Source organism: Vigna angularis, chromosome 9, assembly GCF_016808095.1.
Source record: "Vigna angularis cultivar LongXiaoDou No.4 chromosome 9, ASM1680809v1, whole genome shotgun sequence".
NCBI lineage: Eukaryota > Viridiplantae > Streptophyta > Magnoliopsida > Fabales > Fabaceae > Vigna > Vigna angularis.
Genome location: NC_068978.1, coordinates 16,357,091 through 16,429,179, shown reverse-complemented (window position 1 = coordinate 16,429,179; position 72,089 = coordinate 16,357,091). Strand labels below are relative to the sequence as shown.

General features: G+C 36.5%; 3 protein-coding genes and 1 non-coding gene across 21 annotated transcripts; 1 reads left to right on the top strand and 3 right to left on the bottom strand.

Annotated features, from left to right (window-relative positions):
• Positions 1 to 15,962: 15,962 nt before the first annotated feature.
• On the bottom strand, positions 15,963 to 20,977 carry LOC108320244 (uncharacterized). 16 transcript variants are annotated; one of them, XR_008245263.1, is made up of 5 exons: positions 20,853 to 20,977; positions 20,697 to 20,756; positions 19,732 to 19,860; positions 18,298 to 19,297; positions 15,963 to 17,879 (listed from the first exon to the last, which is right to left on the bottom strand). XR_008245263.1 is itself a non-coding variant. In XM_052868441.1 (5 exons), the coding sequence occupies exons 2-5, from the start codon at positions 19,732 to 19,734 to the stop codon at positions 17,728 to 17,730; spliced, it is 399 nt and encodes a 132-aa protein (XP_052724401.1). In that variant the 5' UTR covers positions 19,735 to 19,860; positions 20,697 to 20,846; the 3' UTR covers positions 15,963 to 17,727. The 16 variants fall into 16 exon arrangements, 3 of the variants coding, with proteins under 3 accessions (XP_052724401.1, XP_052724402.1, XP_052724400.1); XM_052868441.1 differs by lacking the exon at positions 20,853 to 20,977 and having other exon boundaries at positions 18,298 to 18,434; positions 19,191 to 19,297; positions 20,697 to 20,846; XM_052868442.1 differs by lacking the exon at positions 20,853 to 20,977 and having other exon boundaries at positions 18,298 to 18,434; positions 19,191 to 19,297; positions 20,705 to 20,846.
• Positions 20,978 to 25,766: 4,789 nt separating this feature from the next.
• LOC108321949 (methionine aminopeptidase 2B-like) lies at positions 25,767 to 43,322 on the bottom strand. 2 transcript variants are annotated; one of them, XM_052868436.1, is made up of 12 exons: positions 42,861 to 43,322; positions 39,404 to 39,540; positions 38,496 to 38,532; positions 38,304 to 38,411; positions 33,664 to 33,763; positions 33,057 to 33,202; positions 30,840 to 30,931; positions 30,631 to 30,725; positions 27,466 to 27,562; positions 26,586 to 26,729; positions 26,270 to 26,487; positions 25,767 to 25,979 (listed from the first exon to the last, which is right to left on the bottom strand). In XM_052868436.1, the coding sequence occupies exons 2-12, from the start codon at positions 39,528 to 39,530 to the stop codon at positions 25,869 to 25,871; spliced, it is 1,275 nt and encodes a 424-aa protein (XP_052724396.1). In that variant the 5' UTR covers positions 39,531 to 39,540; positions 42,861 to 43,322; the 3' UTR covers positions 25,767 to 25,868. The 2 variants fall into 2 exon arrangements, with proteins under 2 accessions (XP_052724396.1, XP_052724397.1); XM_052868437.1 differs by having other exon boundaries at positions 30,631 to 30,662.
• A 144-nt stretch (positions 43,323 to 43,466) lies between these two features.
• On the top strand, positions 43,467 to 48,938 carry LOC128194014 (methionine aminopeptidase 2B-like). 2 transcript variants are annotated; one of them, XM_052868438.1, is made up of 5 exons: positions 43,467 to 43,577; positions 44,037 to 44,182; positions 45,765 to 45,856; positions 45,970 to 46,064; positions 48,819 to 48,938. In XM_052868438.1, the coding sequence occupies exons 2-5, from the start codon at positions 44,049 to 44,051 to the stop codon at positions 48,921 to 48,923; spliced, it is 426 nt and encodes a 141-aa protein (XP_052724398.1). In that variant the 5' UTR covers positions 43,467 to 43,577; positions 44,037 to 44,048; the 3' UTR covers positions 48,924 to 48,938. The 2 variants fall into 2 exon arrangements, with proteins under 2 accessions (XP_052724398.1, XP_052724399.1); XM_052868439.1 differs by lacking the exons at positions 43,467 to 43,577; positions 44,037 to 44,182 and adding an exon at positions 45,536 to 45,570.
• Positions 48,939 to 54,117: 5,179 nt separating this feature from the next.
• LOC128194151 (small nucleolar RNA R71) lies at positions 54,118 to 54,220 on the bottom strand. Its single transcript, XR_008245467.1, has one exon. It is a non-coding gene; the product is annotated as a small nucleolar RNA R71 (small nucleolar RNA).
• Between the last annotated feature and the right edge of the window lie 17,869 nt (positions 54,221 to 72,089).

Genomic DNA, 72,089 nt, shown 5'->3' with positions numbered 1-72,089 from the left:
TTGTGCTAAAAACCTTTTCCCTTTCTTAATTAAAATTACAAAAAATATGTTTTAAAGGTTTTGGCACATGTGTGATCGCACGCATCGTCCTTGTGCTGAAAACCTTTTCTCTTTCTTAATTAAAATTACAAAAATATGTTTTAAAGGTTTAGGCACATGTGTGATCGCGCGCATCGTCCTTGTGCTAAAAACCTTTTCTTTTCCTTAAGTAAAATACAAAAAAAAGTATAAAATCTTCAAAAAAACCCAAAAACATCAGCAATTTTAAACAACAAACAATCTTCCTAGCTAGAACTACGTGATCCTTGATTCTCCATCAAAAGTGGAGATACGTAGGAGCAAGCCTAGTACTTGTCAGGTTCACTTCCCAAAAATCCAAAATCATTTCCAAACAAAATTTTCAAACAATTTCCAAACAAATTTCTCAAATAGATTCAAAAGAACTACGTAACCCTGATTTCGCATTTTGAATGAGAATACGTAGGAGCAAGGTCAATCCTTGTCGGGCCCAAAAAACTAAAAAAATATATTTTGTTTATTTAGAATTTTATTTTAGGGAATAGTTAAACATTTTGAAAACCACATCATATTCGTGCCTTTAGTTAAAGGTATTGCCTTCGGGCAGGCGTTGTAGGGTGCTAATACCTTCCCTACACGTAACCGACTCCCGAACCCAGAATCTGGTTTTCGTGAACCGTGTCTTATTATTTTATGGTTTTTCCGTAGTTTTCCATAATAAACTATGGTGGCGACTCCAAAATCTCTTTTCAAAGCTTGTTTTTTTGGATCGTCGTCCCGTCACGATTCTAGTTGCGACAGATACATTGGCTAACCATGCAAGGAATAACACATTTCTTGAGTGTGTCCCATCACCTTACAATAAGAACACCAAGTTCAACCACTTCTCTCACCACATCCACCTCGACTTCCATGTCATCCTCTTCCATGACTTGACACCATGGAAGAGAGATCAACTTGATTGTGTCCCATCACCTTACAACAAGAACAATGAGTTCAACCACTTCTCTTACCACGTCCACCTCAACTTCCATGTCCTCCTTTTCCATGACTTGACACCATGGAAGAGAAACCAACAGATTCGACCAAATTTTCATTCCTTTTAAGAGTAGCAACACAAAGTTGAGTAATTAAGGAAATGTATCTTCTTTATTCCTTCCAATGAGTCAGTATCAAGGAACATATTCAACTCTTCCACAGCTGTGTGGGCTTGGGCAACAAAGGATATCATGTCAAGGTCAATTGTTTTAGAGATGCCAACTTATATATACATGCAGATCTATATACTAACACTAACTCTATGTTACCAAGTACACGACTGGTTCAGCCTAGCTTTAGAAAGATAGAGCGGCACAAGATGCTATTGGCTCTTGCTACTAAAATAAATATATCCAACAAAAGTTCTGCTCAAGCTGCTATAGTGTTGTGCATTCCTATTTTGTTATTTTCAAGACTTTGGGAGGAGTATAGGTAGTCAACAAAATAAGCATCTACATAATACCATGTTAAAATGTTGTCAATTTTTATATTGAAAAACTTAGATACTTTCTGTTACAAATGTGGTTAATTAACAACAAAAGAAAAACTTTAGCCAAACAATATTCTTCCTCTGTTTTTTTTTTCCTTTTCAAAGTAGCAACACGTCAAACGAAAAAGAAAAAACAATGGTAACAGAGTTCATTTTACTCATAAATTCAAATCAATTTTGCAAGCAAAAATGTCAGATATTGCTGAAATTTTTTCATCATCAACTTTCAAGGTGACATATTGTTTCTGTTGTAACAATATGTGTGACAGCATCAAATTCAATCAAGTTAATTCGCTTGAAAACTCATTTGTGGAAATCAAGTCGCTCATGAGTTTAAAGACAAGTGTATACAAGAATGGTATTCACATCGCTTTAATAGTATATGTAGTTTATGTAAAACCCGTAATTTTAGGAGTGGTGGGGACATGGTGGTCACCCACCTCTTGCATTATTAGGAAGCATTATTTGGAGGTGCATCTTACGGGAAGCTTGGAAAAAAAAAGGAGAGAGAGGCTTATCTTTGGTATGAGGGAGAGCTTCCAGAAGAAGGGAACCCTTCCTCCCTTTCGTTTCCAGCCGTTCCAAGAGCACCCATGGGAAGCTGTTCCAACTTCTGAAGGCCTGAGAGGAGGATCTGGTTGAGCATCTGGTGAGACGGGAGTCCTTGCAGCAAGATCTGGGAGAAGAAGTGAAGAATTGTTGAGGTTGCAAGGAGATCTTGATCTGCACATCTGGGAGGAGATAGATCACAAAATTTACAAGGAAGTCTTCAAGAGGTAAGGGGAGTTTGATTTATTTCATTAATTGTTGGTATAATCTGTATTTTGATGCAAATTTGGAAAGAAGGGGTTGAAAATAGGGTTTTCTGGGTTTCTCTGGATCTGCGCGATTCTGCAGAATTCTGCAGAATGCACGAACGTCCAATTTTGGTGAAAATTGGACGTTCGTCCAGTTGGTGTTCGACGGAAGTCCAATTTCTGAACGTTCGGTAATTATTCTGAGCGTCTGCCCAAATCAGCAAACTTAGGACGTTCGTCCAACTGGTGCTCGACCAAATAGTGGTCGGCCAAATTATAACTTGTAGAACGAGCGTTCCCTTAACTAGTGACCGTTCGGTCTTGCCTCCTCCTGTTACGAGCGTTACGTTTGTTCTGGGCTTGATCTATGAGCGTCCGGTTTTGTATTCTCGTGTAATGAGCGCAGCGTTCGTTCTTATGTTAGTTGAATGTTAGACGCTCGTCAATGATATTTATCCAGTGAATGAGAGTTGTTGGACGTTCGTACTTAGTTTAGTATTCGAATTGTACAGATTGTGAGCGTTCGTTATCAATTGATATTCTAGGTTTCAACTTGGGCGTTCGGTTTTGAGTATTAGTGATTGCAGTCGTTCGTTCTTAAAAAGAGAATTTTAGGTCTGAATCCTGAACGTTCGGTTATGAGTGTAAGTGAGCGTTCGGTTTATGAGTGTAAGTAAGCGTTCGGTTATGAGTGTAAGTGAGCGTTCGGTTATGAGTGTAAGTGATCGTTCGGTTATGAGTGTAAGTGAGCGTTCAGTTTATGAGTGTAAGTGAGCGTTCGGTTATGAGTGTAAGTGAGCGTTCGGTTTATGACTGTAAGTGAGCGTTCGGTTATGAGTGTAAGTGAGCGTTCGGTTATGAGTGTAAGTGAGCGTTCGGTTTATGAGTGTAAGTGAGCGTTCGGTTATGAGTGTAAGTGTGCGTTCGGTTGTGAGTGTAAGTGAGCGTTCGGTTTATGAGTGTAAGTGAGCGTTCGGTTTATGACTGTAAGTGAGCGTTCGGTTATGATTGTAAGTGAGCGTTCGGTTTATAGGTGTAATCGAGCATTCGGTTTTGGATGTAATTGAGCGTTCGGTTTTGGGTGTATTTGAGCGTTCGGTTTTTGATGTAAATGAGCGTTCGGTATTAAGTGTTCGGTGTGGATCTTGGACGTTCGTCCTTGGTTTTGTGAGCGTTCGTCCTTGGTTTTGTGAGAGTTCGTCCTTGGTTTTGTGAGCGTTCGTCCTTGGAGCTCGGTTAATAAGGTTTGGTGTTCATCGGCAGCGTTCGGCCTTTAAGGAGGATTGATTCCAGAACGTTCGTTCAGACAACATCAGAGTTGGAAATAGCGTTCGGCAATAATGCATGTATCTGTGGGAGTATTTTGAAAACGATTATTGAGAATTGTTGGTTATTTCCTTGATCCAATATTGGTTTATTTATACATATTATTGAGAATATGTATGAATTCGTGATTGAGCACGTTTATTCTGTTGGAGGTGGTACATACACTATGTTATTTACTTGTAACTTCGTCGGTCTTTTTAGCATTTTTGCTAGTCTCACGCGTGAGACGGAGATTCGAGTGTCACCTTCTTCTGCGCGAGGAGGTGAATGTCTCGCCCAATGACTTCGGCTCGTGTTGAGTATAGTGCATCGTTATGCGTAGTATCGATGTTTTTACTCGTTAGTCCTTGAGGAGTCGGGGAGATAGGTCTGAAGTCGCGATGGAAGACGGCTCGGGTCGCCTGTTATTGAGAGCAGGTTATGACGACGAATTACAAGTAAACGACATTAGTTTATGAAAGACTAGTTGGCATCGTCATGTGGATCAATTTATCATGGGAATTATTATAGTTTATATGTATTGGGTTATTATGTGATGCTTCTGGTTATTCATCTTGCATGTTGTGGTTGTGGTTTCCAACCGTGATGATCGTATTGGTACGGGAGAGATGGCAGTGCAGATAAAACTGGATTTAGAATAATTCTTCGAGAGAGACGGGAAGTAAAACTTGTTGGGTCTATAGGTAGTAGCGTGTGTTATTATTAGTGACGTCCGGTCTTGGTATTATTTACTTTCGGGTAGTAGGCGTTATTAGGTAACAGTTGATCTTGATGTTAGTTGTTCTCAGGTAGTTAGTGTCCGTTCGTATTTTGGTACCCTGTGGTTTAGTTTGATTACGTTCAGTCAGTACTGAGGTGTTCAGTAGAGTACTCTAGGTGTTTAACCCTGACTCAGGCGTTCTTTATTCTAGTGTTCTGTCTTGTAGCGATGGTTCTTAGAGAATGATCTTTATTGGTGATGTTGCTCTGAGGTTGCAATCATTTATGGGGAGTGACCGGCCTTGATATTCGTTGAGGTAGCGATCGATTAATTAATAGTGATTAGTTGTAATGATGCATGATTCAGGCAATGATCGTTCATAGGTAGTGCTCAGTTTGGGTGACGCTTGTCTTAGACAAGGACTGTTAACGGTTAGTGGTTGTACATAGGGAACATCCGGCCTCGATGAGGTTACCCTCAGATAGTGTTAAATCCAGTAAAGTGATCAATTAAGTGTTCGTCCGAATGGTATTTAATCTGTGGTGCACGAGGTTTGATCTTTGAGCGATCGTTTGAATAATGTTCGAAATAATGGTAATTGTCCTAGTAGAGTGCGTTGTCTCAGCGTGAAGTCTAGTGTTTGATCTTACTTAGCATTCGGTCTCTTGGTGTGCGACCTAATGGTATCCGGTCTAATAGCGTTTGATGTCTAGTGTCGAGCCTCAGTGATCAATCTTAATGTTTGTGCAATCAGTATTCGATCTGGCGTTCAATTTCTAGCGTTCAGCCTAGTGTTTGATCTCAGTGTTCATTATGAGAGTGTTCGGTCATTATGGTTTCTTGAGTTTAGTGTTCGGCTCAATTGTGCTTGATTACCTAGCGTTCGTTTAAATGGGTTTCAGCCTAATAGTATTCTTTAGATAGGGTTCGGCAGATAGTGTCCGTCCAAATAGTTTCCGGTTAGAAGGTTTGGGGAATAGCTTTGTCCAGTAGCTCATCATTGTATCGTCCGTATGAGTGTCTAGTAGAAGTTTGGTATGTTGGTGTATGGGAATGTCTATCCTAATTATTACATGATGTTTTTATCAAAACAATTATGCATACTTTTATAAATGATATATTGCATGTTAGCTCACCCTTACTTATTTGTGCATGTATTGGAAATCACATTTTTGCGATAATCGTATAACGTTTTTGTTATACGGGAGCAGATGAAGAGATGTCGCGTGGTCTGGCGCAAGTGCAGGAAGAGATGGAAGAGTGTATTAGAAGGTTTCAATGTTATCCTTACTGTTCTATCTGAGCTGTAAACTTTTGTATGGATTTGAGCTTGAGGTTCGGGGTGTTACCGTAACTGTATTATTGTAATATTTCATGTCTTGAATTTTAAAAAGGGCAAAAACTTTTTGGGATGTTACAGTTTACATTTCATTTAGGTATTTGTTTTTCAAATTCTTTCAATCAAATTCTGAGTATAAGCTATTTGAATAAAAAAAAAGTTAGTTTACACATGTTTGTGAGCTTTCTTGAGGCGTATTTTTTTTTATGACACAATATTTTAGTTGGACCACGAAAAATAAGTTACAGAAGCATTAAAATAACTGTATTTTAAATTTTCTGTGTTGTACAAGTGTACATCACAATAACAATGCAACCATTAAAAAACAAATCCTCTAATTGTAATTTGAGAAAAAAGGGTATATTTAATAAAAGGAATTACAACCGATTAGAATATATGTGAAATAAATCCTGCTGTATGAGACAAATGTATTCATTTCTTACATGCAAAAGAATTGTTTCGGTGTAGATATTTTTCGGTGTGTGTCAGGTCTCGAAAAACGTGCGTCCATGTGGCGTCCACGTGGCAGTAGGAGAGCGCGCCACCTCAGCAGTGTACATGGCCGACAGCAGTGCCCGACACCCACTGACGGACGCCAGCTGCCGCACGTTCGGGTGAGTCAGCAGCGTCAATGGAGCGCCCACTACCAAACTGTGAACGTGCGCTCGAAGTGGTGGAAAATACGTGGCAACCGCTGAGTGGACATTCGTTCATCATGGGCAGTATGGATTATGAAGTGGAAGACACGTGGCGACAGCAGAATGGACGTCTGGCCTGGTCAGTCAGAACCGGTAGTGGAAACTGGTAATGGAATACACGTGTCCGCCAGAGAGAGGACGACCGTCCGGCAGGAGCTGTCAGTGCGCTGGCCGAGTGGGAACCTGCGTCCTGCTGACTGGGGCGGGAATATTCCCACTCCCTTTACACGCGCCTCTCAGTTTTAATTCTGAGTATTCTCCCTCTTCACCCTCTTTCCTGGATCTCTGAACCTTCTCTCTTCATTCTCCTCTGCACCTTCTCTCTAAGAACCACCGCTATCCTCCTCCGTTTAGCATTCCTGCACCGTTGAGGGACGCTCGGCGTCAAAGATTCCAGAGGAAATGTTCGTCTGGAGAAACTGAACTGGTAAGTTCGTTCTCCCTCTCGGTCGTTCGTCTTACTGGTATAAGAAACCAGTTTTGTGTACGTACGTTACCCTTCGTAGAATTGATTAGATGTGATTTGGTTGGGGCTCGTTCATTGTAGTTTGGTTAACGAGCGTTTACGAGCGTGGGAAAGGGAAACGTAGTGGAGAAGAGTGTGGTGCGTCAGTGGACGTTCGGTCATTTCCAGGTAAGGGAAACTTACTTAATTTAACTGTTTTGATGTATGTGTGTGTGAACGTTCGTTGTATAATGCATGATGGATGATATGAATAATGGTATTAACGTTCGTTATTTCACTGTATGATGTTGCTATGGTTGATTTGCATGAACGTTCGTTATTTTGATTGTATGAGGTTGTTATGCTTGATTTATGTGAACGTTCGTTTTTATGGAATGAGAATGATATATGACTAAGTTACATATGATGCATGAGATGTTGGATAAAAATGAGATATATCAAATTTGCGATTTTGGGCTTGATATGAACGAATGAGATGATATGATTTTGATGAGAAATGAACTTTCCATGAGACATTGTACGTTCGTTCTGGACGGTCATTGACCGTTCGGTCTTTCCTTAGTAATGTGGTTGAAATGTTGATTTTGTCATTTGACTAAATCTGTGGTTGAGGACGAACGTCCTCATCCTGGAATGCTCTGCTTGAGCGTTCGGTTTGGCACTGTTAAATCCTGTACCTTTGATAAACTTCTTTCTTTTTGTACGTGTATATATATATATATGAAATAGTGCATATTACCGTTCGTATTAATTCTTCAAAATTCCCTTAGTTTATTTTCAAGATCTATCAATCTGAGTTATTGAACGTTCGGTCTTACACCTGACGTTCGTCCAGAATAGCGTTCGGTCTCACACCGGACGATTGTACTGGAAAGCGTTCGGTCTTACACTGAACGTACGTTCAAACTGACGTTCGGTTTCATACCGAGCGTTCGTTATAAATGGGACTCGGTCTTATACCGAGCGCTCGTTCTAAATCGCGTTCGGCCTTATGCCTAACGCTCGCTCTAATTAGTGCTCGGTCTCACACTGAGCGTTCGTCCTAATCGGTGCTCGGTCTCACACTGAGCGTTCGTCCCAAAATGGGGCTCGGTCTTATACTGAGCGCTCGTTCTCAACGGTGTTCGGTATTATACTGAGCGCTCGCTCAAAATGAGGCTCGGCTTTATGCTGAGCGTTCGTCCTAAATGACGCTCGGTATTATTTTGAGCGCTCGTTCTCTTTTCCCACAAAATAGTGTTCGTCCAATGAACAGTACCTTATTCAGCCATTCCTGAACGTAACTATTTCTCTGTCGTTCGTACTTTAAAACGAACGAGCGTCCTTTTGATCGCACTTGCAGCGTTCGTCCTCGGTCTTTAGGGACAGAACGTTCGTTTTTGTTGGATTCCTTATGAATGATGAAAATGATTATGGAATGATATATGGTGAATGATGAACAGTATAAGAGATGAATTGAAAGTATGAATGTATGATAAATAGTGAACGATGAACAGTATTTGAGATGATATGAAAGTTATGAATATTGAACGAGCGTTCCAGGCAGGAACGACTCATGGTTGAATGTTGAAAGTTGTAAAGTATGACTGTGGATAGTTAATGCTGGCTGTTCGATCCTGATGTTCCGTGAGTGCTCGTCCTCAAGTAGAGGACGCACGTCATGCGTGGGAACGGCAGGAGGTCGACGTCCCTAGGGGTACTTCGGACGGAACAGACTAACCTCGGGTAGCAGCTGATGAGAATGCCAGTTACCACACCACCCGGGTGCGTGAACGCCTATAACTACGCAGTATTCATACAGTCCGGACAGTCAGTCGTGTTGAGTTTTATTTTGTACGTGCAGTAAAATATGTTGATAATTGATGAATATATGCGTTGATATGTATGCGTGCAATGAACTAAATGCCTAGATATGTGATGAATTATGTACTGAATTGTATGTTGATGCATGAGTTAAATTACGTAAGCTTACCCTGCGTGTTCCTTGTGTTGTCTCGTCATGTACGTCCGTCTTGTCATTGCAATGATCATCCGTGTGGATGTGAGCAGAGGGAGACGAGCGTTTGGAAGAGTTGCTGGAAGAAGAGAACCTGATAGAAGTTGAGGTGAAGACCGAGCAGTGAGGCGCTCGGCTATTAGTTGTTGGCGTGGATGGTCGTTTGACCATCTCTTATTTTCGTTTAAGTTAATTCGACCGTTCGGTAATTGTTCTGTGTAAACCGTTCGGTCAAGTTTCTTGTACGTTCGGTTTTAATTTGTAACTTTCGTATGGACGTGCGGTTGTGCGCGTTCGTCCTTTAAGTTTGGTACTGTACTCAAGGACGTTCGTCCTTGAGCGTTCGTTCTCATTTTGGAATTTTTGTTTTATTTGGAAAAACTATTTTGGATTATTATTAAATGTGATATTCTGAATATATAGTTTTGGCTGTATTTTTGGGATGTCACATTAGTGGTATCAGAGCAGTTTTGTTCCTTAAGGAACACTGTAGGTTATGAGCATACTATGCTTGTGCTGTGTGCTCAAAAATTGTTTGATGGGTTATTCTAAACTCTTTAAGCTTGGCTAACGTTCGTTTTCTCTACCTATCAGAGAGAACTAATGGCATCGAGACCACACCCTCAACCTATCGAGCGCGATGCGTCTGACCATATCAGACTACTGGGATCCGTAATAGAGGCACTTCAGCAGCTGAACGCTGCTCTGGTACAGCAAAACATGGCCGCCCTGCAGAGTTTAGAAGCTATAAGGGCACACTCTGAAGCTACCCAAAGACAGCTGATGGAAATCATAGAGATCACTAGGAACATTATCGGAGCATCCACTTCCTCTGGGGATCACAGGACCGAGTTGAGTTTGGAGTGTTTCCGTCAACATCATCCAGCTAAGTTCACTGAGAAGTATCTCCCTGATGAAGTGGTGGTCGAACGCTCGTTGATGTGAATTGACGAGCGGTGGTCGAACGCTCGTGGACATGAATTGACGAGCGGTTTTGTAACGCTCGTTGAAATGGATCGTCGAGCGACGTTTGGACGCTCGTTGACATGGATTGACGAACGGTTCTTGAACGCTTGTTGAAATGGATGGTCGAGCGATGTTCGGACGCTCGTTGACATGGAGTGACGAGTGGTTCTTGAGCGCTCGTTGAAATGAATTGTTGAGCGATGTGTGGACGCTCGTTGACATTGATGGTTGAGCGCTGAGGTCGAACGAGCAACTTCCTGAACGCTCGAAAACAAGGATTGTCGAGCGATGTCTGAGCGCTCGTTTTTTAACGCTCGTTGATGTGAATTGACGAGCGGTGGTCGAACGCTCGTGGACATGAATTCACGAGCGGTTTTGTAACGCTCGTTGAAATGGATCGTCTAGCGACGTTTGGACGCTTGTTGACATGGATTGACGAACGGTTCTTGAACGCTCGTTGAAATGGATGGTCGAGCGATGTTCGGACGCTCGTTGACATGGAGTGACGAGTGGTTCTTGAGCGCTCGTTGAAATGAATTGTTGAGCGATGTGTGGAGGCTCGTTGACATTGATGGTTGAGCAATGAGGCCGAACGACCGACTTTGTGAGCGTTCGTTGACATTTGACTGTTGAGCGTTAAGGCCGAACGACTGACTGTGTGAACGTTCGTTATCATTGATGGTCAAGCGATGAGGCCGAATGACGAACGCTTTCGATGTCGAACGACAGAATCTTTGAAAATTTTATGTTCTTGGGCGAACATAAGCTACGCTAGAGGATGGTCCCCTAGGTTTGATAGTCTGGGTGTTCTAGGGCGAACATCTACCAGCGGGAGTGTGTCCCTTTGTTCAATGCACCTGGGTGTTCTAGGGTGAACATCTACCAGCGGGAGGGTATCCCTTTATTCAATGCACCTGGGTGTTCTAGGGCGAACATCTACCGGGTCTAGGAGTGCTTCATGATGAACGGCTTTCAGGTGTCCGCTTTTATGTACAAGATATGCTTATCTGCACTGTAAGAAATAATATTAAGCATATAGGTGAGACCGTTTGGTCAAGTTGCAAACCTGGTGACCGAACGTCCATTAGGTTGAATGCTGGACGCTTGAGGTCGTACGTCAAAGAGATCGATTGACCGAACGCCAGTGAGTCCAAATGACCGAACGCTTCCAGCGTGAATTGCCGAACGTTAATGAAGCGATTGGCCGAACGGTTGAAGCCAAGATGCCGAACGTCAGGAGGTCGAACAAGAGTTAGGCCGAGTGCTGGACCGTTCGTGTTGAAGTATGGTCGACCTTGAAAGTGGCGAACGGCAATGGGGAAGAATGATGGACGCTGTAGGCCACGGAAAGCCGAACCGTTGAGGCGGGTTGGCCGAACGTCAGGGAGAGTGAGTGTTGGGCGCTTCGAATCCGAAGGATGAGGCCGAACGACCGACTGTTTGGCATCGATGTTGGGCGAAGCGACGAACGCTCTAAGCCGAACGCCCTTGAGATCTAATGGCCGAACGATTTGCCCCAAGAGAACGAACGTCGTTGGCGTCGAGTGGCCGGAGGTTATAGTGCTCGTAGCTGTGAATTGGCGAGCGTCCTCGAAGCCGAAAGGCCGAACGTTTATAAGAAAGGCCGTACGGTCCATGCCAAGTTGCCGAACGTCGATCAGACGGATGGTTGAACGGTCGAGGACAAAGATGGCCGAACCTTATTGAGACTGGTGACCGAATTGTTGAGGACACGGATGGCCGAACGTTGAGGCCGAAAGAACGAATGTGACATACGTCGAGGAGTGTATGTAGCCGTTTAATTTTCAACCTTTGAGGCCGAACGGCCGACAGCTTGGACGCTCGTACCAAGGGAATGTCGAGCAGTGTTTGAACGCTCGTTGACATGGGTTTGACGAGCGCTCGTTGAAATGGAATGACGAGCGATATTTGAACGCTCGATGACATCGGTTTGACGAGCGCTCGTTGAAATGGACTGACAAGCGCTCGTTGAAATGGATTGACGAGCGGTATTTGAACGCTCGATGACATCGGTTTGACGAGCGCTCGTTGAAATGGATTGACGAGCGCTCGTTGAAATGGATTGACGAGCGGTATTTGAACGTCGATCGTCCTCGAAACCGAAAGGGCGAAAACCTTTGAGGCCGAACGGCCGACAGCTTGGACGCTCGTACCAAGGGATTGTCGAGCAGTGTTTGAACGCTCGTTGATATGGGTTTGACGAGCGCTTGTTGAAATGGAATGAGGAGCGGTAGTTGAACGCTCGATGACATCGGTTTGACAAGCGCTTGTTGAAGTGGACTAACGAGTGCTCGTTGAAATGATTTTACGAGCAATATTTGAACGCTCGATGACATCGGTTTGACGAGCGCTTGTTGAAATGGATTGACGAGCGCTCATTGAAATGGATTGACGAGCGCTCGTTGAAATGGATTGACGAGCGGTATTTGAACGCTTGATGACATCGGTTTGACGAGCGCTCCTTGAAATGGATTGGCGAGCGCTCGTTGAAATGGATTGACGAGCGATATTTGAACGCTCGATGACATCGGTTTGACGAGCGCTCGTTGAAATGGATTGACGAGCGCTCGTTGATATGGATTGACGAGCGATATTTGAACGCTCGTTGACATGGGTTGACGAGCGCTCTTGTTGAAGTATGGTCGAACATCTTCGAGGCCGAACGTCCGACAGCGAGGACGCTCGCACACAGTGATTGTCGAGTGTTCGTATTCTAAGGCGAGGCCGAACGCCCGAGTGTTTGGACGCTCGTACACCCTGACCGTCGAGCGTTCGAATCCGAGGGTCGAGGCCGAACGCCGGCTGTTTGGAGTTTGGGGAATAGAAATTGGGTTGGATAACGTGGAGGCAGAACCGACCGACGCGTGGATGGTGCGAGTGTTGCAGAAGACGTAGAGAATGGGTCTGCGATTTGTTTGGGGATCTTACGTGTGGGAATCTTCCGCGCAAACGGCGAGTCTGCTCATGTGACTGGAACTGAGCTCCTGGCAGAATCGCAGACTCGGTTGTGACCTTGTGACTGTACTGGCGTGGTGGCGGATGCCCCCCAAGGTTTTGGTGACAAATTCGTCAGATAAGCGAGATTCAGTACTTGAATATGGCAAACATCGACAGCACAATCGAAAAAGCGTGGAGAGAAAGAGAACGAAGAAACAGGCGTTGAAGGTGCTGGTGTGGGCTGTTCTTGTTGAGATATGATGAATCATTATTTTCTTCACTGCACTTAGTTTATTGTGCTAGATTTAATCAGGGAATTGTGCTTAATTGTCCATTATTTTCCCATTTTTCCTAATTGTGTTCAATTTGATCAGAAATTCTTATTTTAATTAATTTGAATTATCTGATGTTAATTATTTGCATTATCAATTGTAGGAAAAATATTGAATAATATTTTGGATTTGAAAAGATAATTTCTCATCAATTACATTTTAAATTAAAATGAAAAACAAAGTAAACTTTATTTGCATTTTGTAGAGAGAAATGGCTTATGGAGACCGTCCAAAAAGGAGCTATGCTATATCCACCTAGAGAAGAAATTTAAAAACCATTTGGTTGGAATGCAAGTTCACGTGAATGCCACTCTTTTTAGGTAAGTAATATGTTAAGTGGAGTAAGGAACACATGGCCCCGCTAACTTGGAAAAAAGAAGCCTTCATTTTGGACAAAGAAGTAACAAGTTACGAAGGAAGCAATTCTCATTCTTTTCTTTATGAAAGCAAACGGCCAATGCACATAATGGAGGGGGCCACCACTTTGAAAGGTTACATCCAAGTTCTAAAATTCTAAGCTTTTGAATGATAAAAATAACCACACGGCCCTGGATAAATTGAATTTAGCAAGCATCCATAGAATATAAAAAGGGGACCACCATTTGTGAAAGCTCACGGTATTGTCAATTGCAAGAAGCATGGCAGCACTTATACGTCCAAAGGAGAAGAGCAGTTTGGTCACGGCCTTGGCCTTGGAAGAAAGGGAAGCATCTATTAAAGAGGACCATCCAACTGGAACGTTTTGGAGCAGCTACAATGAGCTTGAAGAAGACCTTCACGGTCCAAAAGAAAAAGAAGAAGCATAAGCACACATGCTGGAAATAGAAAAGGAAGCAAGGAGCTGGAATGTGGACAGCACCCATGGAGAGCACGGTGTTGATTGGAAAAGGAAGCAGGTGGACAGCAGCAAGGTATCTAGTAGCTTGAAGAAAAGAAGAACACGTTGAGGAGAGTTTTGGTGTGGACGGTCCAGCAAAGAAGACAAGGTCCAGCAGTTGCAACGTGTGAAGGGTGTGCAACGTAATTGAAGAGGAAAGAGAGCAGCCACAATCACGGCAGCTTGTGGAAATAGAAGGAATGGAGAAAGTAAGCTACAGCAGTTTGGAGGTGCATGGTGATGGCTGGAAGCGTGGGGAAGTAACAACAACGAGAATGGAGAAGTGTGTCCACGGGAAGTTGCAGAAGAAGACAAGATTAGAAGAATAATGGAGGGTCCCACCTTAGTTTATGCTGGCAGGCTAGGCAACAATTGATGAGGAAAGTCTTAAGCTACCTTGACAAAAACGAAGTCTGGAAGAAAATAGGATGGAAGCTAGGGGAACCAAAACAAAAACCTAAAGGAATTCAGGCTGTTGGGGAGACAAAAACAAAAACAGGCTAGAAAACCTGGCTGGAATCAAGGAGAAGTACACAGGAGAATGTCTGAAGTTTGGAAATAAAAAGGAAGAAGCAGCAAGCAAAGAGGTCACGGCCTTGAGGCCTGGAAGGGGTCTCCGTTCTTCTCTTCCAGAGCTCTCTCCCATTTTCCCAAAGTGCACAAATGTAAAATTTTATTTCTAAAGCTTGTAGTGTGTCACGGAGCAGTTGTCTTATTTCATTTTATCTGTATTGTTGAGTAATTTTATTTTAATGAATTTCAATTTTAGTTAAGTGCTTTAATTTTATCTGTTGTATTTTACCGTTTAAGTATTTTCTGCACTATTAAATTTCGTCATTGCATTTTATTTTCAAACGTCATTTTTGTTCTTTGATAAATTTTATTTGTGATCAAGTGTTTCATTTTTACCATTTTTTTACCATTTGGTTTTACCGTTTTCAAAACTTGTTTCAGTGTTTTTAAATTCTGTTTTATTTAAATTCCAGTTTTAAATTTTATTTTCCGTACAAAACATCCACAAAACCCCCATTACTTGTTGATCTGAGACTGAACCCAAGTTGGTCCTTGTGAGACGACCTAGGAGTCACTTCCTAGTAACTGTACTTCATATTTTCTTGCAATAAAATTTGATGGGCCGCGACACCCTTACCAAGATACACCGTGGATAGGAGTTCCGTGGTCTCCACCACCGTCGTGGGATCAGCGCGATAGTGTTTGGGAGGTGATTTAAGGATTTAGGGTTTTTGATTTGTGGATTGTGCAATCATGGAGACGATGGAGGTGACCTAATGGTGCTCCTGTGACAGCAGCGGCTGGTGGCGCGGCGGAGGCTGATGGGTGGACCCGATTTGGGGGTGTGATTTCGCTGATGTCTACTGGCATTAATGGCTCACGGGGGAAGAAGGAGAGAAACCCGCTGGAGGCGTCATTCGATCTGGTAATGACAGTGGCGTCACGGCTCGCGGAGGAGAATCTTGGTGGCGATGCAGCGATTTGATGCAGTAGCCCTATCCGAGGAAGTGATTCATTGAGGCTGAGTGCTCTTCTTACGGCTTCTTTGGGTTGGCACTCGGCCCCACGGTGGGTGATACGACTGTCGCGGTCATACAAATTTGATGTGCATGAAAAGAATGCAGTATAGCTAGGAAGTGACTCCTAGGTCGTCTCTCAAGGACCAATATTTGTGGTTCAGTCTTAGATTTAACACGAAGGGGGGAGGGGGGTTGTGAATGGTTTTGTACGAAAAATTAAATAAATGCAGTGAAAATAAAGTTGATGAAAATGTAAATTAAGTAGTGCAATAAAAGTAAAACTGAAAAACGTAAATCGCAATTTGAAAATGTAAATTGAAATTAAAGTTTTGACAGAATTAAAATTCGCAATTGGAAATAGATCAATGATGAAATAACTTGAGTAAAAATGACGGTAATTTGATCAAAGATTTAAATGTGCAAACGAAATTTTAAACCAAAGGTAATTGGCAGATAAAAAATTTAACAACAATCAACTAAAACACACTGGAAATTAAATGTGCAGATTGAAATTGTAAAACAAATTGGAAATCATACTGGGGAACAAATCCAAAACCTCCCCAAAAGGGAGGTGGAAAAATGAAAGCAGAACGTAAACTCTCTCCTAAATTCCTACTCCTAAAACTGATACACATTCTTTGCTGCTTGTGGTGGTTTTATAACAAAACATCTGAACCCGTGAGTCTCTCCTTTTTCCAACTAATATTTGTCCTCTTCTCCCAACTTGCTTCTCTTCATTTTGCTGTGCATGGTGTGCTTTTCTTCCAGCCATTAACGTTCCCATCCAGCACTACTTCTTCCAGCTAGCCGTTTGCACTCCCAATGGATGGATGTGACCTTTAGAGCTTCTCCGTGAGCTTCTTCTCCATTCAACCGTGAACACCCTTCTCAACTCTTCTCCCTTCACATGTTGTAGCTGCTGTCTTCTTCCTCAACTAGATCAAGACCGTGGAGTGTGAAGTGCTGGGTGCAGCTGCTGTACCGAGAGGTCCTCTGCTGGCTTGTGCATGTCGTGGTCTTCTCTCCAAGATGCTGGAATCCTCTTCTCTTAGTTTTGCTCACGTAAAGGAAGGTGAAGAAATTTCTCAGTGGTGGCTGGTGATCAGGCCGTGTGTCTCCAGCGTGCTCTGCAGCTCCAAGCTCTGTTTTGCTGACTATGGGAAGCTTCTCCAAGTAGCATGTAACCGTGTTTGACTTTGCAAGCCAAAAAGTAATAGGGGCCCTTGTGTTTTGCTTTTCTTCGAACAGAAGTTAAATGCCCACCGTTTCTTGTACATGAGCTGTGTGCTTCTTTCAGCCACCTTCATGCCTTGCTTCTATGTAGATGGTGCTGTTAGAATATGAAACCAAACCAGGCTATGACAGCATCTAGGCCGTGAGCTACTTTGTAGAAAACACTTCAAAAATTCTGCACCAAACTTCTCAAAGCCGTGAACTCATTGCATATATGCAAGCCAATTTTCGTTTTAGGAAAGAAGTGTGGTGTGTGTTGTTTCTGAAGCAATTGTGAGATGAGTGCAAAGTGGGCCATAATGTATTTTCTACCATCAATACCATGAGCTCCGTTAAGTGGTTTGTTGGCTTGGCAAAACATATCAGTAACACCACTTCCCTTAATAATATAAAATTCAAATTTTTGCAAGCTTCTCCCGTGAACTTGAACAAAGTGGTGGCCCCTCTTTAATTCAACACATGCTTTGCCCAAAATAATATGGGGCATGTGTTTATGAAGAATTAAAAACATAGCATTTTGGAGCTCTTACACCTTCACGTAAACTTTTCAAAGTGGTGGCTCCCATGTTGTCTAGCCAAAAACAAATGGAGATAAAAACAAACCATTCACCATTCCATTTTTTTCAAGTGTTGGACGTTAGCTTCAACCATGGTGGCCCCCCCTCCATTTTGCCAAATGCTTTGCCAATTGCAAAATCATTATAAGATGCCGTCTACAAAATGAAAATAAATTTTCATTTTATTTCTCATTTTAGTTTAAATTGTTCTTGATGAGAAATTTCTCTTTGAGTCCCAAAATGTTATCCAACAATTCCCCTACAATTAATAATACTAATAATTAGTCTCAGATAATTCAAATTAATTGAAATAAGAATTTCTGGTCAATTTAAGCACATTTAGTAAAAATGGGAAAATACTGGACATTTAAGCACAATTCCTTGATTAAATTCGGTACAATAAGCTAAGTGAAATCAATAAAATATTGACTCATTAGTGGGCGCCAAAATATTTCGGTGTAGATATTTTTCGGTGTCTTTGTTGCTCCTGGCTGTCTGGGACGCTTGCCCTTCTCCAATTGTTGTTGTTCATACTCGCCAAAGGAGGGGGAGGTACCTGCAAAGATACTCCGACGCTCAAGTCAGATGTGAGTTATGGAGCCTCAGCTCTCAAGAGAGTGATTACTGCTCTGAAATATTATTTAGGATCTCTAGACATAAAGAGAACGTACCTGGACTCTGGTCCTGTCATTGTATTTATAAGCAAAATAAAAATAACCACCTTACCTAAAAATGTGGTTACTGGCTTGATAAATATCTTAACCGTTTAAGATATTTAAGATATTTTAATGAGTATCTTACTACATAACAAGAATATTTTTAATGTTGAACTTTAAAAGATTTGGCATAAATAAACTAAGTTACTGAGAAAATAAATGAAATATGGATTCATATCTTACAACACTCAGACTATAAACATGTAATGTGGCAATTAAATAATTTAAATTAGGTGATTCATTTTGCATAATTACTACCTTTACTGTCACATCCTTCTTTTGGAGACAATAGAGGAAGGTCACCAACTCTTTCTACAAGACTTTGAAGCTCTAAGGCTCCATTTTCTTCTTGCAAGTTGTTCAATTGAGAATTTTCCTCCGCCATGAAAGAAAAGCTGCATGCTCAATAAAATTAAAATGGTCAATTCTACAAAACAACCAAACTTCAATAACAGAAAGAGTGGTCCATCCTGTCCAGTAAGTTCAATGTCAAAATCTAGCTTAGGATATATCAAAAGTCAACAATTCATACCTCCAAGGTACAACAAAGAGATATAAGTTACAAAGTATGGAAAGAAATGACTATATTGAATACAAGAAACCATTATAAAATTTATTGAACTCTACCAAAGGGAAGCCACAGATGAAATTCCACTAAAGAAATGTCCATGCTAGTGATATATTAAAATTAGAATAAATAAATTTAACCAGCCATGTATAGTAAATCAAATGAAACAGCAAATGATCAAATAAACCCTCAAGTTTACGACTTTCATCTAACCTAAATGTTGAACAAGAAAGTACAAATACATCAGAGGAAATTCCAAATTTCTCCGGAAATAACCATAACTATGACCACAATGACTATGATCAACGAATTACACACAGAAATTGAAGCATGTAAAACTAAGTGCATGCTAACTACCTCCAGCAACACCCATAAGTATGACCACTATGACTACCACCAACGAAATTTTAAAGAGAGTGGAACATGTAAAATGTAAAATTAAGCACGCAAACATCCCAAGCAAAAGTAGATTCAAAATTGCAGAGTGGTTGATCAATGCTCGATTTCATGGGACAAATAGTAGAAATAGTAGAAAGCATACACAAGGGTAATATCGATAAAAATAATTGAGACAAAATATTACCTAAGCTGGTCAACTTTGGCATAGTAGCTTTGCTGCTTTCTGATAAGTAACGAAATCGGAGAAATTAAGCCAATAACGAACACAAAAGTAGATGCTGAAGTGAATCCCTACATTAGGTGAGTTTACTTTAGTTTCTCACACCAAACGACTATGGTAGCTGCCGTTTTGTGGTTTAAATTTTTTTTCCTACATTAGGGGTTTTAATTTAAGATTTTAATTAGGAATTAATAATTATTTTTAATTATTTAATGACTATACAACCTGCTTTTCAATTTTGTAGTTGAAATTGAAATTAGAGATCAATTTAAAGTATGTCGAGAATGGATCAAATTCAATTAAAAGTAATTCAAGTACATTCTCATCTATTCTATTTAATTATTCTATTGTAATATTTGAATTTACAATTCTTTTTAATGGGAGGTAAACTCTTACTAGTTTATGAAATTTCCACTCTTCTAAGTAAACTTTCAAGTTTGACAACCTTGTGTGTATTATATATTACCAAATAATTTAATAATAATAATATAATGAATGAAGAGACCATGTGAGAGGAAGAGAGACAAATTCTGACTGATAAAGCAGTGGTGGTATGGGGTAAAGGTAGGTGGATGCAGCTCCATCTCAACCGTCAGATGAAGAGGCCCTCATAATCAACAGTTGTTTTAGAGGCCTGGAAGGATGCACCATTGAAAAGGGCCCCAAGCAAAGATAGGAAAGCAAATGCATAGTTTTAGTTGAAAATATAAGCAAATGCATGGTATCATTGATAATATACCAACTACAAAGTATCTTTGGGGCATCAACCTTTTAATCTTATGAGTGGAAAGTGGGTTTCTTGAGGGAAAATATAACATAACTTGCAGGGTTGTCCTCTCTAGTGGCATGCTCAATTATTATTCACAAAAAAAGTGCCAATTCTTGGTTTCTCAATTTTCATTTCCTTGACGTATTTTCTAACATAAAAAAAAGGCCATAACTTTCCTATATTCAGTTTCTTGGTCAGCATAACCTTCCTTATTCATTCAGAACTTTAAAAATAAAATAAAAGCCATTTAAAACACTTAGGAATATTATGACTCAAAATACAAGACAAATATTGATATGCCTTAGAATTGAGGATATCTAAGGTGTAAACAGAAAGTGCTCCTAAAAGATTAAATCCTCAACATGAAACCCTTTTTCAAGTCAAGATCAAGACCATAGTAAAGAATTCAAACTTTTAACTAGGACAAGAAAATTCAAAACCCTAAATGCATATTGAACGGATCCGCTGTCAAATGCGTATGGGCAATCACAAAAAATGACATGAAAAAGCCAAAAATTATGATGATAAAGAAGAAATACAGTTAAAGGGGAATACACTTCATAGGTTTTTCAACCGATATGCAGTTAAAAGGCACGTTACAATCCAATACACGTCACCTAATAACATACTATTCAAGAAGTCCCTGATTCTTTTTCAATGTTCGTAAAAGATTTCTACATTCAATCCTTAAGTAAAAATACCTAATTACCGGGGTGGTGAAGAGCTGACTGCGAGTGTGCAAGTTCTCCACAGAGGGTGCCCTGCGAGAAAAAAGATCGAGAGAACAGAGTGGGTGTTTGAGGGAGAGATAAAACCCTATACAGAATCAACGAGAAGTCAAAAGTCTCATAACATACACAATGTTCGGGAGAAAATGGCGAAACTGGACTCTTACGATTTAAAAATGGGCCTCTTAAGTTGACATTTCGAGTCGGCACTCGGAAAAAATCAACTTACACCTCTTTCATTTAGACTTTGCACCGTTCTTGTACAAAATTTGTTGTATACTTCAAGCATACTTTATTATTAAATTTATAAAAGAATGTAATTATAATGTTTAATTTTTAAATTGAGATTTTACATTTCAATTTTTTTCATCATTTTATATCATTTATAATTTTGATTCAATTTTTAAAATTCTCACTGTAATATTTATTTATTTATTTTATTTTATTTATGTTTAGTTAAAATTATCAAGACATTGTGAATCCACTGGTTCATCATGAGTTTACTTGGATTGAGTTAGAAAAATTTCAATTCTAAGATTAAACTAAAACTGATTTACTTAATTATATTTAACGAGTTCAAACCAAAGGTAAATTGACCTTTAACCTATATCAATAACAATTTATTTATTTTTTTACCATTTTTTAATAAGTTTTATGTTGTTATTAACTACTTCTAATATTATAGATTCACAACTTGATTTTTTTAAATACTAGAATAGAATACTTTAAATGGTTAATTTATATATATATATATATATATATATATATATATATATTAATACATTAATCATTAATTATTATCTTTATAATAATATTTAGAAAATTAGATGAACAATTTGATTCCGATGATATCATTAATTATTCATTTATAATATTATAACCCGTATAAAATTATTTTTTTTAAAATTCTACTTTGATTCTTACTTTATTTTTGTATTGTTTTAAAACATTATCATTTTATAATTCAAATTAGAATTGAGGTTATCTAAGGTGTAAACAGAAAGTGCTCCTAAAAGATTAAATCCTCAACATGCAACCCTTTTTCAAGTCAAGATCAAGACCATAGTAAAGAATTCAAACTTTTAACTAGGACAAGAAAATTCAAAACCCTAAATGCATATTGAATGGATTCGCTGTCAAATGCGTATGGGCAATCACGAAAAATGACACGAAAAAGCCTTAGATCGTTCAGTAGTATTAGATGTTATTTGAGTTGTAATTGAACGTTCGGTATTAAATTTTGTAAAAACCGTTCCCTCCTGACTCTTTCTCATTTCTCTTATATTGTACGTAAAGTTGTACTTAATGTCGTTTGGCTTTTGAGCGTAGTATTAATGTAAAGACTCTGCACTGTTTTATTATGAAATGTAATTAATTCTATGATACAGTGATTACTAACTATATTTTGGGATGTTACAAAATCTAAAAAAAACTGTTGATATTGGAATTTAAAATATAAAAAATTTAAAAAAAATAGCCTTTTTTCAATAGACCCTTTTTAATGTGTAATAAATTTTCACATATTTGTAATCTATAAGAAGAGTTCATATTATAGGAAAAAAATTTGAAGAATGAAGAATTCAACAAATTTAATAGTTTTTAAAAATTAGTAATTTATCATAACATGTAATAATAATATAATGACATAATAATACTAATATAATACTAATAAAAATTAAATAATGATATAAAACAATAAATAAATAATTTATGTAATTAGGTCTTTCTATTAATATTTCACTAAACTGTTAAAGATATGTTACATGTTAGTTAATGTTTTTTTTTGTTTTTTAAATAATTTTTAATTATTTTTATTTTAATTTTTTTAAATAAAATTTTGCATATGTCAAACTAATGTCAATATCATATGGTAGTGATAATGTGATGTGGCAGTCACAGTGTCATGTGTCACTGTCATATTAAGTGTTTTTGTTTTAATTTCAATTTATTTTTTCTATTTCTGTTTTGTCTCAATCTAATCTCAATTTTTTTTAAAAGTAAAAATTTTATCCATGAAATTTAATTTTTCTATATATGTTATAGAAATAGTTTTATTAAATATTTTTTACAAAATTATTTAAGTTTATTCATATTTATATTTTACATTAAAATTTATTTAAAATTATTTTTAAATTTTAAGTTAATTTCTTTTAAATGTTATAAACTTATTTAAAATTCCTTTAACAATTTAGTTTAAATTTATAAAAAAATTATTTTTAAATCAATTAAAACATTTGTATAAAAATGATTGAATTTTATACATTTTAAAAATATACAATGATTTAAAAGAATTGAATTTATTTTATGTTATGGAATGCAATTGATAAATAAGTTTAACATATTTTTTAGTTAAAATAAATTTTGATAATAACTTTCTATTAACAACTTTAAAACAATTTTAAATATAATTCAATGTAAAATATAAATATAAATGAATTTAATTTTGTTAAAAATATATAATAAAAATTGATAAGTGTGAAAAATACTTGTTTTCATATTTATTAATTATCTCATTAGCTCAAAGTTGTGATTATTCATGAAATATGTGTTTTTCTCATAGAAAATATGTAATAGTTAGTAGGAAAGTGGTGTAGTTCTTTGTACAAGAATTGTATACATCATTGGAGTGTTATCAATAGTTCTCGCTAAGCCAATCATCATGTGCTCAGCTAGCTACAAGGAAGATTATTCACTTAGCGCATCAATCGCATTCGCTCAGCGAATGGAGTCAGTTAAGACATCATAAGTTGACTTTTCGCTCAAAGCATGATAGTTGTGCGCTGAATGAAAAACTTTAGAGGAACTCCAAAAGGCTACTTAAAGATATTAAGACATCATTTCTGCAAGAGATTGCTTCAAATATGTATGTTTTAGATGAATAAGTAGAGCTGTCAATTTGACCCATGACCCCGGGGCTAGCCCTAACTCACTCTTGAAAAAGCTCCCTCTTAAGAAGCCCCTCAAATGGGGGCCAAAAAAAAAGCCCCAACCCCCAAAAGCCATCTCTTAAGGAGGTTAGGGTCAGGGTCTAAGGTGGGTTTAACTCACTAAAAGATTTTTGGAAACTAAATTTCAACATTCTCATAATAAAAGTACTAAATTTTATATTCATGAAATTGATTTCTTATTTCAAATTATTAAATAAAACTAATTAATTATAGTATAATAGAATATTTAATATTCAAAATAACTACTTTTTCAAATAATTAAAAACAATTGCAAACCACACACTTAATTTTATACAACTAAATAGTATTACAATTTTTTTTTTTGCTAAAATATTATAAAGATGTTTTATTTTGTTGTCAATTTTAATACAATTATGTCTTATATCGCAAAAACCAATTATTAAAAAATTATATATAATTAGTAATATCAAAATAACCCCAAAGAGAGATAATAACATGTTAAATTAATTTAATATTTGGACTGCTTTTACAGTTCTTAAAAAGAATCACTCTTTTGTTTCCTCGACTTCTAAAATATCACTCAATCGGTTTTAAATTATTTAAAATTAAAAATAATTCAAAAATTTATTATCTAAAATTTTTGGATCAAAAATAATATTAATATTTTATGTGTAAATTGAACTTATGTTTTATTTTGTTTTTTTCTCTCTGATAATCTTTTCTCAAAATCACCATAAGATATATTATAAAAGGAAAATTAATTTCTGAAAAATTTATAAAACAAAGAAAATTTTAATTAGACATAAAGTACTAAAGAATGACAATATTACAGTGTTTCAATTCTTTAACTAACACATTAAATAATTTATTTTTAACTTTTAATTAGAACACATAACATAAATGTATGTTTATGTTTATCACATTTAAAATATAAACATTTTGAGTGAGTAATACGAGGAGATTGAATCCTATGGACAAATACAACAGTAGCTTGCACAATGTTTATGAGTTTTTTTTTTACTTATTATTTATGTTATGAGCATGATTTGTCGAGTATAAAATGAAAAATAAAATCATTTATATTTAATTCTTTTTCAATAGCTTTCTAAGAAAATAAAGAAGCCTTATATTTTTTAAAATTAAGAGCTTCAATTATAGAAAATCTTCTCTTAAATTTCAATTAAGATAATTTCAGGTAGAAAGTTAATTTCTAACTTATAACCTAAAAAAAAAGCGAAATTAAATATTTAAATTTTAAATTTATAAAATGATCCTTTAATTATATACTTAGATAATCTAACTCAATAAATATTGTCATTTTGCTTTTGTTTTTTTATTCTAGAACTCTCCTCCTATAAAAATTTCAATTTATTTTCTATAATAACTATTTTTGTAACAAATTAAGATTAATTATATTTTTTCTTGTATTCAAAATGAACTTTTTTTCTAAAGAAAAGGCCCATGGGTTGGTCGTGACCTACAGGACTTTTAAATAAATTTTGGCTTTGTGGATTTTTTCTACAAAAGGCTTTTTGGTCCTGTGTATTTTTCTAACCCTAACTCATATGGGTTAAGACCAAACCATGTAAGAAACGTCAAATTGACGTGTCTACTTTTAACGAATGTTGACTTGTTCATAGCTCTTCATTTATACTGTATATATATTAGTTTTGAAATATGTTGTAATTAATGTTTTATCGGAACGTTATATACTATAATTTTAATAGTTTTTATAACTAAATTTACAATTTAGTAACATCATAAAATTCTGTAGTGAGACTGAAAATAAATCCATCTTAATCTTATCTTTAACCCCCTTAAAAGGAGATTCTAGGAGTTAAAGACATTTTTTTTACCCCTACTTGGAAGACTTTCTAAAACAAGACTTTTATAAAAGTGAATTAGAATTGAGCCATAAGACATGGGTTACATTGACACCTTTACTTTTCACTAAGAATCTTCAAAAATACCTCATTTGCATCTTTTTTTTTTATGGAATCTTAAATAGGCGTCTTGGCGAGCAAACGTTACCATGCTAGGACTTTCGAATTTAGGATTGTATTTACCCTATGATTTTAATATGATATTAACTATTGAAGAAGATTCCAATTATTAAATGAGTAACTGCGTCCTCTGTAGAAACATATAATTATAAAACCGATATGTTGATGGTACAGCGAAAACAGTTCAGAAATATAATGGTACAATATCACATTAAAAAAACTTCAACTTCACATTAGTAGTCATCACCCCTTGATATAACTTCTTTGCATGTTGGTCGGAGTAAGATTGTATGTTCGAATTGTGATACATAACTTCCTTTCACATCACACAGAGGAGGATACGGCTGCATAAAATAACAAAAAGTTACCACTTCACGAAAATAATTTCAAAGTTAGAATTAGGAAAACAATAACATACAAAATCAAAAGACATGTTGCATCAAAGAACAGACACGTGTTGGTGCCGAGTATATTATCATACATGTCCAACATTGTAATTGACAACACTTTTGTTAGACACAGTTCAGAGTTACCAAAATCTCCCTCAGACACGTATTACTTCTCATTGAAGCCATTAAAATATGCATTAAATTTTTAAAAAGTTGCAAAAATATTTATATCTACGAAAGCATACCTGAACAATGCCAGCGTCACACAAATTCTTTAATGCCATTAAGTATTTAGTCTCCCCCAGGCGATCTAAATACCGTCTACAAAAGGCCAAAGTAGAGAAGTTCTTGTTAATATTTGCTAACAGTTGTTTTGCTCTAGGCAATCTCAGCGGGATATGACCAACGTCAAAATTTTTCATGTAGTGGCTGCATTCCAGGTCTTCTCGTACATATCCTTTTCCTGAGCATAATATAACATACATAACATTTAAAGAACACTTACGTCCTGTATTGTTCGAAGAGAGTACAATAATCTAAAACCCAAAGAAACCACAATACCCGTTGATGCGAAGGTTTCAATAGCAAAAAATTCACCCTCTTCCATCTTTGTCTGCTCCCCGCCTTTCACAATGGGAACAGATTTTCCAGCATGGATTTGGTAGCGACCAATGCTATGCCCATTCAAATTCCGTATACTCTTCACTGCAATAACATTCCCATTACAATATATATCACTTTCTATACGATAACACAATACTGGTATTATTATATACTATAGAAATATGGAGACAAATATTATAAATTATATGATTGTGAGAAAAATCATCCTTTAGCCATTTTCAAAACTTGACCTACTAATAAATTAAGGCATCAATGAAAGTTAACAATATTGTTTCCAATATATATATATATATATATATATATATATATATATATATATATATATATATATATATATATATGTATGTATATATTAGATTATTATGAATTATTTAAATTATCAACCAATATTAAATTATTCAACTAATATTGCTAAGACCATCTACCAAATATGATAGAAACTACATATCAAGCACTGGACAGTCTAGCACAGCAAAGAGTCTAGGAACCTTAAGTAAATTTTATTGAGCCATTCTTCACAAATAATAATGAAATGTTAATACATAATGCTTCCATTTCTACAATGCGATGAGAAAGATATGATCCAAATAAAAAGACAATAAAATACATATTACTAAGACCATCTACCAAATATGATAGAAACTATATATCAAACACTGGACACTCTAGCACAGCAAAGAGTCTAGGAACCTTAAGACAATTTTATTGAGCCATTCTTCACAAATAATAATGAAATGTTAATATATAATGCTTCCATTTCTACAATGCGATGAGAAAGATATGATCCAAATAAAAGGACATTACAAGCATCATATACCTTGATACACCTTTCCGTTAATCTCAACCTCATAAGATTCCATGACCTCTTGTATAGCGGCACCAATGTCACAAAGGCGCACATCGATTCCAGCTTCCTAGATGGCAACCATAGCATTCAAAGGAACCAGTAAACCACAAGATTTAATTGGTGCATACCAAAACATCACAACACAGAGCAAACAATAAAATGAATGGTAGAGGGGATAAGGAAGAGAAGTTATTTTTCAGGTTAAGCTTATGAAGCTTTTCCATTAAAGAGTTCTATAGATAGAGAAACCGTGCAAATCACATTTGAGTATTCCTACTCTGATATTTTTTCTTATTGTATATATATATATATATATTTATTGATATGAGTATGCCATATGAGAAGAAAAAAGTCTTTTGATTAAATTGATTCAGTGTAAATCAGTACAGGAAAACATATATACAGAGAGAACTCTACCCCTGGCATAATGATTACAATGATTTCTAGTATCTTACAATACTCATACATGAATAAATTATTATCAATGCTTACAATCCCGTTCAAGATGATAGGACCAAACACTAAGGTAGTTAAAATTGAGATTGTGGTTAGGATCTTGAATGGTTCACCAAATCTTAAATCATGAGATTGTAACACGGATCATGGATTTCACTTTCTACAAACAAAATCAATCTCTTGATCAACATTTTGTATGAATGAGGATAAGGGATGTTGTCAGAGAGTGGAGAGTTTATGAGAGGAGAAGGAAGAGTTAATGTCCTAATTGTTTTAACAGTTAGGAGAGGCGAGAAGTTAGGAATTGTATAAATAGAGTTCGGTAATTTGTATAGAGGGGTTGTTGAATATTCTTTGGTAGAGACAGAATGTTTTGTCCTGTGGAGGGAGATTAGGCTCCCGTACTGTGAATGTACATATGTCTTGTTGAATTGAAATACAAAACTCATTCTTTTACAGTGTGAGTTCTTGTTTGTGAGTGTGTTAGTGAGTGTTTTAGATAGGTTTCATACCCAGAAATCAATTGGTTCAACCTGCCGAATCCAAATTGGAAGAGAAAGGCGAAATGGAGGGAAGAGTCGAAGGGCGATTGAACGTAGTCAAAGGACAACTGGAGACCATGGAGATTGCAATGGATGGATTGAAGGCGGAGACGGGATGTGCCAAGACTTACAAGAAGTCATGTGAATCCTGGGAGGATGAAATCGAAACCAGGAGGGAAACTCGGATGGCAGCCAAGCATCCATCAACGAGAACCGAAGGGGCAAGCGAGAAGAAGATGTTGGAGGGAGAGAAGTCGAACGCCATGATGGGCAACCCAATTGGAGAAAAAGGGTAGATTTCCCAGTCTTTAAGGGTCTCGACCCGTTGAAATGGATTAATCGGGCTGAGAAGTTCTTCGAGCTACAAGGTGTGGTGGAGGAAGAAAAGTTATCATCAGTATGGAAGGTAACGCCAACTATTGGTTCAAGTTCTGGAACGATAAAGCCAAGAATCGTTCTTGGGTAGGCCCGAAGGGAGCAATGATTGTTAGATTCAGAGGCAGGAACAAGGGTACCATCTTTGAAAGGTTGGCAGGGATTAAGCAGACTGGGACCGTGGAAGAGTACGTTCAAGATATCGATATCTTGGTGGGTCAGACAAAGGGAGTGTCGAAAGAGTAGCTATTGGGGTATTTTCTCGAAGGTCTGCAAAAACGCATCTGAAACCAAGTTCAACCACAAGATCCGCAAGAATTGATGGCAACTATGAGGATCGCACAAGATGTTGAGGAGGCTCACAGTGGTGTGAAGGCTGGGAGCTGGAGTGTGACCAAGAATCAGCCCTCTTAGGGGCGTACAACAGGAACCGTGAATTCTTGTTTGAGTGTGTTAGTGAGTGTTTTAGATAGGTTTCATACCCAGAAACCCATCAGATGTAAACAGGCCCCTTCTAAATTTCTTAATTGTATATTTAATTGGATTTAGGTGAAATACATAGCTAGTGCACATTACGTGAAGTACGTTACATGTGTCTTTATTGGGTTTTATTTTAACTACAACAAGGTGAATTTTAATTTCCTTAATTTTTAATTTGGTTTGGGTTTTATTTTAATTTAAACCTCTTCAATCCAATAAAGTGAATAGGTGATGCAGCAGAAAACACACATAATAGGGTTAATTTTTAATTGCATTAATTATTAATTAATTTTAGGTTTTATTGTAACTGAACCCCATTCACCAAAAGATTTGAACCTGTGCAGCAGAAAATACAAAAAAAATGTTGATCCACACAATTTAACTACTTGACGATCATGTGTAAGATTTGAATTGAAAATACTACAAGCTCATAGGATTGAACGTTTTAGGATGTAAATATATATTCTAACTATACCGCCAAACAAATAAAGGTAGACCAATACTTTATTAAAGAAATATTAGATAGTGACCTAATCACAACTTCTTATGTCCCTTCTAAGCTTCAGCGTGTAGATCTGTCCACAAAAGGTCTTCCACTGAATGATATCATGATCTCACATGCAAGCTGGAAATGATAAATATCTATTCACTTGCTTGAGGGGGAGTGTTGATTACAAGTGTGTTGTTGGAAGATTCTAGAGGTCTCCTTGTAATCATTAATATAGGATTAGAGTTCTATATATAGAGTGATGTCCTGTCTCATTAAATCAATTCAACAAAATTGCTTCTCTTCTATAGTTAATCTCTAGTTTGCGATGTTCTCTAAGCCCTCCTAATAAACCCAAAGGTTGGTATTAAATACCTTGGTATTAGAGCTTCTCACCAAGTCTTAGAGCTACAAGAGAGTGGTTCATGTGGTTATATTGACATAACTGTCTTGACAAGGGACTAGCCAAGTAGTTGATGCACAACAAGCTCAATGGGCACAAAGGCTACGAAGTGTTTGCCGAATACCAATTGCAAGACACGGAACATGAATTTCACTTGAAATATAAGATTCTAGTCAAATTTCTTTACAAGGGCTATGAGAAAAGTTTGAGTCACACGAATATGACTAGTTAATTTAATTATTTCTTTAGACAAATGGAGTACATTTATCAACATGATATTAACAGTGTTTGTTCTGAACAATTCGACATTATTAATTGACCATGTTAGATATAGATCTACACAACATAATACTGCTCGTTTGACAGGGTTAAGCATCTTTTCCAGAATGTACCTTAATACCCGTATTAGTTGCTTCCCGAGAGGCTTCAAGCAATGGATCAAACATAGGGTTGAATGCCACAGTAAAAGCACAATCAACTATATATCCTATAGAAAGAATCCATAAAAGGGTTCAACAGGAGTAAAATTAAAAAATACACTAGTTACTAGAATTATCATAGCTATAGAAGAATTGATAAAAAGAAAATTCCCACGCATTACCATCAACATGGGTGCCAAAATCCAGTTTCATCACATCATCATACTGAAGTATAGTCTTGTCCCCTGAATTTGGGGTCCAGTGAGCAGCAACCCTGGGGGAGTAAGAGAGTTACATTTAAGAAAACAAAATGATGAAAAAACCACAAACAACTGTGAAACTGTGAACATCGTATTGGATCAACAGTTTTTCAACTATCTTTGGCACTTAATTGTAAGTTAGTTACACAATTAACTCTATATGGAGTTAATACAAGTCGCTATAACAAATATACTGATCCAACACATACTTCAGGGTCACGGTTGTCATTGTCCAATTGCAGATCGGCCTACCTGAAAAGTGGATAGCAGGATACTGCAATAACTCTCAACCGTTCAACTGATTTGATATCTAATAAGTTGTCTTAAAACTTCAAGGTACTTTCTTCTTATCATACTCTTAATTATATATTTTTTTTATATAGGCAATTTTGTTCAATGGTGCATCAAATCATTTCTAAGACACGCATTTTATCACTTAATTCATTTTAATATTGTTATTTATTTTGATCATGTAGAATATTGTTTCAATGATTTGTTATATAGTTATTTTTGTTTTCAAACTTATTCTCATAAGTGTAATTTTACTATCACAATTATATAAAAATGTTTCATTTATTATAATATAATAATTTGTTGTCATAAATCTTTTTCATGAGCATCAAACACAGATTGAAGTTCTAAAGATGAAAGATTTATGTTTAAATTCGAATTATTAATTTAATTTTTTTCTCTACGATTTTGATTAAGTGGTGTATTATAATCTTTATTAGTATAAAAAGATATTTCATTATAAAGAAATAAAAAGACATTTGAAATATTTTTAAACTTCATTCTTTGTTTTCTTTTTATAATTTTTTAAAAATAATTTTTAACTTTGTTTCATTTGTCCTTTCCTTTTCTTCATTTGTTTCGTTACCTATGTTAATTTGCATAAAAAATGAAAACCGCAGATCAAGATTTACAGGTACCAACTCAATAAGAAAACAGATATGGGCCCGGATCCGGGTATACATATTACCTACTGGAGATATGATGAGGCAAAATTTATACCCGTTGGGTATGAGAATGAATTTTTACTTTGGGAATATGGATGGGATAGTAAGACTCACGCCTGTCTCGTCCCATTACCATCCCTAGCTGCTATTCACTGCCTAGTACAGTGCAACCTTTGATTTGATCAGTGTAAAATGATATCAGATTACTCTTCTTGCTCAAATCTCTTATGGTCACAAATACCAGTGTCCCTCTTCTCATATCAATTATTGCATGTTCCCCTCCATTTAAAAGAATCTAACAAGTGTCAACAAGTTAGCTAAAGAAATTGTATATCTATTGAATTTCATGCCACTCGGTATGATTTCAAATCTTACGTCACCAATCAAGTGTTGGTGCATAGGTATATAGGTCCTGATGGTCTTTATGTGTATCCACTCCTTCAACTTCAACCCAGGTTGGTTCCCATGCATATTTACTTTCCAATTTAATAAAGAACAGCATAAGTAGTTGTACTAAATGTGTCATGCTAGGTTAGGCCATCCTAATAGTTACGGTCATAAGCGTGTTTTATACCAATTTAATTTTCTGCTTTCTAATAAAATGTATCAAATTTTTGTTGTACTAGTTGTATGAGAAAGTCGCAGAGACTTCTCTCCACTTTATCAGAATATATTTACTCTTCACCTTTATAATTAGCTTAATAGGACCCTCCATATTATCTTCACTGATAATTATCACCTTCGTAGTGCTTATTCTCACTTTACTTGGCTCTGCAACTTAAACATAATTTAGAAACATTGACTAGTTTTAAAAAAAATTTGACCATGGTTGAACTTCAATTTAACATTAAACTCAAAAAGTTACAAACTCACAAAGGAGGATTATTGAACACAAACAAAGACACGATTTTCCAGTCATGATTATTAATCAACTTTTCTTATTGGTTCTTCCACCTTTCTTCACATTCCAGATCATCCAAGGCACGATTTTGCCATTTTTTTATTAGTAAGTGCCATTACTACATTTTATCAAGCACATTCATTTCGATTTAATTTTTCTTTAACAATAACTCATCCAGATTGACATTCCCACATCAATAAGGCACTTCACTCGATATTTAGTACAAAAAAGGAGAAACCACAGATACAGAGGAAAGTAGAAAACAAAAATATAAAGGGTTACCAGTTTAAAGAGCATCCTGTGGGGAATGCAATGCCAGCTTGAAGGCCATCCTCTGATATTAGCTTACGGACAGTGTTCTCCAATGTTTCACATATGTCGGTCATTAACATTCCAGGCTTTAAAATGCCTTTCATATATTTGCGAACCTACTTATAGATAAAAAGAGTATACTGAGTTACAGATATAAATAATACCACCATTAATGAAAAAATATAGAAAACCAGATGACACAACAGGGCAGAAAAACAAAAGGAAACCAAGACTTAATTCCCCTCATTAAAATATAACGGAATACAAGTACAGAGGGAGCATGATTGAGCATTTGAATATTATTAATAGTATATTTTGGACATATATTCTAATCACTTGGTAACCTAGGTGATCTGTATTAAACCCACCTAATTTTCTCTAAAAGTTTTCCACAATTCTTCGAGAACTTAAAATAAGGGTCAGACCCACTTTAATTTTTCCCTCCACTTCCCATCTTCCTTTCCTTCTCTATACCATATTCAAACAATAAAAGGTGACAATCTTGACAAATTTTCTTTTACAAAACTAGCCATCAAAATAAAGGGTTAAAATCTGGAAAGTAAACCAAAATTACCACCTGACGATGAACTTCTGCTGCTCGACGAACTGAATTATATATTGGTTTCTGCAGGCGCTCCAGTTCTCTCTTCTCCTCTGATGTAGTTCTCCATAGGTTACTGGTAAAAAGATTCTAACATTACAAAGAAAATTTACATAGAATATTTAAAAAAGGATGAGAGTCAAACTGCTGTTAATGTCGGTGTGATTCACTCACATGTCACTTGCGACAATTAACTAAACTTCCGAAAGTAGGCTTCTTTCATTCATTTGGTTTATTTCAGATTTGAGGGGGAGTCTCAATAGATTTGATAAGGATTTATGGTTGAGCTAATGAAAATTATTGTTTTATAATACTCCAAGATTAAAAAAACAAAAAACTACTTTTAGCTCTTTTTTCAAATCCTACCAAAACACCATATATGGGACCATAATCTTGGTGTGAAATCCTATTTCCAGTCAAAGCAGTCAGAGGTGAAATGTAGTTTGGAAAAGCCATATAAAAAATCAGTATGGCAGTATGGTAGGTCACTGCGGCTACTGTGTTAAATACAATATCTGCATACTTTCAAAAAATGAAAACTTGTAAACCCAACCGTAATTAGGGTTAGAGATGTTTTTGGCTAGTTCTATAATACCAAATTTTGGTAACTGTTGTTCTTATTTAAAAGTGAAATCTTTTTTTGTTTATTACTAAACATTGATCTGTTAGGTCTGGACTTTTTACATGTCAAATGGAATGCTAGCAGAAATTTCTTCGGCCAAAAACTTCTGTTGAATAAAATGACACAAGATCTCTCTATGTTTTGTTCACTTATGAAGCACTAGGTTAGTAGCCATGTGACGAGCTGCCTGGTTATCACAATATAACTTCATCAGTTGAATATCACAAAATCTAAACTATTGAAAAAGTTGTTTAATCCATATCAATTTACACGTGACTGTGGCCATAACTCTAAACTTCCTTTCTCACTACAAAAGTAACAGCCATATTCAACCATTTTCTCTGGATTTGGATCCATAGGATTGTCAATGACATGTGGTCAGTCATGCTTGTTTTCTCCAAAATTACTAGAGAACTTCCTTTGACTTGTTTCTATCGGTGAGTATTTCAAGCAATCAATATGCTTTGTTTGAAGGCCAATAAATAAATTCTGTTTCAACAGGAAAATTATGGTAGCATCATTCCTTGTAATGACTACATCCAAGGTTGTTAAACTCGAGAGTTTATGTAAACTCGTGAGAGTTCAGTAAACTCGTGAGAGTTCAGTAAACTCGAATCGTAAACTCATAAGAGTTTACTTTACATGAAAAAAATCTAAATTCATAAAAATCTTTTTCATAGAAATATTGTTAGTGTAAAACATAAATTAATATGTTAAAGTCTCTATGTCTAATCCTCTAATAATGATATCATTATCTCCATCATTTTCTCGAAACGTTGAAGATGTACTTGGATTAACTTCTACCTAGTTTGATGGGTTTCCAAACATAGTAAGATAAACTTCTTCACAACAAACACAAAAAATAAAATGCCGAACAACTTAAAATATTGTCTCAGCAAGGGTTGTTCAACAGTGCAGTGTGTATCATTTTATTTTTCAAAAATAAAATGAATGGTGTGGTATTAATATTGTGCTGTAAAATGCTTTGGTAATAACACATGAAATCAATTTAAACATCACCAACGGTATAGGTGGCAGAGGGTTTACACTTACGCAACCCGTGAGTTCGAAGACGAGATTGACAGCCAGATCAACGGCAAATTGACGCAATGGCAAGATTGGCGGTGACGGCACGAACGAAGGTGAGATCAAACGACGACAAGGAAGGCGTGACGGAGGCCGAGATCGACGACGAACGACGGCGCGACAAAGGCAAGATCATACGATGAGATTGACAGCGAGAGCGCGAGAAAGGAGATGAATAGTGAGAACGAAAGCAGTGAGTGAATCAGTTCAACGAAAGCTCTAAAAACCTAATCTGGTGAGCCCTAAAAAGTTTTCTTCTCAAACTCGCAAAATCGGAACCCAACTCGTGATTTCAGGCAAGTTTTTAACGAGCCTATCACCAATTCTACCGATCCCACACCAAAAACGAGTTTGCTTACGAGTTAACTCAAAAATACCGAGTGTACTCGTAAACTCAACCAAGTTAATGAGTTAACTCGTGAGTTCGATAACCATGACTACATCATTAACATAAACAACTAAGTAAACATGTTTTCCACGAGATTGTGAAATTAGAAAACCAAGTTGTTGGATATTGTTTAAACCTAGAGAGATTAACAAAGTTTGAAAATGAGAATAGACTCTGCCTAAGCAACAAATCTAAGAGGTTGTTTCATGTAGATTTCTCACCAAAATCACCAAGAAGAAAGACATTTTAATGTCTAGCAGATGGAAGGGCCAATGGTTAATAGCAATCATAACAAGAACTTCCTTTGACTTGTTTCTATCGGTAAGTATTTCAAGCAATCAAAATGCTTGGTTTGAAATCCAATAAATAAATGTTGTTTCAACAGGAAAATTATGGTAGCATCATTCCTTGTAATGACTTCATCATTAACATAAACAACTAAGTAAACATATTTTCCACAAGATTGTGAAATTAGAAAACCAAGTTGTTGGAGATTGTTTAAACCCGAAGAGATTAAGAAAGTTTGCAAACGAGAATAGACTCTGCCTAACCAACAAATCCAAGAGGTTGTTTCATGTAGATTTCTCACCAAATCACCAAGAAGAAAGACATTTTAATGTCTAGCTAATGGAAGGACCAATGGTTAATAGCAATCATAACAAGAAAAAGACAAATTATAGTGATTTTTACAACCGGAGAAAAAGCATCACCATAATCAAGACCATATATTTAGGTATCCCCACAATCAACCTTACCATTTTGCCCAACTTTGATATAAAGTTCCATTTGGGAAAACAAAAAGACAAATGAGGTACTTTAGATTCAAATGAGGAGGAAGGTATTCTATTAATAAGAAAACATGCAATGATAATAGCATTTTTGTAGGGAGGACAACTAGGACTAAAATGCATTTAATGATAATATGTAGGTAGGTATATGAAAAAAGGATGAAAGATGGAAGTTGCTTTTAGTGACTAATTTTCATTCAACATTGAAGGACCAAATTGAAAAAACATACACTTCCAAGGACAGGAACGATCATTCAGCCCTTTTTTTAACTTCCATAGATTTAGATGACCCAAGCAATCATGAAGCAACTTCGTAGGCAATGATGCAAAACAAGACAAACATTTGTTTCAATGATAGAGTCCTAGACATTCATGTCTTGTGCCAATCAATCAACTCATAACAAGTTCCTCTATAATAAAATAATGCTCATAGCGATGACATTGAACAATTCAATGATTTGGTTAGTTGTCTAAGGAAGATTAATTGAAAGGACAAATAGGGACAAAATGAACAAACTTCAACTTTAAGGAAGGAGAAAGACAAATTGAACAAATTCACCTGAAAGCAACTTTAGAGCCATTTGCAAAAGGCAACCAAATGAAGAAATTTTGGAGAAGATAATGAGGTGAATAAAGAAAAATAATAGAGAAGTAATCAAAAGCACCAAAATCAATTATATGTGGACCTTGACAATCAATAGATTGAGAAAAGTGGGTTGTTCCAAAGATGGTTAGGCTTTGCAATTGGATTTCAGTAATAGGTACACATCTTCAAAAAGCTTGTGCTCAAATTTGCTTACATGCCATGGATACATTGGCTAACCATGCAAGGAATAACACATTTCTTGAGTGTGTCCCATCACCTTACAATAAGAACACCAAGTTCAACCACTTCTCTCACCACATCCACCTCGACTTCCATGTCATCCTCTTCCATGACTTGACACCATGGAAGAGAGATCAACTTGATTGTGTCCCATCACCTTACAACAAGAACAATGAGTTCAACCACTTCTCTTACCACGTCCACCTCAACTTCCATGTCCTCCTCTTCCATGACTTGACACCATGGAAGAGAAACCAACAGATTCGACCAAATTTTCATTCCTTTTAAGAGTAGCAACACAAAGTTGAGTAATTAAGGAAATGTATCTTCTTTATTCCTTCCAATGAGTCAGTATCAAGGAACATATTCAACTCTTCCACAGCTGTGTGGGCTTGGGCAACAAAGGATATCATGTCAAGGTCAATTGCTTTAGAGATGCCAACTTATATATACATGCAGATCTATATACTAACACTAACTCTATGTTACCAAGTACACGACTGGTTCAGCCTAGCTTTAGAAAGATAGAGCGGCACAAGATGCTATTGGCTCTTGCTACTAAAATAAATATATCCAACAAAAGTTCTGCTCAAGCTGCTATAGTGTTGTGCATTCCTGTTTTGTTATTTTCAAGACTTTGGGAGGAGTATAGGTAGTCAACAAAATAAGCATCTACATAATACCATGTTAAAATGTTGTCAATTTTTATATTGCAAAACTTAGATACTTTCTGTTTCAAATGTGGTTAATTAACAACAAAAGAAAAACTTTAGCCAGACAATATTCTTCCTCTGTTTTTTTTTTCCTTTTCAAAGTAGCAACACGTCAAACAAAAAAGAAAAAACAATGGTAACAGAGTTCATTTTACTCATAAATTCAAATCAATTTTATTCATCATCAACTTACTCATCTTTGTATTGCTGAATTTCACCTTCAGGGAAATCTCCAGATGGAAATAGGTCAATAACAGAAATTGATGGTGGATCAGTTTGTTCTAAGAGTTCTTTCTTTTTCCTGATCATCCAAAACAAATCAGAAATTCAGAAAAATTTCACCATCATGAGAACAAAGCATTAATGACAGAATTCAAGTCCTCACTTGCTTCTAGTTTTCTTCTTTTTCTTCTTTGAAACTTCTGTCAAAAGAGAAAATGATTCAACATTAACAACAACACCATAAAATATATCAGATATAATATAATCCAAAAGTAAAGCATCACCAAGACGGTTTATGTTCCTCACTGATATGATTAAGTTGGATGATATGGAACCTATGTTTTCATGTGTTGTTGATCATGAAATCATGATCTTTCAAGGTGACATATTGTTTCTGTTGTAACAATATGTGTGACAGCATCAAATTCAATCAAGTTAATTCGCTTGAAAACTCATTTGTGGAAATCAAGTCGCTCATGAGTTTAAAGACAAGTGTATACAAGAATGGTATTCACATCGCTTTAATAGTGTATGTAGTTTACATTTCATTTAGGTATTTGTTTTTCAAATTCTTTCAATCAAATTCTGAGTATAAGCTGTTTGAATAAAAAAAAAAAGTTAGTTTACACATGTTTGTGAGCTTTCTTGAGGCGTATTTTTTTTATGACACAATATTTTAGTTGGACCACGAAAAATAAGTTACAGAAGCATTAAAATAACTGTATTTTACATTTTCTGTGTTGTACAAGTGTACATCACAATAACAATGCAACCATTAAAAAACAAATCCTCTAATTGTAATTTGAGAAAAAATGGTATATTTAATAAAAGGAATTACAACCGATTAGAATATATGTGAAATAAATCCTGCTGTATGAGACAAATGTATTCATTTCTTACATGCAAAAGAATTTTTTTAATGTTGAACTTTAAAAGATTTGGCATAAATAAACTGAGTTACTGAGAAAATAAATGAAATATGGATTCATATCTTACAACACTCAGACTATAAACATGTAATGTGGCAATTAAATAATTTAAATTAGGTGATTCATTAAGCATAATTACTACCTTTACTGTCACCTCCTTCTTTTGGAGACAATGGAGGAAGGTCACCAACTCTTTCTACAAGACTTTGAAGCTCTGAGGCTCCATTTTCTTCTTGCAAGTTGTTCAATTGAGAATTTTCCTCCGCCATGAAAGAAAAGCTGCATGCTCAATAAAATTAAAATGGTCAATTCTACAAAACAACCAAACTTCAATAACAGAAAGAGTGGTCCATCCTGTCCAGTAAGTTCAATGTCAAAATCTAGCTTAGGATATATCAAAAGTCAACAATTCATACCTCCAAGGTACAACAAAGAGATATAAGTTACAAAGTATGGAAAGAAATGACTATATTGAATACAAGAAACCATTATAAAATTTATTGAACTCTACCAAAGGGAAGCCACAGATGAAATTCCACTAAAGAAATGTCCATGCTAGTGATATATTTAAATTAGAATAAATAAATTTAACCAGTCATGTATAGTAAATCAAATGAAACAGCAAATGATTAGGGGTGGGCAAACTGTACTATTTGCACTGCACTATAAATCTATTACAATTAACTATAAAATAGTTTTAAAAAACTGAACTGAACTAAAAAATAGTTCAAAAAAACTGAATTAAACTATTTTTTAGTTCAGTTAACTACAAAACAGTTCAGTTAACTACAGGGCAAACTGATTTTCTTTTTGTTTTTTTTTTTCTAACAGAGAACTCCACACCAGCAACTCCCTCCAAGACGACTTGCATGCACATCTGGTTGAGATAATTTCGTGAATAACTCTAATATGTAATGCTCCAACTGCAGTAACTTTTTGCAGCTTTTGCATCATGAATGTGTAATAAATAATTTTAAGTCCTTTGAAATGCAGGGAGGATAGATTTAATAAGTGGAACAAGGATTTCTCAGTCAATTTCAGTGTTGCAAAAACTAATGATGTTCCTTATCTATGTATATTATAATTTACTTCATGTTTTCTATTAATTAGCAGTTCAATAAAAATTTCATTTCGATTCCCTTTTGTTTCTTCCTTTCGATCTGTTGAGTGCAGTAGGAATTGCAGATAGAACAGGATCAAATCTCAACATAACATGACAATGGCAGAAAATTGTTTACTTAATTATCCATCAATAACACTAAGCTTAAATAAATCCTTAAACTTAATTACCTTTGTCCTTAAATCATACTTTAATTACAATCTTAACCTTTTAATGTAAGTCTAATACGTTTTATAATATAACTATACAAATTATTACAAACACAAGACCAAATCCATCTACTTTAACCTAAAATTAAGAATCCAACACAAGAATAAAAATTAGAAGATCAAACACTAATCTCTAGCAAATCTCATTTTGACCTGTTCATTCTTTTCTGCAATCTATCAATCAAAATTTTCCATGAAAATCCATTCTAGAAGTATTTGGTGTGAGGGTTTCTACCGTTTCTGACATTCACGTCACTACATTAATTAAGAATTCAATCAAACAAAAGGAAAATTTATCTAAATGATGATGATGATGATATAGGGTCTGAAAAAAAAAATTCAATGGTCATCTTTGCCATAAGTTATAAGCTGTGTTGAATTGATTGAGATATCAACAATTGTTCAAAATATATATTATCAACAATTGTTGAGAAAGAATAGAGGGAAATATGATTGAATTTCGCTCTGCATTGTTAAAGAAGCAAATTCATAAATGTCTGTGTTCTGATGTTAACTATGACAAAAGTTCTACATGCATCAGATCCTAATTAAGAAACATATAAATTTGAAGGAGCATTCAACAAGCATAATTTAACTTTTAAAAAAAATTACCAAGCACAATTATATTAATAATGTAGCAACTACATAACCAACTGGAAATCTAAAGATTGATATTCATCTTTAGCAACTGTGTAACCAACAGACACATTAAAGACTTGACTCAACTACAACTGTTTTTACATTCATAACGACCATCATCACACGTACAGGAACGATAAATTAAATTTTACTTTTGATAAGTTCAGTTTTCATATAAATGACCAAAAAAAAACAAATCTTCAACAATAAGCAAATAAATTTCATTGTCATTGTCTAAGTAGACAATATAATAATAAATGAAGAACAAAACAAGCACAATGATGCAAAAAACCTAGTGACTATTTACTGAAGCTAAGCCTCTCTATTAGAGAGAACTCACTGCCGATGGAGTTCTGTGTCTTACACCCAGCCACTAGGGGATTTGCACTACCTCTCAGTATGGACAAGTAAGCAAGAGGCCTACACTAGGGGATTTCATGCCTCCCTTCACTTTTGAAACTTTTCTGTTATAACAGATTTTTGTTTCACCATATAGAGAAAACTTTTATCTCAGAAAAGCAAGACTGATACAATTAATCTGATATACCATATAGAGAAAACTTTTATCTCAAAAAAGAAAGACTGATACAATTAATCTGATACAGGACTTTTGTTAAGAAGGATTTTTGTATCACCATATAGACTGATACAGGACTGATACAATTAATCTGGTGGCTAATCACCAATGTTGTCCTTTCCTTTCGGAATCAAAAGTTTATGAGTTGAGATGAAAAGGGTTCAACATATATTAAAATTCAAACATATTGTATGTCTGAGTCAACTGCGTTTTAAATATGATCTAGCTTGTTCCAACTGAAGAAAAAAAAACATGGGAGTTCCGTGGAGTGTTCTTCTACAGTATCACCATTATTTGAGCAGAGAGAATGTTTAAAATATGAACAAAGCATGAAGTTGAAGAAAGAGTATAAAGGCAAGTGTTGGAACAAAAGATATAGAGCAAAAGACTATAACAACATCATTGAAACCATATTGAACTGCAGGCATAAAGTCAAAATCAGCATTATCAAAATTGGAAGCAAAAATAACATTCAAATCATCAAAAACAACATCATTAAAAGAAGAAGCATCAGCTAAAATATTAGAATCATGAACAATAATAGCTGGCATGCTATCCTGTTTTTCACTCCAATCTGCAGTTCGAGAGGATTCTTCTGCTTGCCTCAACCAAACTTCTTAGGAACACGATTATAATGAAGGAATCGTTATGTGATGACTGAGATGATTTGGTAGCAAACAACCACATGTAATATCCAAAAAAGGGTCTCACATAACTAGTTGAAAATTCAAAGAACTCAACTATTTTCCTTAGGGTTAAGAGACACAATCCATAAAGTAAGAAGTACCAACATTATATTGCACCATAAACACCTTAAATTCATCAATTCATCAATCAAGCAGAAAAATAAGCACAAAAAATGAAAAGAGACAATAAAAATGGCGAAAAGAAGAAACCCCACAACATTAAAATTTCATAAATCATAGGTTTAAGGAAAATACAGAGTAAGGCGGCAGCACATAGAGGCAGAGACAGCACAGACAGGTAGAGACAACACGGAGAGGCAGAGGCAAAGAGTGACAAGCTGGAACACAATAATCAAATCACTACTTACCTCGACGGTCGGTATGGCAGTGAATAAGACAGGCCCCTCGACAGTCGATACAGCAACAACGACAAAGGGTCAGACCAGGGTCACCGTTGGAAGCGGTAGCGCGTGGGCTAGGGCAGAGTCACCGTGGGTTTTCGTTGAAGCTCTCTTTCGACGACAACGGTGGGCAGCGATTGGGTCACGATAGGATTTGCGACGAGCCTTCAACGGCGCGAGCCTTCAACGGCGCGAGCCTTCAACGGCGCGAGCAGAGTCGGTGGTTTCACCTCTGACTGCTTTGACTGGAAATAGGATTTCACACCAAGATTATGGTCCCATATACGGTGTTTTGGTAGGATTTGAAAAAAGAGCTAAAAGTAGTTTTTTGTTTTTTTAATCTTGGAGTATTATAAAACAATAATTTTCATTAGCTCAACCATAAATCCTTATCAAATCTATTGAGACTCCCCTCAAATCTGAAATAAACCAAATGAATGAAAGAAGCCTACTTTCGGAAGTTTAGTTAATTGTCGCAAGTGACATGTGAGTGAATCACACCGACATTAACAGCAGTTTGACTCTCATCCTTTTTTAAATATTCTATGTAAATTTTCTTTGTAATGTTAGAATCTTTTTACCAGTAACCTATGGAGAACTACATCAGAGGAGAAGAGAGAACTGGAGCGCCTGCAGAAACCAATATATAATTCAGTTCTTCGAGCAACAAAAGTTCATCGTCAGGTGGTAATTTTGGTTTACTTTCCAGATTTTAACCCTTTATTTTGATGGCTAGTTTTGTAAAAGAAAATTTGTTAAGATTGTCACCTTTTATTGTTTGAATATGGTATAGAGAAGGAAAGGAAGATGGGAAGTGGAGGGAAAAATTAAAGTGGGTCTGACCCTTATTTTAAGTTCTCGAAGAATTGTGGAAAACTTTTAGAGAAAATTAGGTGGGTTTAATACAGATCAGGTTACCAAGTGATTAGAATATATGTCCAAAATATACTATTAATAATATTCAAATGCTCAATCATGCTCCCTCTGTACTTGTATTCCGTTATATTTTAATGAGGGGAATTAAGTCTTGGTTTCCTTTTGTTTTTCTGCCCTGTTGTGTCATCTGGTTTTCTATATATTTTTTCATTAATGGTGGTATTATTTATATCTGTAACTCAGTATACTCTTTTTATCTATAAGTAGGTTCGCAAATATATGAAAGGCATTTTAAAGCCTGGAATGTTAATGACCGACATATGTGAAACATTGGAGAACACTGTCCGTAAGCTAATATCAGAGGATGGCCTTCAAGCTGGCATTGCATTCCCCACAAGATGCTCTTTAAACTGGTAACCCTTTATATTTTTGTTTTCTACTTTCCTCTGTATCTGTGGTTTCTCCTTTTTTGTACTAAATATCGAGTGAAGTGCCTTATTGATGTGGGAATGTCAATCTGGATGAGTGATTGTTAAAGAAAAATTAAATCGAAATGAATGTGCTTGAGAAAATGTAGTAATGGCACTTACTAATAAAAAAATGGCAAAATCGTGCCTTGGATGATCTGGAGTGTGAAGAAAGGTGGAAGAACCAATAAGAAAAGTTGATTAATAATCATGACTAGAAAATCGTGTCTTTGTTTGTGTTCAATAATCCTCCTTCGTGAGTTTGTAACTTTTTGAGTTTAATGTTAAATTGAAGTTCAACCATGGTCAAATTTTTTTTAAAACTAGTCAATGTTTCTAAATTATGTTTAAGTTGCAGAGCCAAGTAAAGTGAGAATAAGCATCTACGAAGGTGATAATTATCAGTGAAGATAATATGGAGGTATAAATTACTATCCCATTAAGCATCTACGATGGTAATGGGACGAGACAGACGTGAGTTTTACTATCTCATCCATATTCCCAAAGTAAAAATTCATTCTCATACCCAACGGGTATAAATTTTGCCTCATCATATCTCCAGTAGGTAATATGTATACCCGGATCCGGGCCCATATCTCGTTTTCTTATTGAGTTGGTACCTGTAAATCTTGATCTGCGGTTTTCATTTTTTATGCAAATTAACATAGGTAACGAAACAAATGAAGAAAAGGAAAGGCAAATGAAACAAAGTTAAAAATTATTTTTAAAAAATTATAAAAAGAAAACAAAGAATGAAGTTTAAAAATATTTCAAATGTCTTTTTATTTCTTTATAATGAAATATCTTTTTATACTAATAAAGATTATAATACACCACTTAATCAAATTCGTAGAGAAAAAAATTAAATTAATAATTCGAATTTAAACATAAATCTTTCATCTTTAGAACTTCAATCTGTGTTTGATGCTCATGAAAAAGATTTATGACAACAAATTATTATATTATAATAAATGAAACATTTTTATATAATTGTGATAATAAAATTACACTTATGAGAACAAGTTTGAAAACAAAAATAACTATATAACAAATCATTGAAACAATATTCTACATGATCAAAATAAATAACAATATTAAAATGAATTAAGTGATAAAATATGTGTCTTAGAAATGATTTGATGCACCATTGAACAAAATTGCCTATATAAAAAAATATATAATTAAGAGTATGATAAGAAGAAAGTACCTTGAAGTTTTAAGACAACTTATTACATATCAAATCAGTTGAACGGTTGAGAGTTATTGCAGTATCCTGCTATCCACTTTTCAGGTAGGCCGATCTGCAATTTGACAATGACAACCGTGACCCTGAAGTATGTGTTGGATCAGTATATTTGTTATAGCGACTTGTATTAACTGCATATAGAGTTAGTTGTGTAACTGACTTACAAATAAGTGCCAAAGATAGTTGAAAAACTGTTGTTCCAATACGATGTTCACAGTTTCACAGTTGTTTGTGGTTTTTTCATCATTTTGTTTTCTTAAGTGTAACTCTCTTACTCCCCAGGGTTGCTGCTCACTGGACCCCAAATTCAGGGGACAAGACTATACTTCAGTATGATGATGTGATGAAACTGGATTTTGGCACCCATGTTGATGGTAATGCGTGGGAATTTTTTTTTTTCAATTCTTCTATAGCTATGATAATTCTAGTAACTAGTGTATTTTTTAATTTTACTCCTGTTGAACCCTTTTATGGATTCTTTCTATAGGATATATAGTTGATTGTGCTTTTACTGTGGCATTCAACCCTATGTTTGATCCATTGCTTGAAGCCTCTCGGGAAGCAACTAATACGGGTATTAAGGTACATTCTGGAAAAGATGCTTAACCCTGTCAAACGAGCAGTATTATGTTGTGTGGATCTATATCTAACATGGTCAATTAATAATGTCGAATTGTTCAGAACAAACACTATTAATATCATGTTGATAAATGTACTCCATTTGTCTAAAGAAATAATTAAATTAACTAGTCATATTCGTGTGACTCAAACTTTTCTCATAGCCCTTGTAAAGCAATTTGACTGAAATCATATATTTCAAGTGAAATTCATGTTCCGTGTCTTGCAATTGGTATTCGGCAAACACTTCGTAGCCTTTGTGCCCATTGAGCTTGTTGTGCATCAACTACTTGGCTAGTCCCTTGTCAAGACAGTTATGTCAATATAACCACATGAACCACTCTCTTGTAGCTCTAAGACTTGGTGAGAAGCTCTAATACTAAGGTATTTAATACCAACCTTTGGGTTTATTAGGAGGGCTTAGAGAACATCGCAAACTAGAGATTAACTATAGAAGAGAAGCAATTTTGTTGAATTGATTTAATGAGACAGGACATCACTCTATATATAGAACTCTAATCCTATATTAATGATTACAAGGAGACCTCTAGAATCTTCCAACAACACACTTGTAATCAACACTCCCCCTCAAGCAAGTGAATAGATATTTATCATTTCCAGCTTGCATGTGAGATCATGATATCATTCAGTGGAAGACCTTTTGTGGACAGATCTACTCGCTGAAGTTTAGAAGGGACATATGAAGTTGTGATTAGGTCACTATCTAATATTTCTTTAATAAAGTGTCGGTCTACCTTTATTTGTTTGGTGGTATAGTTAGAATATATATTTAGATCCTAAAACGTTCAATCCTATGAGCTTGTAGTATTTTCAATTCAAATCTTACACATGATCGTCAAGTAGTTAAATTATGTGGATCAACATTTTTTTGTATTTTAGAAGGGGCCTGTTTACATCTGATGGGTTTCTGGGTATGAAACCTATCTAAAACACTCACTAACACACTCAAACAAGAATTCACGGTTCCTGTTGTACGCCCCTAAGAGGGCTGATTCTTGGTCACACTCCAGCTCCCAGCCTTCACACCACTGTGAGCCTCCTCAACATCTTGTGCGATCCTCATAGTTGCCATCAATTCTTGCGGATCATGTGGTTGAACTTGGTTTCAGATGCATTTTTGCAGACCTTCGAGAAAATACCCCAATAGCTACTCTTTCGACACTCCCTTTGTCTGACCCACCAAGATATCGATATCTTGAACGTACTCTTCCACGGTCCCAGACTGCTTAATCCCTGCCAACCTTTCAAAGATAGTACCCTTCTTCCTGCCTCTAAATCTAACAATCATTGCTCCCTTCGGGCCTACCCAAGAACGATTCTTGGCTTTATCGTTCCAGAACTTGAACCAATAGTTGGCGTTACCTTCCATACTGATGATAACTTTTCTTCCTCCACCACACCTTGTAGCTCGAAGAACTTCTCAGCCCGATTAATCCATTTCAACGGGTCGAGACCCTTAAAGACTGGGAAATCTACCTTTTTTCTCCAATTGGGTTGCCCATCATGGCGTTCGACTTCTCTCCCTCCAACATCTTCTTCTCGCTTGCCCCTTCGGTTCTCGTTGATGGATGCTTGGCTGCCATCCGAGTTTCCCTCCTGGTTTCGATTTCATCCTCCCAGGATTCACATGACTTCTTGTAAGTCTTGGCGCATCCCGTCTCCGCCTTCAATCCATCCATTGCAATCTCCATGGTCTCCAGTTGTCCTTTGACTACGTTCAATCGCCCTTCGACTCTTCCCTCCATTTCGCCTTTCTCTCCCAATTTGGATTCGGCAGGTTGAACCAATTGATTTCTGGGTATGAAACCTATCTAAAACACTCACTAACACACTCAAAAACAAGAACTCACACTGTAAAAGAATGAGTTTTGTATTTCAATTCAACAAGACATATGTACATTCACAGTACGGGAGCCTAATCTCCCTCCACAGGACAAAACATTCTGTCTCTACCAAAGAATATTCAACAACCCCTCTATACAAATTACCGAACTCTATTTATACAATTCCTAACTTCTTGCCTCTCCTAACTGTTAAAACAATTAGGACATTAACTCTTCCTTCTCCTCTCATAAACTCTCCACTCTCTGACAACATCCCTTATCCTCATTCATACAAAATGTTGATCAAGAGATTGATTTTGTTTGTAGAAAGTGAAATCCATGATCCGTGTTACAATCTCATGATTTAAGATTTGGTGAACCATTCAAGATCCTAACCACAATCTCAATTTTAACTACCTTAGTGTTTGGTCCTATCATCTTGAACGGGATTGTAAGCATTGCTAATAATTTATTCATGTATGAGTATTGTAAGATAGTAGAAATCATTGTAATCATTATGCCAGGGGTAGAGTTCTCTATGTATATATGTTTTCCTGTACTGATTTACACTGAATCAATTTAATCAAAAGACTTTTTTCTTCTCATATGGCATACTCATATCAATAAATAAATATATATATATATAATAAGAAAAAATATCAGAATAGGAATACTCAAATGTGATTTGCACGGTTTCTCTATCTATAGAACTGTTTAATGGAAATGCTTCATAAGCTTAACCTGAAAAATAACTTCTCTTCCTTATCCCCTCTACCATTCATTTTATTGTTTTCTCTGTGTTGTGATGTTTTGGTATGCACCAATTAAATCTTGTGGTTTACTGGTTCCTTTGAATGCTATGGTTGCCATCTAGGAAGCTGGAATCGATGTGCGCCTTTGTGACATTGGTGCCGCTATACAAGAGGTCATAGAATCTTATGAGGTTGAGATTAACGGAAAGGTGTATCAAGGTATATGATGCTTGTAATGTCCTTTTATTTGGATCATATCTTTCTCATCGCATTGTAGAAATGGAAGCATTATATATTAACATTTCATTATTATTTGTGAAGAATGGCTCAATAAAATTGTCTTAAGGTTCCTAGACTCTTTGTTGTGCTAGAGTGTCTAGTGTTTGATATATAGTTTCTATCATATTTGGTAGATGGTCTTAGTAATATGTATTTTATTGTCTTTTTATTTGGATCATATCTTTCTCATCACATTGTAGAAATGGAAGCATTATGTATTAACATTTCATTATTATTTGTGAAGAATGGCTCAATAAAATTGTCTTAAGGTTCCTAGACTCTTTGCTGTGCTAGACTGTCCAGTGCTTGATATGTAGCTTCTATCATATTTGGCATATGGTCTTAGCAATATTAGTTGAATAATTTAATATTGGTTGATAATTTAAATAATTCATAATAATCTAATATATACATACATATATATATATATATATATATATATATATATATTGGAAACAATATTGTTAACTTCCATTGATGCCTTAATTTATTAGTAGGTCAAGTTTTGAAAATGGCTAAAGGATGATTTTTCTCACAATCATATAATTTATAATATTTGTCTTTGTGAGATCTCGGAAAGTTAACCCATGATTATACTGTCTAATCTGTCATTAATGCACTGCTGAGTCACCTGGCTGCTTCCATAAATGCATCGCGCCACATGTCCAGTGCATTAAAAACGCACTTTGCACTGCATGCACGAGTGCCATGTGTCACGTTAGAAGCTTCGGAAGTCAGAAGTGGGAGTGCAAGTGTCAGCAGAGGAGACGCTCGTTCGTTTGGGCGTGAAAATTAACAAAACTGAGTTTCGACAAACGCTCTCTCACCTGCACGCACTCTTCTTCTTCCTCAGAACCAAAACCCTTCATTTTCTCTAAGTTCTCTCTAGAACCAGTTCACCTTCTCTCTACTGTAACTCATCATCTCCTTCTCCGATCACGTTTCAGAACCGTAGAAACACTCCTGGAGACGTGAGCGTCATTCTGGACCGAACAGAATTTGGATCGGAACTGGTAAGTCCTCGTCGCTAACCGTTCGTTCTTTTGGTTTCATGCGAACCCTAGTTCTGGTTGCATGCATGGGTTATAGGTCTGAGTTGTTTATTATTTGTGGTATTTAGATTGAGTGCAAGTTGTTGAGCGAAACCTGAGGGTAGGACGCTGTTAGAGGTCGCACTAAAACCTTGCTTGTTGGGAGTACACTGTTATCCAGGCAAGGGAAGCTTAATAATTTAGTTTATACGTAGATGATTGTGTGCAAGCATGATAGAAATAGAATGTATGAGATGTATGTTGTGTTTGAGTATGTCTGAACGATCGTTGTTATGTATGAATGAATATGGTATGTGTTGGTTGATACGTATGAATTGGATAATGGATGATTATTGCATAGTATGATTTATTAATATGAATTCTATATAGTATGTGAATTAAATGATGAATCGGAAATTATAAGATTACGAATCGTATGAGAAATGTTAAGTTTAGATGAAGATGAAAATCTGAATATAATGATTCTATCATATGATAAAATACGTTCGTCATCGTACGGTCTTATACCGTTCGGTTTCTAGTCAATTGCTTAAAAAGGAATTCTTTTATTTGAAAAGAGTTCTGAAATTGAACGAGCGTCCCATGAAACACTATGTTGAGCGATCGGCTCAGCCTAGTGCCAATCTTGTAAATTAAATTTAAGTCATTATCCCTTATATTTATAAAATAGTAGCGCTCGGTTGATAAGTGCCAAGAATTGCATATCCTAAGCACTTATTTTAATCTCCTTTGATGCATTATGGAGTAAAATCTCATGAAAAGTTGTATAATATGTATATATTGTTGATTTTGTATCAGTTTGAGTGTTTTTGTGTGTTTATTTTGCAGTTAAATAAGGATTGGAGAAGAAAATAAAGAGTCACTATTCACGCGTTGGTCAAATTCTGATCTGAACGGAATAAGTCCTTCTTCTTATTCCATGCATATAATATTCATGAAGGATGATTTCAAATCATTGGTTCAACCACAAATAGCTTCTTAGTGTCAAGCTAAAGACGTTAAACAAGCGCTTACTGGGAGGCAACCCAGCTTTCTAACTCTATCTATTTATGTTTTCAGTTCTTTTGGTTGTGTGAATCTGAATCTGAATCTGTTTGGTTGTGTGGATTGATTTATGTTTCTGATTTGATTTGATTGTGAATTGTGTGTTTGAAGTTTGAATTTGAAATTCTGTCCATGATAACTAGCATGATTGTGAGATTGTTATTGAAAAATCTGAGTTTTAGAACTTGTGTTATGATTATATATGAATTGTTCTTGAATCTGATTGATTGTGACCCAGAAGTTGAATATCTGAGTGTACTGAGAAAGCTTTAGGAGCAAGTGAGAAGTTGTTATTGCTATGAATTTGGTTTTTGCATAATTCTTATTAACACAGATACATTCTGGTTTAGAAATGAGAAAGGCAGTTTTGTTTGATGAAATTAGCTACTTGGCCAGATGACTTCCCATTTGTGAATATTAATCCTTTGTTATCCTGTTTGAGCCTTATATATATTTGTTGTGAACCCTGAGCTTCTTACAGAACAATCTACCTTATCCAACACTCTTGGAGAAGAGAACAAGAAACATATTTGTCAAGATGATAGGTAGAAATTAAGTTTGGGGGAAATCATAATCAGTTGAGTCTTAAACTGATGAAAAAATTGAAAAAAAAAAGTATCAAAATTAGAGAAAAATTCAAAAAAATATGTTATGTGATGAATGAAGAGGAAGTTGATAAATAAAGTTTCAATGTTGTTATGTTCTTGTTCTCCTCTTCTTTAGTGTTGTTTTGTTTCCTTGTAAAACCATGTTTCTTCTAGCCAAGCCAAGTTATAACCTGAGAAAGTCCTTTTGATTTAAATCAGAATGTTTGATGTGTATATGAGATGACTTGCAAAAGTTGATGAAGTAGTTGATAACACTTTGAGCGTGAATTTGAGTGTAAACACTTGCAGGTTGAGGTAAACACTGATTGAGCACATTTGTACTATTCTTTTTCTGGTTGTCTTATCATTTCGGATTCAAGAACTTGTTAATATAGAAGTTATAACATTTGATCTGAATATTTGGAGGTGTAGGTACAATCCTTACTTTTGTGACAGAGATTATGTGATGGAATACTAACTGCTTTGTTGGGTTCGTTTTTCTGTTGATATTGCTTTTCATGAGGACATGAAAAAGTTCAAGTTTGGGGGTGTGATAAGTGCCAAGAATTGCATATCCTAAGCACTTATTTTAATCTCCTTTGATGCATTATGGAGTAAAATCTCATGAAAAGTTGTATAATATGTATATATTGTTGATTTTGTATCAGTTTAAGTGTTTTTGTGTGTTTATTTTGCAGTTAAATAAGGATTGGAGAAGAAAATAAAGAGTCACTATTCACGCGTTGACCGGCACTATTCATCCGTTGACTTTACTGTTCACGCGTTGACTTTACTGTTTGACTCGCCCAGCGAGTTGACTCTGCTCGCCCAGCGAGCTGGAACAGCTCGCCCAGCGACCGACGCTCGCCCAGCGAACGTACGTTCGTCGCCCAGCGAAAAATCACTTAAGGTTCTTTCTTTAAAAACACGATCCAGAGGCAGAAACCAGTCAGTTCTGGAGGGGAGAAGCTAGGGGAGACTCTGCAGCTCGCGTCCATGCTCGTTTTGGGTGCTCCGGAGTGGAATTTCAACACTTTCTACCATCCAATCCATCCTTTATCGTGTCTATGATGTATATGTGTAGCTAGAACTCCATTTCACTGGGGTTGAGAGTACATTTCTGAAACTCTTTGTAATTTCTATATTAATGCATGATCTTGTATGAATTTTGTGTTCTATCTTTATTATTCATGCCTATGATGAGAATCTAAGCTATTTGAACGGTTAAATCATTGAGAAATGTATGAGACCGCGGACCTAGGATAGAACTGCTAAAGGATTTCGAGTCCTAGACATAGGAGGAAATTCTTAGTCATCTGTGACATTGTGATTAAGGCAAATCTGATAACTGAATTATCTAAGAGATTAGGATCTAGTTTGAATGATTCTGAACGGTCATCTGAGAGATCAGGACTGCATGCGCCTAGGATGTTGATGCTTAATTTTGAGGAATTGTGTTAGTAGAAAAATTACTTGAGTGATGAACTTGAAAATCAACCCTAGTGAACTTTAATTCATCTGTTTTTACCACTTTAATTTCATCTGTATGCAAATCTTATTTGTGTTGTAAAATTAATCGCTAAATTAGTAAACTTTAATCATTCTGTGAATCAAAACAAATCTCTTGGGAAAACGATTTCCGGACTTACCGGTTTATTACTTGTACGATTCGGTACACTTGCCGAGGTCTCAACAAGTTTTTGGCGCCGCTGCCGGGGATTTGTTTTTGTTTTCGTTGATTGTTTGTTGTTTATCTGGTTTAGTTGATTTTTGCTATCTTTTGTTTAAGTGTTTATTGTGATTATATTTGAATTCTTGTGCATATTTGTTATCATCTGTAGAAATTGTGTCTTTTTGGATTGTTTTTTTTTTGTTTGTGTTTTGTATGAGAAGCAGAGAACAGGTTGAAAATCTACTTTTTGATCCGGAAATTGAAAGAACTGCTCGAAGGAACAACAGTAGAAGAATGAGACAAAGTAGAGAATCCAGAGAATCCTCTGCTATTTCTGAAGAAATTCTGGACTTTTCATCAGGGCAAGACAAAGAAGAAATGGAAGATAATCGTACTGGAGAAGGTTCTGGGCAAGGAAGACGTACTCTTGCAGATTATAATACTTTCTCAGGACCTCTGCACTTCAACAGTATTGCAAGACCAGTGGTGAATGCTGCTAACATGGAGATGAAGCCAGCTCTTATTCATCTGGTGCAGAACAATCAATTTCATGGATTATCCCACGAGAATCCATACACTCACTTGGCTACTTTCATGGAGATTTGTAATACAGTGAGGATTCATCAGGTTCCAGATGAAGCAATTCGACTCAGCTTATTTCCATTCTCATTGGCTGGTAATGCAAAAATGTGGCTGAATTCCTTTCCAGAGAATAGTCTGACAGTATGGGATGATGTGGTTGCTAAATTTTTGAATAAGTTTTTCCCTCAGTCCAAAGTCAATAAGGGAAAGCAGGAGATCTCTTCTTTCCAACAAGATGCTGATGAAACTCTAGGTCAAGCATGGGATAGATTCAAAGGTCTACTGAGAAAAACCCCTACTCATGGATTTGATGAGCCTACAATGTTAAATTTGTTTCTTGGAGGGCTGAAATCCCAAACAAAGTTAATGTTAGATGCATCAGCTGGAGGTAGTATCAGATGGAAGACGCCTGAAGAAGCACATGATCTGATTGAAAACATGGCTGCAAATGATAATGAAGTTCAGAGTGAAAGAGCTCAATTTCAACAAAAAAGTGTTCTTCAACTTCAATCTCAGGATGCTTTACTGGCTCAGAACAAGATTATGACTCAGCAACTTGAGACATTAATGAAGAAGTTATCTCAGCTACCTAAAGAACTGCAGAATGTTTCTCAAACTCAACATCAGATGGTTCAAAGTTGTGAATTATGCGGAGGAAATCATAATAGTGGTCAATGTGTAGTGCAAAGCATGTCTCATGAAGAAGTACATTATATGGGAAATCAAGGTCTTCAGACAAACTATGATCAACGTCAAAGTTTTAATCAAGGATGGAGACCTCATCCGAGTATGGGACAAGCTGTTCCTTTCAACAGACCACTTCCACAGAACTTTCAGCAACAACCTAGTCTAACAGACAGAACTTCAAAACTCGAAGAAACTCTTCAGCAGTTTATGCAGGTATCAATTTCCAACCATAAAAGTACAGAAGCCTCACTTAGGAATTTGGAGATTCAGGTGGGTCAATGTTGAGACTTTGGCAAGTGTACCAAATCGTTCAAGTAATAAAACCGGTAAGACCGGATATCGTTTCCCAAGAGACTCGTGTCCTAGACAATCGTATAATATCTAACTAATTTAGACTAAAGAATGATTCCATATTTTTGGGATTTTTATGCACTTAAAGTAAAGATAAAACATAAATGGTAAAAGTGATCTTTGATAACGCAAACACTTAGGAATGGAAAGATTAGAAATGTTATGGAATGATATTGTTGGGGGATGATTTCACCTACTTCACTCTTATGCATAGAAAATCACTTCCTCTTCATTAATTAGCCAATGTCAATCTTCTAATTTACTCAAACCCAATCCCTTGGTAGAGAGAGCCTAGACTTACTTCTTAAACTCCAATCCCTTGGAAAACCTAACAAGTTCATCCGCTTTAAGAATTGAGATTCAAGACAACCAAAGGTCCTAGTTCTATCCCTAGATACAATTTCCCTTAGGTGTTTAATCCAGTTCTAGATTCACCCAATATTTCCCAATATCAAGCAAACCCTAAAATCATGATATGGTTGAATTACTCATACAAGCTTTAAGTAGAGGAATTAAACACTAACAATCAATGAAAGAGGCATATAATCATTCAAAACAAATGTAATTACATAAGAGATCCGTGGTTACATCAATCCCCAACAAGAATGAAACTAGCTCTCCATGAATGGAGAGCTTGATCTTACAACAAAGGTGGAAATGGAAGAAGGAGGAGGACCCAAGGATGAAGAAGGGCTGTTCCCACAGCTCCTAGCTCGCCTCTGGACGCTCCAATTGAGAGAAATCGTGTCTGGGATGCCAAAGATCCCAACCCCTTCGCGCTCCAGAACTAAATAAGCCGTTTCTGCCACATCAGCAAAAGTCGCGCCCGGCGGCCCGACAGACAGGCGCCAGGCGCGCCCTCGGTCAGCATTGTCACGCCCAGCGCCGCCTAGGTCAGTAGGCGCCCGGCGTGACTCTCTGCAGCAGCCTGGGTTCTTCATCTTTTCAGCTACTCTTCTCTCTTTTCTTGGGTTTTGGCAATGTTCTTTGGTGGGTAGCTTCTCCCAGCTTCTTTGAATGGGGATTAGCCATCAAAAGGGCTAAATACAACTTATGATGTAATCACTTACAATTAACAAGAAATTGAGTTAAACAAGACTAGAAGTAAAGGAAGAGTTGACAATTTCCATCAATTTGATGTTGGATAATGAAGTAAAATTGGTCATTATCAACTCCCCCAAACTTAGAACCTTGCTTGTCCTCAAGCAAAAGGTAAACTATTCTAGAATACAATCATTCAAATGCATTGGTTTCAAATTTGAGATATCCTTTAAGTTCAAGAAGTGAAAATCCTGCGTTAGCATCTAATAGAAAGAACATAATAAATATATACAGTTGTCATCAATCAAGCACAACAGAGGTGTTCACCTATCAACAATTATGGTCACAATGCAAAGGGTGCAAAAGAAATCAACAAACATGACAGAGTGTTTCACTTGATGTATGGAATCAATCCTCACCTAGAAAGTGTTTCATTCTAATGCACTGGTGTATAAAGGTGTATAAAGCTCACTCTGCAGTCATAATATCACACAATTTAACTTTGCCTTTCGTTTCAATCAAATCAAACACATCACAAGCAAGTTGATAACACAAGGACTTTGTTTGGCTTGTATTGTGATTGGGCTAAGAAAGAATCATGGTTTTTCTGGAATTCAAAGGATCTTGAGCTGAGAGATTAAGTAATTCACTTCATGCATATAAACTTCTCTTTTTGCTCCTCATGTACTATTACCAATTTCAAACTTATACCCAACTGTTTTTCATTAAGCTATTTTCTTATTCTTTTTTTCTTACTTTTCCATCTTTGTCTTTTTCTCAATACACCATATTTTCCCCCCAAACTTGGACTATTCTCCTGTAATGCAGAAGCATGTTCTATTCAGCTCAAGGTAGAAAAGTTCAGGGAATTTTCAATAAGCTTAAGGTACAAAGAGGAAAGATCTTTTTACATTTGTGGTTGAATGGCTAATGTATATGTAAGGTGAGAAAACAATGCCTTGATCAAATTCAACAAGCAAGTAGATAGTTCAAATCTTAGAAACTCAGGCAAAGTCAATTGTGATCTAGCATGATAGCAATCACACAGCAAAAAAATTATGAGGCACTAAATCTCACCCTGTTAATTAAGATTCCATACTCTGCTAAACACAATGTCATGAATTTTGACTGCAATCGACTCCCCAAGCATTAGCATAACTCAGTGAACACATCAACAATCAATGCTCAATCAAATAAGCTATTTCCACACGTTCAATCACATACAGAAAGCATAACAACCAGATTTTCACACATCAACTCATACTGTCAAAACCAAATGCATAGAAGATGTTTATGAAAAGGAGGAAACAAAAAAAAAAACTTCAAAAATTCCAAGATCCAAAACGTAAAATAAAGACAGAAAAAGAAAGGAAAAAAGTAAAGTCGACTCTGCTGTGATGGTCATCAATCAGTCTGAGTCCTCCTACTCATCTGCCTCATCATCCTCATCCATAGCAGCAGTGCCATCCTGAGGTCTACCCCCCCAGCAGGAAAGGACTGGTCCCCAGGCCAAGCAACAAAGGTGCTGTACTGGTTAGACGTCATGAAACCTGGATGGGATGCTGCATAAACATGCCTCATCATCTCTGCGTGGGCCTGGCCGATCCGATTCACCGTCTCCAGCTTTGATTCAATCAGTGCAAGTCTCATGTCCATCATCTGGTAAGGATCGGACGGAGGTGCTGGTGGTGGTGGCTGAGGATGTCTGGGGATAGGGCGCTGTCAAACTCAGATGGCATCACAGTTCAGTCAAAAATTCACAACAAAACATTGAAACAAAACACAAAAGTTGCAGGACACACAAAAATGAACATCAAAGCTGGGCAGGGAAAGTTGCGCCGGGCGCCGCCTCAGTCAGCAGGCGCCGGGCGCGACCTGCAGACATGGGATAAACCCAGATTCTGTATTCTAGCCCCTGTGCGTGTGTGTTGGTGTTCAAGCAGGTCAATAATGGCACGAAATTTAAACAAAACAGCAGTACTAACAAACCACACGAATTGAATTGAATTAAACAATCCTAGGTCAAAATCAAACCATGTAAATGAAGAACAACCAATGCTAAGTAATGTGAAGGAATTTACAATTAAAAGAATGAAAAGCCTACTTTATGTGCAGAGAATGTGATTAGCTTGGTTGGAGGGTGTTTGAATTGGATGAGTGCTTGGGTGGAGAATGGCCAAGAGTGAGGAAGGAGAAAATGGAGAGTGGTGGCAGCAGCAATGAGGTGTGTGGGCTGAGAATTAGTGAGAAGGAGGTTGATTGTGGTGATTTGGAGTGGAGAAGAGTGGAGAACGTGAAGTGGAGGTGCGTGATGGTGTGTGTGAGAGGTTATGAGGGTGTTCGTGAGAGGTTGGGTAAGTTTAGGGTTGGTTATTTGAGTTGGGCCTCTCAACTGTGCACTCAGAAAATTAGCTGCAGAAGTCGCGCCCGGCGCCCCATGGGTCATGCGGCGCCCGGCGTGGTGTTGTGACCCAACCAAATGCAGAATCAGAGAAGGAATGGTCAGGCTTGACGAGCTGGCGCCAGGCGCCCTCTAGTGTAGGCGGCGCCGGGCGTGAGTTTCTGCATAATTATGCAGAAACTGATTTCCAAGCTACCTAACTCGGGTTTTTGTGAATTTGAACTTCAAATCACTTGAGATTCTCCAGAATCTTATATTATCATTAAACAAACTTGTTCAAAACCCAAGGAATTGAATTGGAGCACTCAAGTTGCAAATTGAAGTCATTCTTTCAAAGTTTTGAAATTCCACAAGTTAGACAACATTTTTGGCTATTGGCTTAAGAAAGGCACTTTGAAAACATGTTAAAACAGCCCAGAAAATAGCCAAAACAGTTTCACATCTCTAATTCACATCAATGCACTATATCCTTCAATAATCTAACAATCAACTCAAAAATTCACCTTGGTTGTTCTTCACACAAGCATGGTTCAAAACAAAGACAACACACTACACATTAAAACATACAATCAAACATTCAAACAACACTCAAAAATTAAAAACAAACAAGAGAAAAGGTTAGAAAGCTGGGTTGCCTCCCAGTAAGCGCTTGTTTAACGTCATTAGCTTGACACCATTAAGCTCAAGTTTGATTTTTGATGTTGGAATGCTTCTTCTTGTCATGACACCAACATCCTCTCAGCAATTTCCTAGTCACCACCTTGACTCTCCTAGAATATGGAGCCTCTATCTCAAGCACTCCATTTATCTTTATGTTCTTGATGACCCATAACCTATTCTTGAATCTCACTGGTTTGCCAGGTTTGGGCTCATCGCTTGCCATCACAGGATTTTGGTGAACTAGTTCCTCTTCCTTTTCTTCTTCTTCTCCCTTTACTCTTGGATATAAACAACTAAGGCTCCTCTTTACCAACTTGGCAGCTTGCTCTGTTAGACTAGTAATTGATAAAATTTCATCAGTGGCTTGAATACTAGTCTTTTTTTCATGATTTTGCTGCTCAACCCCAAAGACGTTGAAAGTCACCTCCTCATCTTGGTCTTTCAATTTCACTATTCCTTCTTCTACATGAATGACAACCTTAGCTGTCTTCATGAAAGGTCTTCCAAGTATGAGTGGTATATTTGCATCTTCTTCCATGTCCATAACTACAAAATCTACCGGGAATTGGAGTTTATCTATTTTAACCACTACATCTTCCACGACACCATACGGATACTTGATGGATCTATCCGCCAGCTGCAGCATCATTCTTGTAGGCTTGACTTCAAGACCACCAATCTTCTTAAGCATAGATAGGGGTATCATATTGATACTAGCCCCCAAGTCAACGAGAGCTCTACCTATCTCTTGGTTTCCAATAGTGCATGGAATGGTGAAACTCCCCGGATCTTTAAATTTTGGAGGAAGAGTCTTCTGCATGATGGCACTGCAATTTCCCTGAACTTCAATTGTTTCCTCATCTAAATATTTCTTCTTGCTGAGGATTTGCTTCATGTATTTCGCATAAGCAGGAATTTGTTGCAATGCTTCAGTCAATGGCATGGTGATCTCAAGTTGATCGAATATTTGCTTGAACCGAGCCAACTGTTTCTCCTTCCCTTTAGTACATGGGATTTTTGGGTAAGGGAGTTGTTTCACTATCTCCTTCTCTTTTTGGTTTTTCTCTTTTTCAGTTTTTTTATTTTCTTCTTCTCTTTCAACAATCTCTTCTTCTACTTCATTTTCTTTTTGATTTTCTTCTTCTGGCTTTTCTTCTTCTTCTTCTTTTCTTCCAACCACTTTCCCACTTCTAGTGAATATTACATTACATTCTTCCTTGGGGTTGACTTGCGTATTTGCAGTAAATTGTCCATCCTGTTGGTTTGCTAATTGCTTGGCCAATTGACCAACTTGCACTTCCAGATTCTTTATAGATGCATCAGTGTTTTTCTGGTTTTGGATGGACTGCTGTATGAACATTTGCAAGGTATCTTCTAGCTTTGAAGTCCGGTCATTTTGAGGTTGATAATGCTGAGCAGGTTGATACGGATTTTTACTGCTAGAAGCTTCTTGATTTTGTCTCCACCCTTGATTGGAAGGATTAGGGAAATGATTCTTGAAGAAGTGTTGTCGTCCTTGATTTCCCATATAGTTGACTTCTTCATGTTGGGAACTACTAGGACTTTGACAATGGCCATTGGGGTGGTTATCTCCACAGAAATCACATCTCATTACTTGATGATGTGGTTGAGGTTGAGCTTGCATTGCTTGTAACTGCTGAGGAAGCTTGGCCATATGTTGAGTCAGGAGCTCCATTTGTTGGGCAAGAAGCTTATTTTGTGCAAGTAATGCATCCTGAGCACCAAGTTCATAAACTCCTCTCCTTTGTACTTGCATTCTCCCATGTTGACTCCGCATGTCAGTGGAAGCCATATTTTCTATTACAGCAATGGCTTCATCAGCAGTCTTAAAAAGTACTGAACCACCAAAGGATGTGTCTAATATCATCTTTGTATGAGGTTGCAAACCATTACAGAAAGTTTGCACTTGCATTTCTAGACTGAATCCATGGCTGGGACACTTTCTCAATAAAGACTTGAATCTTTCCCAGGCTTCACATAGTGGTTCCTCTACTCCTTGTACAAAAGTAGCAATGGCAGCCTTCACCTCTGTGCTCTTTGATGGTGGAAAGAAGCGTGCTAGAAATTTGTATTCTACATCCTCCCAGCTCGTAAGACTTTGATTAGGCTGTGACTGGAGCCAAGCCTTTGCTTTGCCATTCAGTGAGAATGGGAAGAGTCTCATGTACAATGCTTCTTCATCCTCCCCTTGTACACCCATAGTGCCACACAACTCATAAAAGGTGACCAAGTGCGCATGAGGGTCTTCATTGTCCAGGCCAGAGAATTGGTTTGAACTGATGAGCTAGAGTAGAGCAGGCTTCATTTCTGCCAGCTTGTCACTCATAGTGGGCCTCACAATGCTTGAGAAATTCCTCGGGCTTGTGTAGGTTATTGAGTCCCCTATGGTTCTCCTTGGAGGTGGTCCTGCGCCAGCCATCCCGTTCACAGAAGAAGAATCAAACGATTCTATGACTTGATTGTTGAAAGGAAATGAAGATTGCGGGGCAGCTTGTTGACTTAGAGCTCGCTGTCTCCTGGTGTCACTATTGTTTCTACGAGCTGTTTTCTCGATCTCAGGATCCACAAGGAGTGGTTCAGACGACACAGTCCTCCTTGTACGGATGTTTCCCTGCATACACTAGAAAACAACCAAACTCGTGCCACAAGTCTGCCCAAAAATAAAGATAATAATTACAAAAAAAATTAGAAAATTATACACAAAAGATAAAGTCCAAATTGGTTAAGTAATTACACAAAAGTCTAATTTAACACGGGTCCCCGGCAACGGCGCCAAAAACTTGTTGAGACTTTGGCAAGTGTACCAAATCGTTCAAGTAATAAAACCGGTAAGACCGGATATCGTTTCCCAAGAGACTCGTGTCCTAGACAATCGTATAATATCTAACTAATTTAGACTAAAGAATGATTCCATATTTTTGGGATTTTTATGCACTTAAAGTAAAGATAAAACATAAATGGTAAAAGTGATCTTTGATAACGCAAACACTTAGGAATGGAAAGATTAGAAATGTTATGGAATGATATTGTTGGGGGATGATTTCACCTACTTCACTCTTATGTATAGAAAATCACTTCCTCTTCATTAATTAGCCAATGTCAATCTTCTAATTTACTCAAACCCAATCCCTTGGTAGAGAGAGCCTAGACTTACTTCTTAAACTCCAATCCCTTGGAAAACCTAACAAGTTCATCCGCTTTAAGAATTGAGATTCAAGACAACCAAAGGTCCTAGTTCTATCCCTAGATACAATTTCCCTTAGGTGTTTAATCCAGTTCTAGATTCACCCAATATTTCCCAATATCAAGCAAACCCTAAAATCATGATATGGTTGAATTACTCATACAAGCTTTAAGTAGAGGAATTAAACACTAACAATCAATGAAAGAGGCATATAATCATTCAAAACAAATGTAATTACATAAGAGATCCGTGGTTACATCAATCCCCAACAAGAATGAAACTAGCTCTCCATGAATGGAGAGCTTGATCTTACAACAAAGGTGGAAATGGAAGAAGGAGGAGGACCCAAGGATGAAGAAGGGTTGTTCCCACAGCTCCTAGCTCGCCTCTGGACGCTCCAATTGAGAGAAATCGTGTCTGGGATGCCAAAGATCCCAACCCCTTCGCGCTCCAGAACTAAATAAGCCGTTTCTGCCACATCAGCAAAAGTCGCGCTCGGCAGCCCGACAGACAGGCGCCAGGCGCGCCCTCGGTCAGCATTGTCACGCCCAGCGCCGCCTAGGTCAGTAGGCGCCTGGCGTGACTCTCTGCAGCAACCTGGGTTCTTCATCTTTTCAGCTACTCTTCTCTCTTTTCTTGGGTTTTGGCAATGTTCTTTGGTGGGTAGCTTCTCCCAGCTTCTTTGAATGGGGATTAGCCATCAAAAGGGCTAAATACAACTTATGATGTAATCACTTACAATTAACAAGAAATTGAGTTAAACAAGACTAGAAGTAAAGGAAGAGTTGACAATTTCCATCAATTTGATGTTGGATAATGAAGTAAAATTGGTCATTATCAGTCAATTAGCTAAGAAGTTGGAAGAAAAACCAGTGAAGGACTTTGGGGCAACCACTGAAGTAAATCCAAAGGAAGACTGCAATGTTATTACTACAAGATCTGGCAGAATGCTGGAAGAAAAAGAGAATGAGAAAAGAGTGAGTGAAGAAAAAGATAAGATGAGTAAACATGGAGATGAAGAAGAAGAGAAAGAGGATAGAGAAATTGAAAAAGAGAGAGAGGGAGAGAAAAGGAAAGAACAGATGTATGAGAAACCTCTTCCTTATCCAAAGGTTTTCTCTAGAAACGAGAAGGAAAAACAGTTCAGGAGTTTCATTGATATTTTCAAGAAGCTGGAAATCAAGATGCCCTTCTCAGAAGCACTGAAACAAATACCTGCTTACTCAAAATTCATGAAAGATTTGCTCACAAAGAAGAGAAAGTATATTGAGGAAGAAACTATAGAAGTACAGGGCCAATGCAGTGCTATCATTCAGAAGTTGCTTCCACCAAAGTTTAAAGATCCAGGCAGTTTTACAATTCCATGCACCATTGGTAAACTGGCTATTGGGAAAGCGTTAATTGATCTTGGAGCCAGCATCAATCTTATGCCTCTGTCAATGTTTAAGAAGATTGGAGAATTAGAGTTGAAGCCCACACGCATGACTCTACAATTGGCAGACAGATCGATCAAATATCCGCATGGAGTAGTAGAAGATGTTCTGGTAAAGGTAGACAAATTCTTATTTCCAGTGGATTTTGTTGTCATGGAGATGGAAGAGGATAAAGAAATTCCTTTGATTTTGGGAAGACCATTCATGAAGACTGCTCGAGTATTGATTGATGTTGATGATGGAAAGCTTAAATTGAGAGTTGAGAATGAAGAAGTAAATTTTAATGTTTTTGAAGCAATGTCTCACCCAAATGATGAAGATACATGCTTTCAAACTGATGAGCTTGAGGAAGTCTGCATGATGGCACAGAAGACGATGCACATATCATCACCTCTTGAAAGAACTCTTGTTGATGCTTGTGAATTTTTACTTGTAGATGAAGAGAAGTTAATTGATGAATGTATACAGAGTCTAGATGCTTTGAAGGAGATTCCATCTGATGAAAAAGAGATAAAAGAAAAGAAGCTGGACTTGAAGTTGCTACTTTCACATTTGAAGTATGCTTTTCTTGACAAAGATGACAATAAACCTGTGATCATCAGCAAGGCTGTATCCACTCTGGAGGGAGAAAAGTTAACTGAATTCTTGAAAGTGGACAAATGAGCTGTACGTTGGTCAAATTCTGATCTGAACGGAATAAGTCCTTCTTCTTATTCCATGCATATAATATTCATGAAGGATGATTTCAAATCATTGGTTCAACCACAGATAGCTTCTTAGTGTCAAGCTAAAGACGTTAAACAAGCGCTTACTGGGAGGCAACCCAGCTTTCTAACTCTATCTATTTATGTTTTCAGTTCTTTTGGTTGTGTGAATCTGAATCTGAATCTGTTTGGTTGTGTGGATTGATTTATGTTTCTGATTTGATTTGATTGTGAATTGTGTGTTTGAAGTTTGAATTTGAAATTCTGTCCATGATAACTAGCATGATTGTGAGATTGTTATTGAAAAATCTGAGTTTTAGAACTTGTGTTATGATTATATATGAATTGTTCTTGAATCTGATTGATTGTGACCCAGAAGTTGAATATCTGAGTGTACTGAGAAAGCTTTAGGAGCAAGTGAGAAGTTGTTATTGCTATGAATTTGGTTTTTGCATAATTCTTATTAACACAGATACATTCTGGTTTAGAAATGAGAAAGGCAGTTTTGTTTGATGAAATTAGCTACTTGGCCAGATGACTTCCCATTTGTGAATATTAATCCTTTGTTATCCTGTTTGAGCCTTATATATATTTGTTGTGAACCCTGAGCTTCTTACAGAACAATCTACCTTATCCAACACTCTTGGAGAAGAGAACAAGAAACATATTTGTCAAGATGATAGGTAGAAATTAAGTTTGGGGGAAATCATAATCAGTTGAGTCTTAAACTGATGAAAAAATTGAAAAAAAAAAGTATCAAAATTAGAGAAAAATTCAAAAAAATATGTTATGTGATGAATGAAGAGGAAGTTGATAAATAAAGTTTCAATGTTGTTATGTTCTTGTTCTCCTCTTCTTTAGTGTTGTTTTGTTTCCTTGTAAAACCATGTTTCTTCTAGCCAAGCCAAGTTATAACCTGAGAAAGTCCTTTTGATTTAAATCAGAATGTTTGATGTGTATATGAGATGACTTGCAAAAGTTGATGAAGTAGTTGATAACACTTTGAGCGTGAATTTGAGTGTAAACACTTGCAGGTTGAGGTAAACACTGATTGAGCACATTTGTACTATTCTTTTTCTGGTTGTCTTATCATTTCGGATTCAAGAACTTGTTAATATAGAAGTTATAACATTTGATCTGAATATTTGGAGGTGTAGGTACAATCCTTACTTTTGTGACAGAGATTATGTGATGGAATACTAACTGCTTTGTTGGGTTCGTTTTTCTGTTGATATTGCTTTTCATGAGGACATGAAAAAGTTCAAGTTTGGGGGTGTGATAAGTGCCAAGAATTGCATATCCTAAGCACTTATTTTAATCTCCTTTGATGCATTATGGAGTAAAATCTCATGAAAAGTTGTATAATATGTATATATTGTTGATTTTGTATCAGTTTAAGTGTTTTTGTGTGTTTATTTTGCAGTTAAATAAGGATTGGAGAAGAAAATAAAGAGTCACTATTCACGCGTTGACCGGCACTATTCATCCGTTGACTTTACTGTTCACGCGTTGACTTTACTGTTTGACTCGCCCAGCGAGTTGACTCTGCTCGCCCAGCGAGCTGGAACAGCTCGCCCAGCGACCGACGCTCGCCCAGCGAACGTACGTTCGTCGCCCAGCGAAAAATCACTTAAGGTTCTTTCTTTAAAAACACGATCCAGAGGCAGAAACCAGTCAGTTCTGGAGGGGAGAAGCTAGGGGAGACTCTGCAGCTCGCGTCCATGCTCGTTTTGGGTGCTCCGGAGTGGAATTTCAACACTTTCTACCATCCAATCCATCCTTTATCGTGTCTATGATGTATATGTGTAGCTAGAACTCCATTTCACTGGGGTTGAGAGTACATTTCTGAAACTCTTTGTAATTTCTATATTAATGCATGATCTTGTATGAATTTTGTGTTCTATCTTTATTATTCATGCCTATGATGAGAATCTAAGCTATTTGAACGGTTAAATCATTGAGAAATGTATGAGACCGCGGACCTAGGATAGAACTGCTAAAGGATTTCGAGTCCTAGACATAGGAGGAAATTCTTAGTCATCTGTGACATTGTGATTAAGGCAAATCTGATAACTGAATTATCTAAGAGATTAGGATTTAGTTTGAATGATTCTGAACGGTCATCTGAGAGATCAGGACTGCATGCGCCTAGGATGTTGATGCTTAATTTTGAGGAATTGTGTTAGTAGAAAAATTACTTGAGTGATGAACTTGAAAATCAACCCTAGTGAACTTTAATTCATCTGTTTTTACCACTTTAATTTCATCTGTATGCAAATCTTATTTATGTTGTAAAATTAATCGCTAAATTAGTAAACTTTAATCATTCTGTGAATCAAAACAAATCTCTTGGGAAAACGATTTCCGGACTTACCGGTTTATTACTTGTACGATTCGGTACACTTGCCGAGGTCTCAACATCGGTCTTATACCAAGCGTTCGTCTTAAGTAGCGCTCGATCTTACACTAAGCGTTCGTCCTAAATAGCGCTCGATCTTATATCTAGCGTTTGTCCTGAGAAGTGTACGGTCTTATACCGAACGCTCGTCCATACCTTTGAATTGCAGAACGTACGTAAATAGCGTTCGTCTCAAATTATCAGTAAATGAATATTCACTTTCGGTCATTGACTAACAGTCGATCCTGTTGAACAAATTGTCCTCATTATAACTAGATAATCTTCTTTTGATATCTCTATCCATTTAAATTGGTTTAAAGTCTTTGAACCTCAATTATTTTTTGAACATTATGTTATATCTCTAAGAGTCGGTTCATTCAACTGATTCTAGTAGTGGTCACGTTCGTCATGTAAAATGCGTCAGCTTTATTCTTTTGAAAAGAAGACCTTTCGGTCTCACTCTTGACGTTCGTCCTCGTTGTGTAGAGGATTGAACGCTCGTCTTTTTATGGAAGTGGAACATAGAATGAAAATGTAAATAAAAGGAAGTATTAAGATGTGTGAACACTATAAGAATGGAAATTATGATTGTGGTATTTGAACGAGCGTTCCATGGAGGAACGACTCTCATATATATTGAATATTAAATTTGGTAAAGTATGAATGTGGATAAGTTAAGACTCGCTGTCCATCCTGATGTTCCGTGAGTACTATCTTCATGTAGAGGAAGTATGTCATGTGTGGGAATGGCAGGAGGTCCTTAGTCCATAAGTTAACATGGGCGACGTAAGAACGGACTGACCTCGAGTGGCAGCTGTTTGGTGTATCCCAGTTACTACATCACTCGGGTGCAAGGACGCTTGTAACTACACAGATTCATACATGTACGGACGGTCGGTCTAGTATCTATATATATATATATATATATATATATATATATATATATAAATGTATGTGGGATGATGTATATGTTGAGTTATGTGTTTGAATGATCTGAAATGTTAATACATGTGTTGACGTATGAATTAAATTACTTAAGCTTACCCTTTCATTTTTCCTTGTGTTGTCGTATTGTATATGTACGTTCGTCCTGTAAATGCAATGATCATCCGTGTGGATGTGAGCAGATGGAGGAGCGTCACTTGAAGAAGTGCTAGAAGAAGAAAATTTGGAAGACGCAAATCTGGTAGATGTGGAAGTTAAAGCCGAGCCTTAGAGCGCTCGCGTATTGTATATTGTTAGTTTATTAGTTTTATTTTTGAACGTTCGGTCATAGTTTTGTAAGGCCGTTCGTCTCCGAACTTCTGTCTTTCTAGCGTTCGTTATTTCTGTATGTTCAACCATTCGGCTTTTAACGTTCGTTCTGAGTATTGTAAAGACTGCACTGTTTTATTGGTTAATGTAATTAATTTTGATTATGGTAATTACTATATTTTGGGATGTTACATTAGTGGTATCAGAGCAGTTTTGTTCTCTTAAAGGACACTGTAGGTTATGAGTGCACTGTGTTTTTGCTGTGTGCTTAATATGTGTTTAAATGAGTTATTTTTCTCAACTCTTTGCACATAACTAACGTTCATTTTTCTCTGTGTCCAGAGAACAAATGGCACCTAGACTCCCTCCTCCACCTCAACCTACTGACCCAGATGCGCCCAACAACGCTATGTTGTTGGAAACGGTGATTGACCGACTGCAGCAACAAAACACCACTCTAATGGAGCAGAACGCCACCCTGATGCAGCAGAATCAGAGTGCCATGCAGAGTTTGGAGGCCTCTCGTGCCAACTCAGAAACAACTCAAAGATAGCTGATGGAAATTCTAGCAGCAACCAAGCACACTCCAGGGGCGTCTTCTTCCAACATTGCCTCGCCTGCTGCTGAATGGAGCTTGGAGAGTTTCCTCCAACACCATCCGGCTAAATTCAGTGGAAAATGCCTTCCTGATGAGGCGGATAAATGGCTGAGAGATATGGAGCGTATCTACAATGCTAAAAGGTGTCCGGATGACAGCCGTTTGGCATTTACAGAATACTTGCTAACCGGTGAAGCTCGCCACTGGTGGATGAGCATGAAAGCCATCTTAACGGACGTTCAGAATCCCATCACCTGGGCGGTTTTCAGAGGCAAATTTTATGAGGAATACTTCCCAGATAGCGTTCGTTACGCTAAGGAAGTCGAGTTTCTTCAACTGGCGCAAGGAACAAAGTCTGTGTCGGAGTATACCAACACATTTAAACATCTTTTGAGGTTCAATACGATGGCCACCAGTGAGGAGTGGCAGTGTAGGAAATTTGAGAATGGGCTAAGTGTTAGCAAATTGATGAAGATGAAGTTTTGATGATGTCCAAATCAAGTCAAGAACAAACAAGACTCATGAAGAATGATCTTTGAAGACTTGTAATCTTTTGTAATAATTGTATGAACATAGGAAAATTAGTAGTTTTATGTATGCATTCAAAAGTGATGTAAAAATAAACCAAAAAGCCAAAATTGTGCAGTGCTAATCGATTAACAGAGGGTGTTAATCGATTGTTCCAGTGCGCCATGAAGAAGCCCAGCATTGCAGTGTTAATCGATTAACACAGGGTGTTAATCGATTAACGTTAATCGATTAAAAAGGGCTATTAATCGATTAACACAGGAGCCGTTTGAAAAACTAGCCGTTTTAAGAGCCGTTGGACTATCCGTTGGGGTGCTAATCGATTAACCACTGTAGCTAATCGATTAACACAGTGTGAAAGGCTGAAAACGAAAAATGGAAGAGTCTTTGGATGAGTCTATAAATAGACTCTCATTTCCTCTCAAGAAAAAAGAATCCAAAGACACAGAAACTCTTCCCTTGTGCTCAAAATACTAAGAAATTCTTGAGACTTGTGTGTTCTTGTTCGGCTTGTGAAACTCTTGTCTGTGGAGCTGGTGAAGTGCTGCTACGGTGACAGAGGAAATAGCCGGTTCATCCTTGGTGTGTCTAAGGAGGTGTTCGGAAGAGAATCATCCTTCGTGAAGTATTCGAAGGAGGTGATCATCCTTCGTGAAGTATTCGGAGGAGGTGTTCATCCTTTGTGAAAACTCAAAGGAGGTGTAGTTTCATCTCTTGTGGTATCAAGAGAGGTGGTTTCTAAACTCTTACAAATTGTTTCTTTGTGATTGTAATTTGTAATTGTTTTGTGATTAGTGAATTGTTTATCTTGCTTTGAGATAAACGACTGGACGTAGGATTGGTAAGATCCGAACCAGGATAAAATCATCTGTGCAAATTTCTCTCAACCTTACTCTCTTTATTTGTCAATATTAATTGCTAAGTATGTTTAATTGAGTAGAAATTTTTAAGGCACACGTTTGAATTAAAAACCCTCTTGGTTTGTTATTCCACGCTAACCATTCCGCTGCAGCCGCTTCTGACAATTGGTATCAGAGCTTGCTTTGATAGTCATTCAAATGGCAGGATCACATCAAACCTTTGTAGAGGGTGCATCAATCAGTAGACCACCACTATTCACAGGTGAAAATTACGCATTTTGGAAGGTAAGAATGCAAATTTTTATGGAATCTATTGATATAGATATTTGGGATGCTGTTGCATTTGGTCCTTTTGTTCCAACTAACAATATGCAGGAACCAAAGCCCCGTGATCAATGGACCATTGAAGAAAAGAGAAGATCTCAGAATGATGTAAAAGCCCGGAATATCATTGCATCAGCATTGACTGTTGATGAGTTCTACAGGGTCTCTGTCTGCAAAAGCGCTAAAGAAATGTGGGAAACTTTAAGAGTAACTCATGAAGGCGGAGATGAAATTGGGTGTGCTAAAACGAACACTTTGATCATGGAAGAGAATAATTCAAGCTCTTCATCAAGCACAACATCAAGTATGGGTGATTCTGATGAAGAAGCAAACATCTGTTTAGTGGTGAACGACGACGCTGGAAGCCAAGTAAGTACATCTAGCGATTCTGATAATTCTAGTCAAATTAGTGAAAATGAATTGCATGAAATTTATGCTGCTTTAATAGTAGAATCTGCAAAATTAGATAAAGCCCATCAGAAATTGAAAAAGGATTTCAAAAATTTAAAGTTAAATTTTGAAAATATTTCTGAAGAAAATAAAAATGTGAAATCAGACTTTGAAAATATTCTTGAAGAAAATAAGAATTTAAAATTAAATTTTGAAAATATTTTTGAAGAAAATAAAGATTTGAAAAATAAAGTTTTAATTTATGAAAAAGGTAAATTTACTAGTAGTGATGAATGTGCTTCTTGTGAAAATTTTAAGAAACTACTAGATGAAACAACCTTAGGAGAATGTAGTAAAAATAATGAAAATAAGGTTGTTAAAAATAAGTATGTTCCTAGAATTAAAAATAAACATAATCATAGAACCCATAGAACTTGGGTAGAAAAAGGAACAACTTATAGGAACACAAATGTTGTATCATGCTTTTATTGTATGAAAAAGGGTCATACATCTAACAAATGTAAAATTAAGCATTATGGTGTTCCAAGTGGTAGATTTATTTGGGTTGTAAAATGATTTCAATTTTCAAACTAACCCAAAGGACCCATACAAAATAGTTGGGTACCTATTGTTTAAAATTTAGAATTTCCTTAAAACAATATTTAAGAAAATTTTTAAAAATTCTTTTTGTTCTAAATATTTGAAAAGAAGAATTAAGAAATTTTTATTCCAAGGTATATGGAATTTGTTTTAAGCATATATAGTTTTCAAACGGAAAACATTTGAAATAGAAGAATGTGTGCATGTTGTCCTTGATGAAATTGTAGACCTTGAGGCAAAACCTCTTGAGTCATTTAAATTATTTGCAGGCAATGATGAAAATTTGTAGAAAACAACAAATGAAGTGAAGAATGATGACAATCCTCAAGATGAAGATCTAAACAAAATATGAAAACAACCTAGAGGATTCTCATTACAAAATTGGAGGGATATCTAAAGGGGTACTTTATATTTCTATGTTTTTATTAGTGTATGCCCTTTATATTTCCTTGTATGCTTGCCTCTTTAAATTCAATAAAATGTATGTTGCTTTTCTTATTATTTCTATACATACATGCTTTTATTGAGGGGGAGTATAATTTCTAATACATTTAGGGGGAGAAATTATACATCACTTTTTAATAATGATCAAAAAGGGGGAGAAATATTTAAAGTCTTAAACTTATTTCTAAGTTCACTAACAATTGTTTCTTCCTTAAGTTGTATTTTAAATACAGATTATTACCAAAAGGTTTAAATCAAGAAGGTTTTGATCATCATCAAAAAGGGGGAGATTGTTAGCA

Excerpts from the sequence above, each read along its gene's own strand:
- LOC108320244 (XM_052868441.1), bottom strand. Across the intron at positions 18,435-19,190 it reads GCCAAAGTTGACCAGCTTAG|CTTTTCTTTCATGGCGGAGG; the intron begins GTAATATTTTGT and ends TTGAGCATGCAG. Across the intron at positions 17,880-18,297 it reads AGAAGGATGTGACAGTAAAG|GTACCTCCCCCTCCTTTGGC; the intron begins GTAGTAATTATG and ends GTATCTTTGCAG.
- LOC108321949 (XM_052868436.1), bottom strand. The coding sequence starts at position 39,530 with ATGGCGGAGGAAAATTCTCAATTGAACAACTTGCAAGAAGAAAATGGA. Across the intron at positions 33,203-33,663 it reads CAGCAGAAGTTCATCGTCAG|GTTCGCAAATATATGAAAGG; the intron begins GTGGTAATTTTG and ends ATCTATAAGTAG. Across the intron at positions 25,980-26,269 it reads GTGACGCTGGCATTGTTCAG|CCGTATCCTCCTCTGTGTGA; the intron begins GTATGCTTTCGT and ends TATTTTATGCAG.
- LOC128194014 (XM_052868438.1), top strand. The coding sequence starts at position 44,049 with ATGAAAGGCATTTTAAAGCCTGGAATGTTAATGACCGACATATGTGAA. Across the intron at positions 45,857-45,969 it reads TTTTGGCACCCATGTTGATG|GATATATAGTTGATTGTGCT; the intron begins GTAATGCGTGGG and ends TTCTTTCTATAG. Across the intron at positions 46,065-48,818 it reads CAACTAATACGGGTATTAAG|GAAGCTGGAATCGATGTGCG; the intron begins GTACATTCTGGA and ends GTTGCCATCTAG.